The sequence below is a fragment of the Tachyglossus aculeatus genome, chromosome 8 (genome assembly GCF_015852505.1).
Source record: "Tachyglossus aculeatus isolate mTacAcu1 chromosome 8, mTacAcu1.pri, whole genome shotgun sequence".
Classification (NCBI taxonomy): domain Eukaryota; kingdom Metazoa; phylum Chordata; class Mammalia; order Monotremata; family Tachyglossidae; genus Tachyglossus; species Tachyglossus aculeatus.
The window spans coordinates 16,458,754-16,530,842 of record NC_052073.1 but is presented as its reverse complement, the minus strand read 5'-3'; the positions used below and the strand labels follow the sequence as shown (position 1 = coordinate 16,530,842).

Here is a 72,089-nt window from a genome sequence, read left to right as displayed (position 1 = left end):
TGCAGAGAGTGAAATGAATGTCTATTTTGCCAACATAATGAAGCTTTCTTTAAGCTTCTTTTTGGGCATCCTTCCTATATTTCAGTTGGGAGTAAATTAATCATGGCAAGACCAATAAAGTTGTTATGACTTCTTGTAATTCTACCAAGGAATAATCTGATGAATTGTCTATGAAGTATTGCACAATCTGCAACTATGGCGTTGTCTTTGTAACTTGTCTTTTTATTAAACATAATTATTCTCGCATCTCCACAGATCTTGTCTGTTTAGGCTGCTTAAATTAGTGCTTTATATACCCTTTCCCTTTGAAATGATTATTAGTCACACTAGAACCTACAAGTTGCCACTTGCACTTACATCCTCATAGTGAAATTTTCTGTTTCTTAGTATTCCGTTGTAGTTATTGAAGTCCAAGATCAAGATATTGTAGTATCTGCAAGTTTCTTCCTGATTGTTTGCACCAAGGAGGAATTAGTCCATTAGAATAAGTCAAGTTTATGGATCATCTTTTCAACTAAATTCCTTTTCTCAGTGCTTTTCCCTGTGTATATTAGTGGGCTTTGAACACTGTATGGAAAGGAGAAGGAGAAAACCCTTCCGCATTTTAAATGGTGCCATTTTATAATAATAATAATAATGGTATTTGTTAAGCACTTACTATGTACAAAGCACTGGGGGGGATACAGGGTGATCAGGTTGTCCCACATGGGGCTCACAGTCTTAATCCCCATTTTACAGATGAAGTAACTGAGGCACAGAGAAGTTGTCACTTGCCCAAAGTCACACAGCTGATAAGTGGTGGAGCTGGGATTAGAACCCATGACCTCTGATTCTCAAACCCGTGCTCTTTCCACTGGGCATTAAGAGCAAACATGGAAACCAGCAGTAATTCTGCCACCATCCAGCCTTGACCTTGGAACATCTTTGTACATTCCAAGTAGTTACCCTTCTGGGATTTTTATCTAAGGTACATAGATTGAACCCCTTCTCAGGTATGGCAGAGGTTCATTGTGGTTTTGTCAAGTGAGGAGTTCCCAGAGGGATGCAGTTGGGCCACTTTACTGTTTCAGATACCAGTAAAGAAGGACTGGGATAGTTCCCTGGAACTATTCTAATCTCCCAAAATGGTGTGGTACGACTTTTGAGTTCTGGGATAGTTCCAGGAAACCTCATCAGTTCTCCCTGCATCTCACACCACGGGAGTACCCCCCCCCCCCCTCCAGGGTACCTTGCCCTTAATCTTCTAGGACACTTATCCCTCTGAATAGGTCCCTCAAAGACACTTGGATCATTGGTGCCCTTATCAGGGGGCTCAGTAGTTCTAGCCACTTCAGTGGAAATGCTATGTACTACCGTGGTCCAACAATTTTCATTTAAATTTGTGTTGATACATCTATCTTTGCATTTGGATTTAAATTTATTTTGTAATCCTTAAAGCTTTTTGTGTCTTTTCTCTTTTTCTCTTCTACATTTTTATAAAATTTTCCAAAAGAATGAGAGAGAAAATGATTGAGCAGGAGAAAGAAAAAAGAAAAGATAAGGAAGATGGGAAGAGGGAGAGGAACAAAACAGAAGAGTAAAATGAAAAGAGAAAACCAAAATCCAGCTGACTGGAAGGAGAAAGTCATAGCCCACATTTGACTTGAGGCTTTGCTATCAATCAGTGGTATTTATTGAGTGCTCGCTCTGTGCAGAGTACTGAACAATACAACAGAGTTGCTAGATATAAATCCTGTCCACAAAGAGCTCGGTGTCTGCAGGACGTGACAGACCTTAAAATAGATTAAGGATAGGGTATGGGAGAAGCAGTGTGACCTAGTGGATAGAGCATGGCCCTAGGAGTCAGAAGGACCTGCGTTGTAATCCTGTTTCCACCACTTGTCTGTTGTGTAACCAAGGCCAAATCACTTCAGTTCTCTATGCCTCTATTCCCTCATCTGTAAAATGGAGATTAAGAAAATGGGGATTGAGTCCCATGTGGGATAGGTTGGGATTGTCCAATCCAGTCTGCTTGTATCCACCCCAGTGCTTAGTACAGTGCCTGGCACATAGTAAGCACTTAAATACCAAAATGTATTATTATCAGTATTATTAGGCTCGGGTAAGTATCATAGTGCTTAAGAGGTACACAGTCAAGTGCATGGCTAACAGTGAGGGGAGGGTGGTTAGGGGAATAAAGAGCTTAGTCTGGGGTGGCCTCTTGGAGAATTTTTTTTTTGGAGGGTTTTTAAGATGGGAAGAGTGAGAGTGGTGGACTATCTGATATGATGGGAAGGAATTTCCAAGCCAGAGAGAGGACAGGCAAGAATGGACTGGAGATGGGAGAGACAGGTTGCAGGGAGGTCAGAGAGGAGGCTGATGTTGGAATCAAGTCAAGAAATGAATGCTTGAATCAGTGTTGTATCAATTTAGAAGGAGACAAAAGGGCAGATTCTAGAAGTGTTGTGATGGGAGAACTGACAGGATTTCATGACAGATTGAATGAGAGCGATGAGTCAAGGATAATACAAGGGTTATGGATTTACATGATAGGGAGGATGGGGATAGTGTTTTTAGGGTTTTTTTAGGAAAGTCCGTGGGAAAATGAGGAATCCTTTTTTGGTCACGTTAAGTTTGAAGTCTCAGCAGGACATCCAAGTGGAGATGTCCTGAATGTAGGATAAAATGCAAAACTGCAGAGAAGGGGAGAGGTCAGGGCTGGAGAATTAGATTTGGGAATCATTAGCATAGAGATGATAGTTGAAATTAGGCACCATTTTCCTCCTCTTCCACTTACACTCCCACCTGCTCCCCAACAACTACTCTGGTGCTTACAGATATTACTTCCCTCTAGATTGTAAGCTAATTTTAGGCAGGGAATTTGCCTGTTTACTGTTGTATTGTACTCTCTCAAGCTCTTAGTACAGTGCTCTGCAAACAGTAAGCACTCAATAAATACGATTGAATGAATATTACCAGGATTTATCTTCTTTCATGTGGAGGGTGGGAGGAATCCAGTCAAAATAGTATTTGGAGAATGGCAGGATCCCACATGTTCCCAGTTACAAATTTTGGATCAAAAGATATGTCACTCCATTGTTCACATGGCACCTTTTCATACCACAAAACTAAGGAAATTATCCTTGCCTGGTGAAGTTGAATGCCAAAAGGCTCTTAAGAGAAACCACACAACTTTGATATTTTTAATTATTTAAATGGTTTGGATTTTGTTTACGTTCTCTTTTTAGCAGTTGTGGGAAGTGTTAAAAACATGTTTTAATTTGCAGCTGGATCAAAAGAACTCCTTCGTCCTTCTCATTAACCCACCTGCCAACTTTATTCTCATGTAATTCTCACCCATTGCCCTGATCCTAACTCATGTCATAAACAAATGTCCTCTCACCCAATCACTTCTCACATCTCCTCCATTCTCACCTTCTTGTCACTGTCTTTTTCATGGGACTTTTAATCATCTTTTTCACCAGAGAAAGTTACCTTCATTCTCAGCCTCTTAGATTTCCTGGGTGGTTGTTCTGGTGATGTCCCTTATTTTCGGTTTTCCTACCCTTTTCAGCAATTCCAATTATTTTAATATCTTCCCCAACTCCCTAAACTCTGCCACTACCAGTCCCTCCCTTTGATATCTATGAACTGGCTACCGGTTCTTTCTCAGTAATGATGGGGATGAGATAGGGCAATAGTAAGCTTCAATTTTCTCAGTCAATTTTCACTCTCAGTAGGAGAAAGTGGTTTCTTGTCTGTGGTCACTACCTCCGTTTTCCCCTCTTGTTTTCCAAATTCCATAAATCAAACACTTCTCCCTATATGACTCTTTTTCTTCCTGATCAAATAGCAAGGAGGCTCTTATATTCCAAGGTCTTCTCCCATGTTGGGGAAGAACCTTTGTCCAGTTTGCAAAATCTCTATCCATTCTTATGATTTCACATAATCACAATAGTAACACTGTAAATGGCACAATTTTAAACTCATTGTACCTGGTTCATTTTAAAACAATAGACTGGGTGTAATTCATTTTTACATTTTATAAAGAAAGCAATCAATGTTTTATTAAACCCTTACAGTGTTGAGAGCACTGTACTAAGAACTTGGAAGAGTTCAATAGGCTTTGAAGGAAGGAAAGGGAAGGGAAGGAGGAGGTGGGATGGTGTGAAAGCGGCATTGGGGCACGAGAAGGAAAGAGCACGGGCTTGGGAGTCAGAGGATGTGGGTTCTAATCCTGGCTCTGCCACTCGTCTGCTGTGTGACTTTGGGCAAGCCCCTCCATTTCTCTGTGCCTGTTACCTCATCTGTAAAGTGGGCATTAAAACTGTGAGCCCTGTGTGGGACAACCGGATTAGATTACCTTGTATCTACCTGAGCAGTTAGAACAGTACTTGGCACATAGTAAGCACTTAACAAATTCCATTATTATTATTATCATCATCATTATTATTGTTATTATTAGTCATGATGCCTGCCTTCAAGGAGCTTATAATGTAGCAATTAAAAATAAATTATAGGGAAAGCAACAGAGCATAAGGATATGCATGTAAGTGTTGTGGAGTGGAGATGGATAAAGACTCTAGTGCATAGGCTATGCAGAAAGGAGGACAAATAATGTGAGGAAATAGTCAGGGAAGACTTCTTAGAGAAAAGACGATTTTAATAGGGCTTTGAAGATGGGGAGAGGAATGGTCCATATGATGTGGAAAGAGAGTTGCAGACCAGAGGGAAGATGTGAGTAAGGGGTCAGTGGTGAGACGGGCGAAACTGAGGTACATTGACATTAGAAGTGAAGTGTGCATATTGAGTAGTGTTAAGAGATTAATGAGGAAAAGTAGGAGAAAGATAGCTTATCAAGTGCCTTAAAGTAGATAGTAAGGAGTTTCTGTTTGATGCAGAGGTGGATGGGCAACCTACCATTTACCATTAGTGAAATATGTTGTATCAAATGAAATTAAATATTACATGAGTTCCAGAGAAAAGTAATCCAGTGGAGGATTTCTAAGATCCCATCAATGGGAAACATAGGCAGCAAGACAAGAATTGTCAAGAGAGGGGGATATTTTCCCTTGACAGAACTTCTAATTCATCTAGCAGTTTCCCATCTGAACTACATTTAAACAGTCCATTCAGATAGGGATCTCTGCTGTTTCTCCAGAGAGGGAGATCCTACAGTGTCCCTCAGTAACCATTGGCAGGGTAAGAAAGCCCTCGCTGACAGGAAGTTCTTCAATATTCTCTTATTCTATTCTGCTTAGAAATGCCAAACACGTGGATATCATCCTTCATATATTTGAAGGCAGTTAATTTATTTTTAATCTTTTCTTCTTAGGTCTAAATAGCTTTATTGTAGGTTTGAGAAGGAAAAATTGAAATTTTGCCACTAAAGAAATCCAGATATTTTGAGATTTAAGTGACATCTAAATTTAGAGCTCCTGTTGTTTAGATAAAAAGGGAATATAATTTATTCTTCTGATTTTTTTTCTACATAATGATAATCTCTTGGGCAAAAAGGAGACAGCTGAATTTTTTTCGTTTAATGTGGCTGGTTCATTTTAATGCCATGGGATAGAATATTTATCATACAATAAAACTTTATTTCAATGCTGCTCTGACACTGGAGGTCCTGAATTATCCCAACAGGCCAGATTCATAGACTGATAAGCCCTTTATATGACGTATTCAGCTAAAAGTAAAAAATTGCAATATTTTGTTCTTGTCTCTTCCTCTTTGTCTTGGGGACTCCGACGAGGAATCAGTACACAAAGATTCTAGTTCAACTTCATTACAAACCACAATGTCTCATGTATAAAGCAATCACCAACCCTAGAACCTCCCAAGATTTTGGGAAAGGGAAGTGAGTGATTATCAAATAACATATCTTTAAAAGATGTGAATTTACCCTAACACAATGGGACTCCTTGGAATGCTTCTCATTCTCTGCATTGTGGCATTTCACCTCTCCAATTTGTGAGTGACACTGGGTTTCTGGTAGGTGAGATCATTTTACCCTCTTTTCTAATGAGGGTACCAAGGGTCACCTTGTGGGGGAGAAAGTTCTCCAGTGTCAGGTGGGAGGAAGCCACCCTGAGGGACCGGCTAAATGAGCCAGACCACCTCTGGCCTTAGTGCAGCCCAAAATTCCAAACAGGAGATGGCTTTAAGAGAGCTGAATTAATCTACTCTCCCCACGCTTGTGAAATTTGTTTTCTAACTAGATCAGGCAAAAGTAAAAAATAGTTCCTGATTCCTGTAGTAATTTTCATTGAATACTATTAAATTATTAAATTTTGGATTTTAAAATGCAGTCCTGAATGCTGTAGAAGCACTTAGGATTAATTTCATTTATTTTTCAATGCTTATCTCATTCACCATCTAAAGGAAAAGGATGCTCAAGTTTGCTTACTAACTTTTTATCTCCAACCTGGCATTACTCCTCCTGGATATTCTAATAAGTGCCTTTGCATTGACACTTTAAGTTGGCTAGCTGGCTTCTGAGAGTTTATTCATCATTCTTTTAGATTTACTCCATATTGGAATACTGTCTTGTCCCTCAAAGCTTGATGATGTTGTCTTGCCAGCGGTGATGCCATATACATCTAAGAAATTAGGATTCTTCACCCTGAAATCTTGGTCATTCATTCATACAATCATTTATTGAGCGCTTACTGTGTGCATAGCACTGTACTGAGCACTTGGGAGAGTACACTCCAACAATAAACAAATTCCCTGCCTTCAACAAGCTTACAGTCTGAGACGGGGGTAGGGGGGGCGACGGGAGATCCTTTTTGCTATTCTTTGGACAAGCTACTGTCTCCAGCAAAAGTTAGTATATCTCATTCAGGTGAATGAATTTCTAAACTTCAGCACCTTGATTAACTCCATCAACATTTTGTCCATGTTCCTTTTAGTTTCAATTGGATAGGCCATTTACCTTTGCTTGCCTCTTGAACTTACCCTGAAGCACTGTTTCTTCTTCAGTTGATATCCTGATATGTCTGGATATCACCTTGTGCAGGATAAGCCACTGCAGGAGTGGCTGTATTTTTTATTATTATTGCATTTAAGTGCTTGCAGTGTGTCAAGCCTTGTATTAAGTGCTGGAGTAGATTCAAGTTAATCAGGTTGGACACAGTTCCTGTCTCCCATGGGGCTCACGTCCTGTATTTCAGAGGAGAACAGAGATTCGTTGCCTTGCTCTTGCAGAACTGTTTCTAGAGACAATTAGTAGCTGGAAATACTTTGAAACACTGGATAAAAATAACTACATAAATACAAAATAGGTTGTGGCCTCATAGAAGTGAGACATTTAGGGAGCCAAAGAAAGTTTTCCTTATCTCTCACTCACTTCTCTCAAAGATTGTTCAGTGAAGTCTAGAGTCAAGACTGCATTGAAAGTCAGTGTCCCTAGTCTCTGCAGTCTCCTGTGTAATCCTGACTTGTTGTGGACTTTAGAAAGTTAGTGTTTCTGTGCTCTATGCAATTGAGAAATTAATCACTTAATATCCCAGTGTCCTCAGCTGTAGAACTAGGTTAATACCTGAAAGGAGTGTTTTGAGAAGAAATGAGATAATTGATATGAAAATGCTTTCGTAAAAATAAGTCTCTAAATAAATTCAAGTGTTTTTTTTATATTTGAACATTTTCTTTATCCTAAGAATTCTCTTAAAAGCTGTGTTTGGAAAAATGTGCACCATAATCACTTTGTCATCCAATTTTATTCAGATAACTTTCTCTTCACCTCTTCACCTAAAAGTAATTCTGTTGTAAGGTGCTGATGGCTGAGAAAATACAGTTCATCTTAAGGATTTTCAAGGTTGCTCCCTCATACTTAGTGAAAATGAAAACCATAACTTAGTCTCCACAAAAAATGGACAAAAGCCCCTCCACATTCAGAGAAAGACAATTCTCCTGCACCTAAGATCAATGAACAGAGATCTGTGTGATAAGACTGTGTTGGGCTACTAAAAAGACAGAATGGGTTTTCACTATCAGTACCCAGATGAACATAGGCAACTCAAACTCATTCATTCATTCAGTCATATTTATTGAGCACTTAACTGTGTACAGAGCACTGTACTAAGCACTTGGGAAGTACAGGTTGGCAACATGTAAAGACGGTCCCTACCCAACAACGGGCTCACGGTCTAGAAGGGGGAGACAGACAACAAAACAAAACATGTAGACAGGTGTCAAAGTCATCAGAACAAATAGAATGAAAGCATACCTGACTTTAAAATAAAAAATAAAACAAAACATTGGGAACCAGAGATATTATTAAGACCTGGCAATCCCAGCTCCTTTTCCATTTCTCTCAGCCTCAAGTAGAAACAGCTTTAAAGCCCTAAAATCAGCTTTCTCTCTCATATTTATCCACAACACCTTGCCAGCCTTCTTTGGTGCCTTTAAAGTTCACCATCTCACTGTGTGCCTCATTCTCATCTTTCCTGCTGCCTACGTCTTGCTCATGCCCTCCTCCCTGCCGCCCCACAATTCATATTTTGCCGACCGCATTCTCCTATCTTCAAAACTCTTTTGAAATCCTAGCTCTAATCTCCCCATTTTATATCCGACAAATGCCTCATCAGCCCTTCTGTGCTACTTAAGCATTAAGCAGAGGTGTCTTTTGTCATTCACAGGGGATTGGATAGAAAAATACCTGTAACTGAGGTGAACCCACAGATACCATCTGCCTTCTACACCATGCAGCTACACTTAGAGCACTGGAAAGTGTATTCCACTCCTAATAGCCATCCAGCTTTCAGGGGGAGAGGGGAGGTGAAAAGCCAGCCACTGGAGATGCAGGGATGCAATTATTGGCCACCAGAAAGAAAACCAATAAGGAGCAACAACAAAAAAAAATGTGCATACTAAAGGACTTCTGTACTCATCACCCACCATACCACTTTAGTATGTATTTTACAGACTCTCTTACTTCATCCTATCTGACATTTAAGTGTCTATCTCCCCTGCTAAATTGTAAGCTCCGTGAGAGCAAGGATCATTTGTTTGAATTCTATTCTATTGATTTCTATTGCACTTTTCCAAGCACTTTGTATGGTGTTCTGCCCAAGGTAGGGGCTCAATTAAAGCTATTGATAGGTTTGAAAATACACAGTACTATTCCATGGTAAATTACAGATGGCTAGTCTTTGCAGCCATTCTGAATTCCTGGCTGCAGTTCAGAGTTGTTTGTAATTTCTTAAACTTTTAACCTTTTTTATCTTCCACACAGACAGTTAATCACAGAGGACAAATTTTAAAAGCATTCACAGAATGCAACCTCTAGTCTCTTATTCAAACATATGCTAAATCAATGACAACTGTTAACATCATTTTCAGAATCCCTTCTGACCTTGCTCTCAAATTACCTCCAATATCACAGTTTTATTGAGTCAAGACCCATAAATAGTTTCATTTTACAGACCCACAAATGTTTATTGAAATCCTCAGCCTCTTTTGAATTTTGTTTTCACTTATATAGAGGACTGACATTTAACTCATTGGTTAAAATCAACTAAAACTATTTTAAACTTTGCTTTTTCACAGTTAAGTCTCTTAGTTGCTACCCCTGTCACTTCCCGACCTTTTTCCAAGCTTCTTTTATTCACTCTGATTTCTGGCCTTCACTAAAGCTGAAGGACATTGAAACTGAAAGACTATCACTGAACTCAACAATAGAAGGAGGCGAAGAAACATGTGTGCAAAATTTACATTCTCCCTCCAGTCCAAAGACCAGTGGTAATGTGAAACTCTCCCGTTTGTACTGCTGCACTGTCAATCACTTCTAGAGGAAGTTTTTCCACCAGGCTATAAAAGTCCAAAATGCACTTATATGCCATGTTGTTATAATACTGGTACATATACAAAGAACCAAGGGCAAATTCTGCAGGCTCTCCCATCCCCCCTAATCAATTGTCACCTAGAAAATAGCTGAAAGCCAGTCACAACTGGCAACTCAGGCAGTTTATGTGTGTGTTTGTGTGTTTGTGCTGGGGAGGGGTGGGTGGTGGGATGGGGGTAAGGAGGGGCAGGTAGGAGTGTTTAAACAGTGCTATGCACCCAGTGGCTGGCTGGTTAATATTAGCTATATTTTGGCTAACATATACTGATAGAACTTATTTGGTGTACTACTATTTATTATAGCAACCCCTGTTTAGTGAACGCCTATATCATACTGCTGTGATACTGTCATCTTAGTCGTTTGTGAAGTGGTGTTTAATAAAATATCTTATCCACAGGGTACTCTGTAGGTGGTACCTAACATGACAAGAACACAAAAAAAACAAGTTTAGCCATGACCATTTCTTTATCTTACCTTGATGGATCTATTTTGAACAGGGGTTCTTTTAGAGTAAATGAAAGATAACAGGAGGGCAGGGCAAATCCTTCAATTTGACAATCCTATTCTGCATTCCCTTAAACTATATTGTTTATCTCCTAGAACTCTTTAAGTCTTTGAGGAAACCATTTCCTACTGGATATATTTTAAATAGTATTCTATACATCCCTTCTCCTTGAGTCTGTTGTAGAAAGTTTTTTTAAGAGTTTTGTTGTAGAAATGTCCATAACTGATTTTACATCTGTATTTTTCATTCTGAGCAAGCCATTATTTGTCTTTTTGTAAATTTAAATGTAAGCACATAGAGCATGTCCCAGAAGGTCAAAAGAAAAGTTCCTTGTATTTATTAAGCATCATCCCCATTGTTAAATATCCCAAATATTGAGCTTTCTGGTTGAAGGTCATAGTAGACCTGCTTAAATAGATATCCCCAAAATAGAATTGTATGTATAGTTATAGTGCATATTCAAAGTTGCTGGAATATTTCCATTTGCTAAAGGCTGGCATTTGAAAAGGTGGTAGAAATGCTACATTTAATAAAATTGTTGCAAAGTTGCTGTTGAGGATAATTTAAAGAAATTTAGGTATTAAGCGGTGACTCCTTGTGTAAAAATGTTCTGTATGCACAACTCTCATTGTTTTCACCTAATGAGGGTGGTTTTTTGTTTAGCTGCCCAAGAGTAAGCCTATGAGGAATTTCTTATCAGCGTTGGAATCTTTTTATGGGGAGAAAGGTCCAGTGTTGACATGAAACTAAAATAAAATGGCTGTTTTTACTCTGCATTACTTTCCTTTGGTGTGGATTAATGGACTTCCTAAGGTTTACAACTACATTAAATTTTGCTGCACACAGCAATTTCTTCAAGTTTTACAAGAAATACAAAATGTTTTTCTTTTAATTATGGGTAAGAGTCTGATTTTCTATGACAGTAAAAAGAAAAGTCTAATATAATGTTTGCTATTAGATGAAAGTATTCTGGGAAAATGTTTCCCGTGTTCTATTTGAGTAATGCTCTCATTTCTGGAAAATTCCTCTTGAAGTTTTATTCTCATTTTGCATGCATGCTGCTCATTATCTTTTTGAGAATCTCTTGCCCTGCATACTAATGCATGTTGAGGCAATTAACGTAAGGATTTAAAACTTGCTGTAGTGGTGGGTGGTTGGATGGTAGAGACTGATATTTTTGTTCAATTATATGGTCAGTTTGTCAGAGCTGTCTCAGTTATTACCACTTATTACATTAAACAAATTGACTACATTTGTTTAGACTCTGGGGCATCATCAGACCAAATTAATATTTGCTCATAGTCCTCAAAAGAGTCAAGAAGGTACATTGAAAAGTGAGAATGCTTGGGAGTGAGGGAAGAGACTGTATTGACAAAAGAATTATTCCTCTAGACTGTAAACACATTGTGGGCAGGGAATGTGTATACTAACTTTGTTATATTGTACTCTCCCAGGTGCTTAGTGCAGTGCTCTGCACACAGCAAGTGCTCAAATACAGTTGAATGATTGATCAAGTAATCCTATGGATAAAGAGAGCATAGTGTTAGCAAAACCTAATGGAAAGAACAAGGGACTAGAAGAAAAGCAATCAGGGTTCTGATACCAGGTTCCACAATTTGCCTGCTGTGTGACCTAGGGCAAGTCACTTAACTTCTCTGACCGTTGTTTCCTCATCAGAAGCAGTGTGGCTCAGTAGAGAGAGCCTGGGCCTGGGAAAGAGCCTGGGCTGGGTTTGAATCCCGGCCCCACCACTTGTCAGCTTTGTGACCTTGGTCAAGCCACTTAACTTCTCTGTGCCTCAGTTACCTCATCTGGAAAATGGGGATTAAGACTGGGAGCCCCACGTGGGGCAACCTGATCATTTTGTATCCCCCCCAGTGCTTAGAACAGTTCTTCGCACATAGTAAGTGTTTAACAAACACCATCATTATTATCTTTAGGAATAAAATACCTTTCTCCCTCCCTCTTAGAACAGGTTCCTAGTAAGGAACAGGAATTGTATCCAATCTGATTATCCTGAGTGCTCAGCACAGTGCTTGGAATATGGTATATGCTTAATAAACACCATCATATAATCTTTACATGAACTGATAGGGTTGTATGAGAACTAAAGAGTATAAAAATTCAGGGTTCACAACTACATTTATCAAGATAACTAACTTGCATATTTAAAATAGAAAAATTAAAAAATTAAATATGACTTCACTCAGGTAAGTGAGATAAATAGTAATTGTGTTGTATTGTACTCTCCCAAGTGCTTATTACAGTGCTCAGCACATACTAAGTGTTCAATAAATACCATTGATTAAAAAATCACCTGTTAGAAAAAGGATAAATAGAATGAAAATAAATGCCAACATTTTTAAATAAGACAGAATCAGCTGAAAGACATTGAAAATTTCACTGTTCAGATGGCATCAGTTAGAAGTTATCAAGAAAATCTATGGTCTAAAAGAAGGGATATGCAAAAATAAAAAAGCAATGATAAAAAATCGTACATTTAAAAAACTCCCTTTGTGGGCAAAGCTCTAAGCAAGAGACCTGAAGCTGCTATCTAGTATTGCAGTTTTTCATTTCCAATGACTTTTTAGAATACAAGAGAACTCCAAAGTGTAATTTGAAAATTCAACACATGTAGGGCGGATACAGAATGGAGACAATTGAATCAATCAATCGTATCGAGCGCTTACTGTGTGCAGGGCACTTGTACAAAGTCTTTGGGAGAGTACAATACACTGGGAAGTGTAAATGAGGCCAGTAAAAATGTCCAGGCTATCTTTGGCATACACTGAAGCAGATAAGTAACTTCCTTTCACCAGTTGATTGGAGAAATGGGTGACCAAAATTAAATGGTTGCCATTTCCATTAAAAACAGGTAGCTTCTGATTTAAGAAGATTACAATTCTGAAGGATCCTGGTACAATCACAGCAGCTGAGGTAGTGAGCAGAATGCTCGGTTTAGGAGGAAAAAAAGGCCAAATGGATTTTTCAACAAATAAGCAAGGAACTTCAAATGGCCAAATCCCTAGATGCTACCTGTTACTCCTGATTCCTGATGGCCTTTTTATTCCTTCAAATTCTATTTTCTAAAATTTTGTGAGTGAATTTGGAGCCTAATATGGGATCACATATTAATCTTCTTTTGACGTAGTGATATTAATCACCACGGCTGCCTTCAGAAGGTAGGCAAGAGAGGCAGGGAATGTGTCTGTTTATTGTTGTTTTGTACTCTCCAAAGCGTTTAGTACAGTGCTGTGAGCCCATTGTTGGATAGGGACTGTCTCTATCTGTTGCCAATTGTACTTTCCAAGTGATTAGTACAGTGCTCTGCACAGGGTAAGCACTCAATAAATACAGTTGAATGAATGAATGAAGTGCTCAATAAATGATTGAATGAATGAATGAGAGGAACCTGCCTGAAGGAGTCCATCAGAGGGGCAGCAACAGTGGAAAATTTGAAAGTGCTAGCCCACCCCTGCCCGAGATTGAAGAGTGTCTGTTTTGGCAGAGACATGCTAGAAAACACAATCCTCTGGAACAAGGGGAAGATTAAGAATCCTCCTGGAACAATATTCTAGGCTCTGGGTTTCAGACAGTGTTCCATATTACATCACCATGCTACTCTCATTGCCCAGTGTAAAACCTGCTGACTCGTGTGGGTCTTTAGTCTCCTTTGTCCCTCTCCTCCCAGGGAGAGGACAACCTGCCCTATTAATTACATTGTAAACCTAGCAAGACACAGGCCCAATCACAGAAATTTTTGATGGGAAAGAATAGCAATGATCAAGCAGAAACAATGTCTTTAACAAAATAGCCTCGGAACTTAAAATGGGAGAGTTTGAGGTAAAAATGTCTCGATGCTGAAATTCTGTGACCCAGACCGTGGCCTCAAAGAACTGCCTGCCATCTAAGAAATCCAGTCTCAACAGTGAAATTGCCCAGTCAGCCATTTGACTTGTGAGGAGGATGTATTGTGTGGTAACCATGCCATTTCCTGGGAACAAAGCCAGCAGTAGATACTTTTTAGATTTCCAACATTGAAATCGGGATGAAGGATCAAAAGAAGAGAAAAAGAGGTTAAGAAAATAAACCAATTTGGGGATATTGCCTCCAAAAATTCATCATAGCTAAGAGAACGTCTATTCAGAGGGCATGGAAAAGAAAACAATGAAACAAAATCAAAAAGCCTCTTAGTCTTGAGTGATGTAGAAGGTGCTTTCATCTTCAGCATTGTTCACAAGTGTGCCGTTACAGATTCAAGCTGCGGCTTCAGGTTCAAGCAGTTCCCAAACATTTTCCTTCTGAAAATGCCATACACTCAATCCATGGGAGAATAAAATGTACGAAAGTTGAATGGGGCATTTCCTAATATAGGCATGGGAAAAAGAACAGTCCCCACATACTCACTCTTCAGATTTCCCCTGCCAGCTGTCAATTCCTTTCCCCAAAGGATCTAAGAATAAATTATTTTCAGCAAGAAGATTCATTCATTGTAATAGACGTCATAGCCCTAGAACCCTAAAAAAAAAGTAATAATAATAATAATGGTATTAGTTAAGTGCTTACTATGTGCAAGCACTGTTCTAAGCACTGGGGGGTATACAAATTAATCAGATTGTCCCACGTAGGGCTCACAGTCTTAATTCCTATTTTACATATGAAGGAACTGAGGCACAGAGAAGTGAAGTGACTTGGCCAAGGTCACACAGCTGACAAGTGGCAGAGCCGGAATTAGGACCCATGACCTCTGACTCCCAAACCCAGGCTCTTGCCACTGAATCGCGCTGCTTCTCTTCTGTACAAACTGATAAGCTGATGGAACGATGACGACTGATAGTAGAGAATGGGTTGGTCTGCAGTCTGATACTTTACAATTTGGCAGCCTTAGTGATAAATCTTAAAATCTGTCCCAATTCCTGGAAGACTACATAGGAAAGACTATACCAGAACTGCAAGTATAGGCTCAGAGGATTATTGTTCATTTGGAAGAAGGCCTTGACATTCTCAGAAGACACTTCACAAATGCAAAATAATGATTATTATGTCTCAATGTCCTGAGAAGCAGCAGGGCCTAGTGGAAAGAGTGTAGGCCTGGAAATCAGAGATCTGGATTTTAATCCTGGCTTTGCTAATTCTTATTGTGTGACTTTGGGCAAGTCACTTACTTTCTCTGTGGTTCATCTGTAAAATGGGGATTAAATCAGCTTGGAGAAGTAGCATGGTTTAGTGGATAGTGCACCGGCCTGGGAGTCAGAAGGTCATGGGTTCTAATCCTGGCTCTGCCACTTATCTACTGTGTGACCTTGGACAACCCACTTCACTTCTCTGGGCCTCAGATACCTCACCTGTGAAATCGGAGTTGAAACTTTGAGCTGTGAAACATGGACTGCATCCAACCCAATTTGCTAGTATCCACCCCAGTGTTTAGAACAGTGCCTTGCACTTAGTAGGTGCTTAACAAATACCATAAAGTATAGATGGATTAAGTTTCAGGAAACCCTGAGTATCATTTGGTGGAGAAGCTGACTGGTATTATCCTTATTTTAGGCTATAGTTGGTATTATCCTTATTTTAGGCTATAGTTCATACCAAAATGTACCAAGTTACAGTGTTATTTGAGAAAAAGCCTTGATTCTTTGGGGGAAAGAACTGAGGATGACTATTTTCGACTCCTAAACTAGTTTTATCTATGGTAGTTTTGTGCTATGCTTACTGTGAATTGACCATATAGAATCCCCAGGAACAAGGTTTAATACTACTCTCCTTAATCAATGGTATTTAGCACTTACTGTATGCAGAGTAATTCCCTCCTTAATTCAGGGAAACAGTGTTCTCAATAAGCATATTAGCGGACAAAAAACACTTATGCGTCTTTCCCTTTGCTTTTGCTCTCCCTTTTTTCCTTTTCATCAGCTCTGTGGGTTGGTTCCAGAAAAAAGAATACTGCTGTGGGAACTGGGAGACTTGGGTTCTAGTCCTGGTTTTTCCTGTAGCTGGCAAACATGGGTGAAGATTACACATGTGTCTTGCAGTGTGCTTCACACCTTTCTGCTTACCTGCTTGTTGCTCTCTGTGCCTCAGTAGGAACACAACTTGCAAGGGAAGAGAGGAAATGGAGCTGCACAAACCCATTACTCTGTACTCAATTTCTCTGCACACGTTGCTGGTCAGTTAGGCTCAGGACCAAGCCTCTTCTGTCATTCCTAGTGAAAACTTCATCATCATCCTCTTTTTTAATTTTTTTCTTCCACTTTCCAAAGAGTAAATCAAGTTAAATGAGGAAGAAAGTGTCTGAGTTCCGCCCACTGGAACTCAGAGGGGATTTTTTAATGGTTTTTAAGTGCCTACTCTGTGCTAAGCACTGTACTATGCGCTAGAGTAGATACAAGCTTATCATGTTGGACACTGTCCATGTCCCACATCTTAATCCCCATTTTACAGGTGAGGTAACTGAGGCACAGAAAAGTTAAGTGAACTTGCCCAGCAGACATGTGGTAGAGCTGGGAATCGAACTCAGGACCCCTAAGTCCCAGACCCATGCTCCTTCCACTGGGCCACACTGCTTAGAGTTGCATAACTGATTTGAAGGAGCCCTCAGAGAAATAATGTAGAGTGGCCATGCCACCCATTTTGTAGTGTTAGTAAAAATTCTGGAGTAAAAATGGAGAACACCATTCATCCTCACTCCCATCATCATTTAAATCCTATTTCAAAAACTCTAATTCATGTGAAAATTCTATTCTTTTGTTTTCTGCAATTCTTTCCTAGTTGACCAAAAATATGCACAAATCATCCACATGGGTATTCTTTCTTTTAGATCATACATGTCGTTGAGAACAGGGTGCTTTTCTTCACCCATGGAACTAGCATCTTGCCTAGCGCAGTTCATTACACAAAAAGTTCTGAAAATTTTTTTTCCAATTTTCCCTTTCTTGTCCAAGAGGGCACAATTATAGATCCTCCCAAATATGGAGGAAAGGAGGCCCTCCCTTTGCTTATGCTTGGTTCGAAAAGGGAATCATTTCTGGGAGCTAGCTAGTGACATCTGCCACCACTGTAGCTCCTCTGCACTGCTCAGGAAGCACAGCTTCCTGAAGGAATTAGTTCCTAAAGTAAACACACCTACTGTGGCTGCATTCCCATCCAAATCTCCAAGAACTGTGAGCCATCCCCTGCCAAATTTACAAAGACTCTACCATTGTAGCTTTTGTAGGTATCCCCTGCCTAAGCTTGTTCCATTGAGCAGCAAAAACCATACAGCATCCCGACCAAAGCAGTAGTAATTCCTGGGATAGGTATTCTTGTCACCTCCAATTGGCTGATGATGGAGATTGTGGGAAAAGACTTCCCAGGTTCTTCTGGGATTCCTATTCCTGGGAAAATAGCACGTATGTAGGGAATTACAATGCCAGCCAGATTCTTTCATCTGATGTTCTTTGGGAAAAGCAAGACCCAGTCATCCCAATGAAAATTCTGCCCCTGGCCCTGCCCTTGAAGAGAGTGGTGTGGGGAAACAGACTTTTTCCCCACATGAACTCATACAAGCATGCCAAAGTTTGTTTTATGAGCATCCAGTGTCCCCCATGGGAGAGATCAATTTAGTGATTAATGAAAATAAAACATCTAAGGGATTTTTAACCTTCATTTTCAATAGGGAGCCTTTTAAATACAGGAAAGGACTATGGAAGTGAAGGTAACCTGTTAAAAGGGGTTCTTGGGATGAAACATAAGCTGATAGCTGAGTTGAACTGCGATTTCCTTTTCCCAGACAAGTTTTTCTAGACCTTTCATCATTTCATTCTCATTTATTTCTGGGAGTGTGGCTAATACAGCCTTTTAAAGCAATTTAGTCTTCAAAATTCGATTGGGAAACACAGTTAACTTCAGCAGGGAGCAGAGACAAATAATGGGAACTGAGTAGGTGTTAATTACCTAAGCTAGTTAGCATCAAGTTAAATTTTTCCCTTATGCTAGGAGCTGAGCTTCCCTGTGCTTTGGAATGCTGGTAGGTATAAGGTGAAAGCTTATTTCCTATTCCATGGGTCTCTTCAGTCTTTCAAATGGAGAACTGTAAAGCCACATAGACATTTGGAATTTTATCTAAGAATAAAGTCTTTTCATTGTACCTTCTTCTTATTTGGTAGGATTTTTTTTATCATCCTCAATACAATCTACATTTTTTATCATGACAGTAAATATAATAATTATGTGATTTTTTTTCCCTTTGGTAGCAGTGATAAAGAGAAGTTTTAGATTTTCATATATTTGCAAATCTGTGCACTGTAGGAAAATTATCCTTGTTCTCCTCTTGGTTTTAAGATGACTCTCCATATAATAATAAATAAATAATGTTGGCATTTATTAAGCGCTTACTATGTGCAAAGCACTGTTCTAAGCTCTGTGGAGGTTACAAGGTGATCAGGTTGTCCCACAGAGGGCTCACAGTCTTAATTTCCATTTTACAGATGAGGTAACTGAAGCATAGAGAAGTTAAGCGACTTGCCCAAAGCATATGATATGTACATGTTGAAAGGTTATTAAAAATTTTCCTAGTGGTGCAGAAATGACTTACTAAACGTGGTTACCTAGAAGTCTTACCTCCCCTGGAAAGAGTGAAAGTCTTAGTGCATAAATCAGAATGTCAAATCGTGGATCTGGGCTTTCTTTGACCAATATTTTTCACTGTCAGAGTGGAATATATGGAGACTAACATTTCCTGATGTCTCACACTGAACTCTGATGCTCTCTAAGCATATCCATCCTCTCTATATATTTATTCAGGAGGCACAGCACAATCAAAGGAGATGATTAGTAACCTCCATCAAAGAAAACCTATTTTGAATATCCTGATTTTAGTCCATTTGTAATATTATTTGATAAGAATGCAAAAAATCATTTCTTTTATTGAATATGGATAATAAGAAATGTAGCAGAGATAATAATGTGGAAAGTTATGTAAGATTTAAAATAACTCTGAGATAACATAAAGAGGTAATTTACAGGTCAGATCTGCAAAAGGGAAACCTAAAGGCAACCTGAAAGCATTTCTCTGATTTCGTTTATGCTTTAATAGTGCTAGTGATATTTGATTAATAAAAGGAAATTTGTGGCTAATATTTTGGGAAGTAATGTGACCTAGGGAAAGGGCATGGGTCTGGGATTCAGGAAACCTGGGACCTGTCCCCCTCTCCTCCCCCCCGCATCTTACCTCCTTCCCTTCCCCACAGCACCTGTATATATGTATATATGTTTGTACAGATTTATTACTCTATTTATTTATTTATTTTACTTGTACATATCTATTCTATTTATTTTATTTTGTTAGTATGTTTGGTTTTGTTCTCTGTCTCCCCCTTCTAGACTGTGAGCCCACTGTTGGGTAGGGACTGTCTCTATATGTTGCCAACTTGTACTTCCCAAGCGCTTAGTACAGTGCTCTGCACACAGTAAGCGCTCAATAAATACGATTGATTGATTGATTGATCTAGTCCCAGTTCTGCCACTGGTCTGCTGTTTGCAACACTGGGCCACTCAGTTAACTTCTCTGAGCCTGTGAAGCAGTTTATTATGTGCCCAGGCACTAAACTAAACACCATGATAGATACAAAATAATCAGGTTGGACACAATCCATGCCCCTCATGGGGCTTACAGTATTAATCACCATTTTACAGAGGAAGTTACTTAGGCATAGAGAAATTAAGTGACTTGCCCAAGATCACACAGACATGTGGCAGAGCTGGGATTAGAACCCAGGTCCTCTGATTCCCAGGCCCGTGCTCTTTCCATTAGGCCATACTGCTCTCAGATTCTGAGCCCTGAGGGGGATTGGGACTGTCTGATCTGTTTATTCTTTATCTATCCCAGTGCTTTAGAACATAGGAGGTACTTCATAAAATCTTATTTTGATTATTATCGTTATTGTCATAAATCAGTTCAGAAGGATTTAAAAAAATCACTGAACTGTGATAGTAGTTTTGGCTGCTGTGCTCTCTTCTCACTCAACCAACAACCTGAGGAAATTCTAGGAACTTTTCTGAAGTAAATTAGAGCTGCAGGGTAGTTGTGGGGACAGGGCTGGGATATAGGAAATGTCTAAAATGTAACCTGCAGTGTATCCTTCATTACTCTATACAACGTGGTTTAGTGGATAGAGCATGGGAGTCACAAGGACTTGGGTTCTAATCCTGGCTTTGCCACATGTCTGCTGTGTGACCTTGGGCAAATCACTTCACTTCTCTGTGTATTTTATCTCATCTGTAAAATGAGGATAACAGCATGAACCCCATGTGGGACTGGGACTGTGTCCAACCTGATTAACTTGTATTTACCCCAGTGCTTAGAACAGTGTTTGACACTTGGTAAAAGCTTAACAAGTGCCATTATTATTACTATCATTATTATTATTATTATTACTATTATTACCATGTTTGAGTATGATGCCTCCTATTGTGAGGCTTACCAAAAAATGTGTGTTTACTTGAAAATGTCAGTGCAGAACTGATAGAATGATAGTCCCAACCAATCCATGAACACAAATGTTGGCCTTTGTGTGGTAATGTATTCCATGGTCAACCAATTATCAGGTCTATTAAGCCAATCATGGAGAATAGAAGGTTTGATGGTCCAGTGACTGACCCACTTGAGAAGGTTTGCTTGGGAGAAGGATTAAAGAATGGGGACTTCAATCTATTTCAGAGAAGCAGGGTGGCCTAGTGGAAGGAGCACAGTCTTGGGACTCAGAGAACCTGAGTTCTAATTCTGACTCTGCCACTTACCTGCTGTGTGATCTTGGGCAAGTCACATCTCTGTGACTTCTCTGTTATCTCATCTGTAAAATGGGGGTTCAATACCTGTTCTTCCTCATACTTAGCCATGAGTCCAATCTAATTAACTTGTATTTACCCCAGTGCTTAGTACAGTGTTTGGCACATAGTAAGTGCCTAACAAGTACCATAATTACTGCTTCAGAAGCAATAACTCATTCACGATCTGAATTTGTTAGTATTGCTTTCCTTTATTAGGTGAAAGGAAAAAGAAGATTATGAAATGCAATGCGCTATGGAAATTAAACTAAATACTAGAAAGTTACTAGTAGTTAATTTCTCATCCCCTCCCACCCTATACCCTTCCCTACTTCCTCATCCATGTTCTTAGTACTCTCTTGACACCATCTTACTAATATACATATCTTTTCTCAGTTGCTTCCCATACCTGTAGCTTATTTTTACTATAATTTAATGTTTGTCTCTTCTGCTAGACTCTAAGCTCCTTGAAGACAGGAATCACACTACCAACTCTATTGCATTGTAATCTGCAAGTGCTTACTTAGCACAGTGCTCTGAACACAGTAAGCAATTAGTCAGTGGTATTTGTGGAGCACTTACTATGTGCAGGGCACTGTACTAAGTGCTTGGGTGAGTAGAATACAGAAGAATTAGCGGACACATTCCCTGCCCATAGTGAATATCATTGACTGATTAGACATAGAAAGTTCTCACTATAGTATAAATGAGAACAAGATAGGCTGAAGAATTGTAGTCTACTTCAAAACTCAATGTTTATTTCTAGATTTAAAAATAATTGTTGTATTTAAGTGATTTCTATGTGTCAAGTGCTGGACTAGGCACGGGGGTAGGTAGAAGATAATCAGGCCCCACATGGGGCTCAGAGTCTAATGGGGAGTGAGAATTGGTACTGGAACCCCAATCTGCAGAAGAGAAAACTGAGGCACAGAGAAGTAAAGTGTCTTGCCCAAGTTCACATAGCAGACAGGTGGCAGAACTGGGATTAGGACCCAGGTCCTCTAAGTACTAGACCATACTGTTTCTCTTTATATAAATATTCTGGTAAGCTATACACATGTATATCTCCTTACCAGAAGCTACTGAAGCTGGGCAAGGAATGTATCTATCGACCTTGTTGTATTGTACTCTCCCAAGCACTTAGTACAATGCCCTAATCATAGTAAGTACTCAAAAAATACCATTGATTGATTAATGGTGAAATTTACTTATGAGTGCAATCATTGCTGAAAAGCCTGTGAACTCCACAGATCCATCCACACCCAAAGATTGTCTTAAAATCTTTCTGTACTATCTCACACACACTTATGTTTGTTCTTTCTCTCTCTCTCTCTCATACATTCACACGTACACACACATACACACACACACTCACACACACACACGATATTCACTAGTAGAGATTATTTTGTTTGAATGAACTATTTCAGACCACAAAGAGGAAAATCATGGTTATTACAACAAATGATTGATTAGAATTTAAGCAGCCAAGGCCCTCACATCTGCCTTTGTCTACTCTGGGTATGAACACAAAACTGTGCTTTAATTTCCATATGTGTGGGGGTAGCCCCGGCAGAAGGTAAAAAAAAAAAAAAAAAAGAAAGAGCTCCAAAAGGTTTGGTCTCCTGGTTTTGCCGAAAGTCCAGCAAATGATTTGCCTAATCCAATTTAGTCATGATTCAAGTTTGACATTAGGGTTAAAGAAAGCCTTATTGCATATTTTCAATATTAACAGATGACCAGATGTCTCAGGTTTATAGGTCTCTCCTGGCCTCCCCAGAGATTTTGTTGAGCTGTTCAGTCCTGGGGTTCTACTATTTTGCTTCAGTTGGACCACTGAATATTTCATCTCTTTAACGTTAATCCCCATTAGCTGTCATAGCTCCCAGAACTGAATGCAGTCACTTGGAGTGTTACTGAATCGAGAACAGTTGCTCGCACAGTTTTTACTTTATAATATATTCTTAAAATTCCACTCCTCCAAGAATCTTTACCCAAAGAAGCTTGTCACCACCGCTGCAGACACAATACATTTTATTTTTCGCTCATTTTTGGATCTCTGTATCTATACCTTTTTGCAACTCCCTGTAAAACCCCAAATCTCTATTAAGCATAAATTTCCAAGCTTTGCTATTGATTCAAAGTTATACGATGTTGGCGAGACTTTTCCATTAGTGTAAGAGCACTGCATGATCCAGCAAGTTGTCTTTATTTCAAAAGCCTGCATGCAGAATGGGCCTCCAAAAATGCCAGCATTCCTAGGTCATGAAGCAACAAGATTTCTGCTCAATAATATAGGGCAAATAACTAAACAAGTTACAATGTAATTTGTCTTCTTCTTTCACTACCTCTCACTAATTTAGGAATATTGGGTTTTGCAGATGGGCAGGCAAAATATTTCTTACCAAAAAATTAGAATTTTTAAAACTCACTTTGAATCACATCATAAAAGGACAATAGATTAGACAGGAAGATTAGTAAATACAGATCAACTTCTTATTTTAGCTATTCACAACACAGTCTGCTCACACTTGTTTTTAAATTCCTGAGACAAAGAATGTACATTTTGAAAAGCATGAAACCAACAAGGTATAAGCCTAAATTAAAAGATGGCAGGATTTGTATTTTAAGCATCAGCAAGGGGATTCCAGATCAAAGATCACCTTTGTCACTTGTAACCAGATGAGAAGCATATATCAGAAAAATTAGTTATAGCCTCAGTCCAATTCATAAGTGCTTGTTATCCACCTCATTAAAACCATTATGAACTTATCAGAAGTTTTGTCACAAATTGCCATAACTGAGTGAACCTGGAGATTAAATTCTCCTTCAATGGTATTTATTGATAGCTTACTGTTTGCAGAGAGCTGTACTAAGCTCATGGGAGAGTATAATACAACAGAATTAGCAAAAATGTTCCCTGCCCATAATGAGCTTAGTCTAGAGGGGCAGAACTCCTGACCATTGGCTATACCAGCAGTCACGTCTTTACCTCTCTTGTTTCCTACTCCAACTACCACCCAGCTATAATTCTTCACTCTTTCCAAGATAATCTTCTAGTCATACCCTGTTCCAAACTCTCCTGTCTCTGATGCTTTGTATACATCCTTCTCCCTAAAAGGAACTCCTTTGGGATATGGGTATTTGGTAATAAACCATGTCTGTCTAGCACAGTGTAATTTCCCATATGTAGGCCTTAGAATGAACCATAGAAAATGAGATTTGTCATCACTAATTGATTCAGCCAGAGGAGTAAAGTGGATATTGGAACTTGATTGCCCATATTCAGCCCTGAGGCTTACTCAGAAAATAAAAAAATCACTTAAGCAATAGTCATTGCTTAATAAACATAATGTAAGTATATTACACCTACATACAGTATATGATTCCTCAAATGAAGATGGGATCAGTAAGCTTGGAAATTTTAAGTAACATTCAAATACACTAAATACTTGCTACACAAAAATCTATATGCTTTAAATGAATTAAAAGCCCTTGGGAAAAATACAGAACTCTAGGATCTAACACTAACAGATTCTATCTATTATCAATCAATGAATGGTAATTATTGAGTGCTTACTATATAATACTACGATGTTGTACTTAGTGATTGGGAGAGTACAATACCCCAGAGTTAGCAGGTACATTCCCATAGCCCTATTGTAGGTAGTCCATGAATCTATCCAAACCCTTTGTGAATCTATTGGTATTATTTGTCTACACAATTTCCTGTGGCAATAAATTCCATATGCTTACCATCCACTGTGGAAAGTATTTCCTTTCATTTATCTAGGACCTATCACCTTCAAGCTTCAGTGGGTGCCCTTAGACCTGGGGTTGTGGGATTTGGTAAACAATAGTTTCATGTTTGTCCTGATCATCCACTCCATGGTTTTGTAGATTTCTATTATGTCCATTCTCAGACTTTTCAAGTTAATAAATTGGCATAAGCTATTCCATCCCTCTAATTATCTGAGCAACCCTTCTTTGAACATTTTGTAGTTATGCTATAATCCTTCCTACCTTGCATACAGTATTTAAATGGCAGACATCCCCTGATTATTTTTTAGTGGTTAAGATGGTGCCTTTTACTCTGCCTTTAATAATTTGCATGATGATGCTTCAACATTTTGTTGGCCTTCTGATGGTTGCTACGTATTTAACCAGTGATTTGAATTAACCATCATTAATCCCTTCAAAATATCTTTTCTGATACATGACAAAAAGCACAGAGCCCACCATCTGAAGTTGTAGTTAGGATTTTCTTCCACTAGCTCAAATTGAAGCTCATAATAGTAATAATGGTACTTGTTAAGCACTTACTAAGTGCCAAGCACTGTTCTAAGCACTGGGGTAAATACAAGTTAATCAGGTTGGACACAGTCCCTGTCCCCCATGAGACTCACAGTCTTACTCCCCATTTTACAGATGAGGTAACTGAAACCCACAGAAGTTAATCAGGTTGGACACAGTCCCTGTCCCCGATGAGGCTCATAATCATAATCCCCATTTTACAGATGAGGTAACTGAGGCCCAGAGACATTAAGTGACTTGTCCAAGGTCACACAACAGACAAGTGGCAGAGCAGGGATTAGAACCCAGGTCCTTCTGACTCCCAGTCCCAAGCTCTAGTCACCACACCGTTTTCTGCCTTCTCATCAAACCAATTCTTGTGCAGCTTATCTGATCAGCACAATATTCACCATGAAGTCCTTAATGATAATGATGACATCTGGGAACTTGGAAATTCCCCTACACATGCATTTTTTCCAGACCATTCATAAAGATTCTCTATAAAACTGGTCCTAGAACCAATCAATGAGTCCTTAGGCAACACCACAATGGACTGGCCAGTGATGTCAGAGTTGAAGGTGTGCTACTTGAATCTTTCTCATTCATTCAATCATATTTATTGAGTACTTACTGTGTGCACAGCACTGTACTAAGCGCTTTCTCCATCAGAGTTTGGCAGGGCTGAGTAGTAAATATTGTCCTGGTCAATCTAGTCTATGCCACCTTGCTTGAGGAGGCATCAAAGATTCTGAAAACTGGAGCCAGAGAATCATCAAGTATTGCTGTTTAGTGATGACCGTGATCTAGTTCGTTTCACAAGAAGTCATGAAAATGTTAATGAAGTCTTTCATTATGGGTTGGCAATAATCCTGGAGGAGACCAAGGTTGTTAACTAATTACCACCCAGGAAACCCTTTAACCAACCTAATATTTTCATCAGCAACAAAGATCCCAATAATTTCAACAAATTCAGCTCCCTGGACAGTGCAATATCCAATGTTGTAAACTTAGAAAAGTAAAAACAAAAACAAAAAAGGCCAGGAGGTCATTAATGGAGCTTCAAGCTTTACATCAAGTTGAATGTCAACAAAGCTGAAGTGGTGTTCAAACTTTCTTGTAAGGCTAAGACATTATAAAAGATACATCTAGCTTCTTGAGCTAGGGACATTATAAGGAAGTCTTAAAAAGCAGAAATAAGTCCTGTTTGGGGGAAAGGAATCAGAATCACACTCCATGTAGAAAAGAGTGTTGTGTCATATCCATCTTTCCAATCTCGTTTATATATGTGGATAGGGTCTCACTGGCCATGGGGTGATTTTATTTGAAGGATTAAACCTTCCAGAAACACACAGTGGGGAGGATAGACATGATCTCTGCTATACATTAAATACAAGAGAAATGGAGGCAACACATTGGCACCTCTAAACAGTATTGATTAATTTTACAAAAATACTGTGCCACTCAGTAGATCTAGTCTTTGGCAACTACTGAAAATATTTGGCTTCCCTGAAAAATGTATCATGATCCTTAAATAATTTCATGATGATATAGCTGACTGAAGCAGAATTGGAAGGGCCTTGGCATAGCCTTTTCCCATTACTAACAGAATTAATTGGGGCCAATTACTGAAACCAACCTTGTTCAGCTTACAGTATGCCGTCAGGATCAAGGATGTACAATTTTGACATTTGTTAAGCACTAACTTTAGGTCTAAAGAACTTACTAAATAACCAGGAAAATAGAGAGGCAGAACAAGAATACAGCAGATGGTACTATGAATTTGGATAAAACAGCTGAATAAATAATTAAGGTTGGGAGTGAAATGCGTAAATTCAGAGGTTTGCTGTTGGATTGGGATGGCTTGGATAGTCAAAATTAATTATGGAAAGTTTATGAGGGAGAAAGGATTTCAAGAGGACTCTGAAGATGGGTAGAGCTGCTGTGGACTAGTGGATTTGAAAGTGGAGGAAGGGGATGAGCAAAGGTTTGGAGTTAAGTGCCCTAAAAAATTGCCTGGAACTCAAAACTGGATCATGAAATGACCATCTCTGATAGGCTTTGATCTTGTAGTGCAAGATTCCCCATAATATGAAAGTGTGGGTCACACATTGGTCTTTTCCAGCCATATCTGCATGCAAAACTAGCTTCTCTCTGTTAGTATCATTGTTGAAAATGAACGATAACTAGAGATATAGATGACTGTATGTCTGGAGAATATGGTGGCCTTCATCTAGCTGCCTTGGCTCAAGGTGAATCATTGATTTGTGTAATCAGCATTTTATGACTCTTCTACTTTGCTCTCTGAAATAAATCCCTGTTACAGAAAATCTATTTAGTATATTATAGAATGTCTATTATTTAGTACCCAACTTGTTTTGTGTTTGTGCTATTATAATGGCTGCAGTCTCCATGTGGACTACATTTAATTGATGGATTGAAGACCACCCAGCAAAGTGTTCTCTGGGGCCCTTATTTATTATGATTGTTTACGTTTTCTTTTATTAGTTTGGGATTAGATAACTAACAGGGATCTAAGAGAGCTATAAAATTGTGCCTAGTAGCATGGATTCTTTTTCAGTTTAGTCATTTTAAAGTAGGGGTTGGAGTAAGGAATTTCAATAAAGAATAAAAAGTTAACTCAGAAACTGAGTTTTTTTCATACTTGAGAATTTTATTTGGGAGTCCACTGCAGTCCATTTAAAAGTACGCTTGTTGATTTCTTGTGTTAACTAGTAAATGAGCTAGCTTGTCCAGTGAGTCCCTTTGCCTTTTAATAAAAAGATGCTCATGAGCTTATTGTGCATTTAAGTAGTCAGTAACTATGTTAGAACTCTGGCCATTTAGCTTTGTCTGTTTTGTATTTTCTGATATTAACTTTTCCAATTTAGACAGTGACACCCCTAAATGTCAGGGCTGGGGTCTCCTGAATACATTTTTAAAGTTTCATTTTGGAAGGCATTACCTACACAAAGCAGAAGTAAGACATTAAAATATATAGGAGCAACCTAACCTCGTGAACCCTTTCTCTAGCCCTCTCCATCCATAATAAATATCTTCAGTCAAACAGAAACTCCCAAGAAGAAAGCCACAATTTTTTTTACCTTTTTTTTTCCCCCTCAGTGGTGACTGGTGGGTGGAAATGCTGTTTGGAGAATGATAATAGTCTGGGTCTGGACATGAGTACGGAGTGAAGTAAGGCACTGAGGGAAGAAAACATCAAAGAGGAATTTAAAATATGATGAAGGAGAAAATTTCATATGGGCATTCTTGTTGAAGAAAATAATGTAGTTCCAATCCTTTAGTCACTATAGTACCTACCAAACAGTCCTACACACCAGTCCCCCTCTTCCTAAGAGACAGTTCTCTAGAAGTGACACCAAGCAGCTAGAATTTAGACACGACTGGGTATTAGCCAAAACTTGGACGTCTGCCTCAATGCTGCCTTTCAGTTTGGGGAAAAAAAAACAAAACAAAACCAGGAAGGGTCTTATCACTCTGCCTTCTGTGGTGGGCTGTTGTATAGTAGCACTGCTAGTAATAATTACTGTGGTATTTATCACTTTACCAAGCTCCTAGGGAAGTACAACCAAAGTACAAGATACATTCTCCTGCTACTGGCTGGGGATACATGTGGTGCTTTGCTTAGAGAAGGGGAGCTACTTCGTGCAACAGGTCTATTCTGTTCTTCAAACACTGTTTTTAACAGTTTTACTTTTGATTCCAACAAAACACAAGAAAAATGAGTTATATGCTCATCTCTTTGACATGCTAAGGAAAAATCAGCCCATGTGTCATGGAGAATTAGGGTCTTTCGGTCTGTAGAAGATAAAGATTAAAGATAATGTCTGTGTCCCCCTCTAGACTATAAGCTAATTAGGGGCAGGGAACATTTCTACCAACTCTGTTGTATTTTACTCTCTCAAGCGCTTAGTACAGTGCTTTGCAGGCAGTAAGTGCTCAATAAATGCCATTAATTGATTGATAATGCCTATCTTATTGGTGACTGACTGAAGTGCAAAAATATAAGAAAAGAATAATATAAATATTGTAAACATTTTAATGACTGTCTCCCCCATAAGAGTAAAAGCTCCTCGAAGGCAGAAGATGTATCTTTTACTTTGGTTGTACTTCCCTAGGAGCTTGGTAAAGTGATAATTATGTATCTACCCAAGCATTTAACACAGTACTTGACACATGAGTAAATCCTTTAAAAAAAACCCAAAAAAACAGACCATTGCACTCTCAGTGCCATTACTAGAGTTAAAGAGAATAGATAATCTTCTGTCCTGGATGATTAGTAAGAGGATGAAACAGATGAACTTTTGAGGTCCAGAAGTCTATGATTCTTTGGACAGAACCCACACACCCTGACTTACTCTCTTCAGGATAGAAAGGACCGGCAGATTTAGAAGAACCCAAGGTGGCTTTTTGAAGTTGAGGATGACAAGAGGCAAACTTGAAAACCAAGACCTCTGTGCAACAGGGATCTATCTTTATTTATAAACATTTCCTTCCATCAGGGACCACCATTTCACTAACTGTTTAGTGATACTCCTGTTATTTGTAAGAATCAATGTAAAGTACATCTGAAAGTGCTATATTTGGTCTTAGGTCATTTAGTCATGAAGATGGCTGACTCAATTTAAGATATGTTTTTGCAAATTCACCTGTAGTATTGTAATCCTTTAAACTTTTAGGAGAAAAATCTATAAATAAAAACGCATTTTTTCAGGTAGTAGAACATGTAACAGAATGTTGTTTTAAAATGAGATAAAGGGTCAAATTGACTAACAAGTTGATAACACAAAATGTATTAGATATAGGTATATAGGTGTAGGATAAATATAGGTATTTTAAGCAAAGCATTAGGTGATGGGTAAGGAAAGTTTGGATGTTTAAGAACATGAAGTAATAGATTTGGTTTAGCATGTAACTTGGAGAATCTTAAAATACTAGGCAGCTTGACCTCAAACTGACCCGTAACTTGATGATAAACTGGCACATGAAGGTGTTGAAAGCTTGTTTAAATCTTATGAAGTTAACACACTCCCTGTTTGAGGGAGACCCAGTGAAACAAAATAGATTAGAAAGGCATGTTAAAGTTTCAGTTTCTGGGTGAACTTTGCCTTCTGCCCGCCCTGGGCACACGAACACCGCACGGAAACCCAATAAGGTTTGTGAATAAATTTTCCCAGGATGGGGATTTCTAGAAATGCAAAAGGCAACATAAACAATTTAAAGTTCTTCGGTTCTTCCCTGAGAAACATAAATACATTAACCTCAACCGTATTTAGCTGGATCTCCAAAGCAAAGCACTATTCATGGCTCAGTGGAAAGAGCTCCAAGAGGGCTTTTGAGTCAGAGGTCATGGGTTCAAATCCCAGATCTGCCAATTGCCAGCTGTGTGACTTTGGGCAAGTCACTTCACTTCTCTGTGCCTCAGTTCTCTCATCTGTAAAATGAAGATTAAGACTGTGAGCCCCAAGTGGGACAACCTGATCACCTTGTAACCTCCTCAGTACTTAGAACAATGCCTTGCACATAGTAAGCACTTAATAAATGCCATCATCATGCCCTGCTTTTAGCCTTTTGATAGAATAAGTGACAGGGAAACAGTGTAAAGCAGATGTAACAGATTATCCCTAATAATTAAAAAACAGACACCTTGCTTTCATTATGTCTTTCCATTGTATTGTCAGAGCTCTATTGAGTGATTTTGGGTAACTGTTACAACTGTGGCCATTATGATGCTGTGCTTTCTGTGCCTAAATTAGAAATTCCTCAAAGACATTTTCAGCATCAACAGTAAGTTCTTTTATTGATTTGCCAAAGAAACTGAAGAGGCAGGTGAAGTTGGGAAGTCCATTTGTAGCTATGAACAGGGGAGAAACCAAATGAGAAACCATTAGCAAGCAGGCAGAAAACCTAAGGGTATGTGGCTTCAAAAGAAAGCACGTGGTTAAAGTGTCACTGTTTAGGCACCCTAGTGCAGTATTCAGCACTCTCTCTAGTGTTCATTCTCTCGCCCTCTCTCTCTGAAAAGGATTTGCTAGTCCTGGAGCATTCAGTAAAAGCTCATTCTCATTGGCCAACCATGAACAAGAGTAGAAGAAACAGTGTCCCTAAGTTCGTTCCTTGGATTTTATTCCCTAATGTGTTGAACTGAGAGCTGGATCCTCCTTTCAGAGACTTATAATCATTCTCTGAATCAGGAGGTTGCACCGGAATAATATACTGTTCAGAGAATAATGTACTGTTCAGAGAATAATATACTGTTCAGAGAATTTTCATCCATAAACACTTAGCCACACATATACCTGAATTGGAGGTCCTTATTTCAACTAGCAGGCTGCTGAAGAAGCAGATAATCAGTAATAATCCTGTTGAGGATTCATATATCCCTTAACCTCCTAAAAGTTCAAAGTTCTCAAATGAAGCATTTTGGAATGCCAAAATTACAGAAAAATTTTTTTGCTCAAGAATCAGGGTATGGTCATTTGTGAATCATCTGAGTGAGATGGAAAGCTGCAGGATACTGAATTTTACAGGAAATCTAGCAAATTTCTTATGTGTAGGCACCCAAGAGTAAGATGTTGTTTTGCTATAAGATAAGCTCCCCACTCACACAAATAAACCTTAACTCTCTGCTTGTCAACATTCCTCTCAAATTATCTTTCAGCACACAGTTCCTCATGAAGACTGATTTAAGGTACTTTGTCTGTGAAACAGTTCCTGCTCAACTGATGCTCCATAAGCTTTCCCTAGCGACTCTTCCATATTCTGTTTTCTTAGAGTTAATATTCTTTTATTCATTCATTGCTCCCATTTGTGCACACAGCAATGTACCAGTCCTTTGGAATATTCAGAGAAGACAGGATACAAAGTATCAGTCCCCAAGGAGTCATGAAATAAGGGGAAAGAGGAACACCTAACAATGAATCCACAAAGATGGCCTTTTCTCAAACATTGGTATATCAGAGTGGCATCTTCTGTTTTCTTCATCTCCAGTTAGGGAAACAGAAAAACATTAACATTTGTTTATAAAATGGGATGTAGATGGGATATCATCTATATCCCATTTTATAAACAAATGTTAATGTTTGTTTATTGGAGATGTTTACTGGAGATGAGGAAAACAGAGGATGCCACCCTGATATACCAATGTTTGAGAAAAGGCCATCTTTGTGGATTCATTGTTAGGTGTTCCTCTTTCCCCTTATTTCATGACTCCTTGGAGACCGATACTTTGTATCCTGCCTTCTCTGAATATTCCAAAGGAAGACTCATTTGGGGAGCACGACTTGGGTAATCTGATGGTGGAGGGATTTGGAGAGAAGGCCAAGGCCTCAAACCCCCTAAGCAGCCTAGCTTTAATGCCATTTAGAGACCATGAACAAACTTGAGAGTCAATTTTGTTCCCTTTAATAATAGTAATGGTATTTAAGCACTTACTATGTGCCGAACACTGTACTAAGCCCTGGGGTGGATAAAAGCAAATCTTTAATAGAGCTGAACTTCCAATTTGGTGGTGAGCCCACTGTTGGGTAGGGACTGTCTCTATATGTTGCCAACTTGTACTTCCCAAGCGCTTAGTACAGTACTCTGCACACAGTAAGCGCTCAATAAATACGATTGATTGATTGGTATCTCCTCTGATGAGATCCTAGTATGTGTGACTTTGAAGCTTAAGGGGTCAGTCGTCTTAACTTCTCTGTGCCTCAGTTTCCTCATGGGCAAAATGAGGATCCAATCCTACTCCTACTTTTATTGTGAGCCCCATGGGGACAAGGGCAAGTATCCAACCTAGTTGGTTTGTAGCTATGCCAGTGCTTAATACAGTTCTTGGCCCATAGTAAACACTTCATAAAGACCATAAATATTATTATAATTTTTTGATGTGACTGACTAACCATTCCACCATGTGCACATAAAGATAGTAATTATTATTATTATGGTATTTGTTAAGCTCTTACTTGCTTTGCCAAAGTGTTTGTCACATGTAATGTCTGTCATTTTCAAATATGCCTTTCTTTAGCACAAACATATTGAAGAATCATTTCAAAAGGAGCACTACTTTTATCATTCCCAGATGTCAAGCAAATATGTTTGCTGCTTTGGTTTCTCAACTGCTATGCCACATTAGATGAGACTCTGCTTGATGATGTATAAAACATTTGTTCCACACTCCTTACTTGTAAATGCCCCATTGCAGCTTGCCATATAGCAATTCCTGGGTATCTTGCTATCATTCATTTAACTCACCTGTCTGTTATTTAGTATATGACTCATTGTGGCTGTCCAATGTTAATCTTCCAAAGCACACTGATCTTCCTGATTGTTTATTAATTTTTTGTCTAACCATGTGTTGCTGTACAGTGTGGTATTAATGCTGGTGTTTATTAAGCATTTATGTGCCAAATGCTGAGATAGATGCATGATAATCAGGTTGGAAACTCCCTTTCCACTATCTCACAATCTGAGAGGGAAAGCAAGTATCTTATCCCTTTTATATAGATGAGGAAATACAGATGAGGAATTACAGATGAACTACAGAGAGGTTAAGTGACTTATCCAAGGTCACAGCAGACAACTGATAGAAATGGATAAGCCTATACTCTTTCCACTAGGCACATTGCCTCACTTATAGGATTTGATTGCAAAAATTCTAGTCTTATTTTGGTGAGATCAGAGAGAGTGAAATTATTCTCCAGACATAGTATTTTTATCTTTATTTCAGCCATCACTGCTCCTTATTGCTATGTGATCAGCCACAGAGTATCAGGAGCCAGAGAGAAGCAGTTTTGCTTAGTGGGTAGAGCACGAACCTGGGAGTCAGAAGAACCTGGGTTCTAATCACGGATCCACCAGTTGTCTGCTGTGTGACCTTGAGCAAGTCACTTCACTTCTCTGTGCCTCAGTTACTTCATCTGTAAAATGGGGAATGACTGTGAGCCCCATGTTAAAAATGGACTATGTCCACCTGATTATTTTGTATCTACCCCAGTGCTTAGTAAAGTGCCTGGCACTAAGTAAACACTTAACAAAAACCATTTTAAAAACAGCTCATAAGCAGGACTCACCAGGCCTGCTATTATTATGTGTGCTTGAGGTTTTGAAGGTGCAGAGAATCTGATCTCAAAATGTTGGTTAGTGAAGGCCCAGTTGGAAGTTTTGTTTTTAAGATCTCAGGGCCTTTTTGTTAATTAACCATGGGGCACAGAGATTTCCAGACTGAAAAACCATAATAACTAAATCCTTCTCACAAATGTTCTCTGTCTAATTTTGCTCCTTTTTACCCAGCAATATCATACAAAGTGTGGAAATCAGGCCTTCTAACAAAGTTAACAAGGATTCTGTGTGTGGAGCAGGTGGTGCCACCTGTGAGGGTCTCTAATTCCAGACCCACAGCTGCTGCCCAGCTGCAGACACTCAAAACCCAATTTTTTCAGATAATTTTCCCACTGTCTGGTCTTTCAGTTCCCCTTGAGTCAAATTCCTCAGCTTTCTACTCCTAATGTAACTGATTCCATTGGGAACCCGTGTTATACTACTGTTCATTTCCAGAAACGTTTACTTTTCAGCGTTTCCTGATTTGTCTCTCATATGGCGATCACAAGCTGCAGTGATTTCTGGTCCCCCCTCCCAGGCACCTTCAAATTGTCTTTTCTTCCTCTTTTGTAACACTCACCAAGGGTAAAAATCCAACTGCCCTTGCCCTTGTGTGAGTAAAAAAATTTTCAGCAGAGGTGAGACATTATTTACCCCTTCAGGAGATTTATTTACTAAACCTTTCTATTTTCAGGATTTTTTTTAAAATTCTTTGTGTGTCCTCGGCTTTCCATAGCCCCGTGATAAATCTGGGTATGGGTGTATAATAATAATGATGGCATTTGTTAAGTGCTTACTATGTGCAAAGCACTGTTCTATGTGCTGGGGAGGATACAAGGTGATCAGGTTGCCCCACGTCGGGCAGGTGACCAGGTTGTCCCACGTGGGGCTCACAGTCTTCATCCCCATTTTACAGATGAGGTAACTGAGGCACAGAGAAGTTAAGTGACTTGCCCAGAGTCACATAGCTGACAATTGGTGGAGCCAGGATTTGAACCCATGACCTCTAACTCCCAAGCCTGTGCTCTTTCCATTGAGCCATGCTGCTTCTCTATGTATCTATCTCTATGTCTGTGCTCTCTATGTATGCTTCTCTTCATGCATAATGCCTTTGCCTATTGTTTGCATTGGCTGTAAATCTGAATTTTAGATAGGTAGAAACAAAGTTGTAATTAAATGTTTGAAACTACTACTACACCAACTTTTTACAGAGCTTGTGTTGATGATTTTGGGTTTCTGCAAAAGCTGAGGCAATTCAATATGCATTCTTTAACAGTTCTATTGCTTCACTTTATTTGGGTGATATCTTTCACTGTCACCCTAATTTCATCAGCCATTAAATATCTGCATAATTTTAAATGAAGTTAACAGAAAATCCATATTGCATAGTCCACTCGTGTGGCAAAGAGAGTATTTATAAAGAATACTTACAGGAATTACTTCCTATAAATACCCATTCAAATACTCCCTTTCTGGTTGAATTCTCTTAGAACTATTTTCTAACAGAGACAAATCTTGGGAATCTTTCTGCAACATGTTCAAATATTTTCTCATAAAAGTATCCACACCTGGCAAACAGATGACCTGAGACCAACCCAACAAAATCAAGCCTGTTTATTCTGCTTACAGTTATGACTACCAATTATAAGGCAGTATATGTTTGTATGATATTTTCGTGCTTGATCAAAAATGATTTGCTTCCAGTATCTTCTGAGACTTGCAAAATATTTCATAAGCATTAATCTACTATTCCTCAGGTGAAAATAGGCTTGAGGTATAAATGCAATTAAAAATACATGCATACAAAATAGATGTCCTTCATTTTCAGTGATGAAGCTATTGACAGTGAGATACTAACCATGTACATGGATGTGGCTGAAAAGATCTATATGCAACTGACAATTCATTCCACATCAAGAGAAGTAAATATAATTCCTTGCTGTGCTGTTGCTTTTGGGACATGGAGGACTTTTGCTTTTTTGTGATATCTCTTGGCATCTTAATATTCCTGTAGGCTTGGGAATCCTGCTTTTGTCCATTTTCCTCCTTTGCCTTGTGCAGCAAAGCTGTTTGTACTGATTTTTATTTCAATATTGGTGTACTAACTACCTCACAGTGTTAATCTCATTCTGCCATTTGATGTTGAAAATGGCTCATGGTGATACAGGTGAAACTGATAATTCAGAGGTGGTATTTTAGGGTGTCCCTGTAGAGAGAGCTTGGGTGTAGGAATCAGGAGACATGGGTTCTAATCCCAACTCTGCCACTTCCTTGACGTGTGACTTTAGGCAAGTCCTTTTCCTTTACCTTCTTTGTCTCATTTTCCTTATCTGTAAAATGGTGATGAAATATTCATTCACTCATTCAATTGGATTTATTGAGCACTTACTGTGTGCAGAGCACTGTACTAAGCGCTTGGGAAGTACAAGTCGGCAACATATAGAGACGGTCCCTACCCACCTGTTCTCCCTCCCTTTTAAACTGATCCCCAAGTGGAACTATGTCTGACCTGATTATTTTGCATCTATCTCAGTGCTTAGTAAAGTGCTGGCACATATGAAGTGCTTATCAAATACCACAATTATTATTATTGTTAGACGTTTCAACATTCTAGTTGCTTTTAAAGCTACAGTTGTATCTAAATCTTGACTCTATGTAAATGCTACACTTTCTACAATACATCAGTTTCCCAAAGGCCATGCTGGCTTACTTGATTTGGGTTTCTAAAATTTTGGGTTTGATTTGGGACACTAAAAATATTCAGAATTGTTTTAAGAAGTCATATTCATGGATATTCCTGGCCTGTTTGTAGCTCTGGAATTTCTAGTAAAAAGGGAAACAAATGTACAAATCACAGTAGCTAGCCCTCTTTTTTTTCTGATCTCAATCCCCTTTGGATCAAGCACTCCAGGGGATTCCCATTATGGATGCCCAACACTATTCCTACTTGAAATTGCTACACATGTTGCCATGGATGGAAAAGCAAACTCCAAATTGATGTTTGTCAATTCAGCCAGGCTCACAAAAGGTTTACTCCACTCTACAATATATTTGTTGTCAGAAGTGTTTATTGGTTAACTCAGCTTCGTGATCAAACCCTGACCATGAGCAGGCTAACTCATTCTCACTGTAAATTGTGCTCCTGACCATGGCTCAGGTTGAGATTTCTTTTCCCTGCTAAAAAAACAGGCCTATGGTAAAGGCAAAATTCTGCTGAAATGAATCTGACTAAAGATAAGTTAGGTAATTGTTCTATAGGTACTAAAGGACCTGGTCCATTTTACTATTAATTTTAACTAGTTGAAAGAGACTTCTCCACTGAGATTTTACCTAAAGCTTTCAAATTAACTGGATTTGGAACAAAAAGTTGTGAATTGTTGGGGGGAAAAGGATTTCACAGGAAGGCACTTTTTATCTGATTCTGGATGTCTTTGAACAATTTCCTCTATTATAATGGTGCTCCTCAATATCTTCCCCAAAATGAATGATCAGCTGGATAAAACTCTGTACATAAAGAACATAAGGGGAAATTTGGATTTTTTTTTTTTGTGGTATAATTCACAGATCTGATTTTCTGAGTTTTATAATTACAGATTTATTTCAAAGATAAATAGTCAAGTAGCCTCTTTGTTCATATGCACAAATGATTTTTAATTAATTTTTATTTTGGATTCAAAACAAAAATAGTTTCTTAAATATACAATGACTTTACCTTGAAAAAATCCACCAAAAGCAATTGAATAATGAAGTTTCCACAATAAATACTTTGCCTCTTTAAAATGTACAAAATCCTGCCAGAAAACCCAAAACTTCTCAGTTTAACCATGATAATGATATTTACTTTTATAACTATAATAACTTATGAAATAATATACAATTTGGATAACAAAACTCCCTTTGTTTAATCATATTGAATTTATCACTCCTTGAGTAGGCCAGTATAAGCTCAATTTCAGTTGTATTTATTCAGAAGGAGGCAGGTAGTTATTTTTGGGGGGGTCTCAATGACAAAATATGTTCTATTGCATAATTTATACTTTAAAATACTCACAGTGAAAGAATCCTGCATGAAGATCTCAGCGGAAATAGATTTGTTAATTCTATGATTTACAATCCTTATTTTTTAATTAAATAAATTTACATCATATACAAAGTGGGTTTTTTTGGCTTATTTGATAGTTTCTCTCAAAAGATCCATGTTTATGCATGAAATCAAGATTTCAACCACATCCTTAGGTCAATATGCTTCTCACAGCCGGTTTCTTAAGAACATCAGTGCTATGTATTCTGTGTAATCTTCCAATGGAAAAGCTTATTATTTATAAAGTAGAGTATTTCTTTTAACCTCCAAAATAATCAATTTCTTCCTTAAATACATTCTTTCTGTGGAAAACCAATAGCATAATCCTAGTTTTCTTCTACTGTGAATTTCTAAATTGCAACTTTTCAGGCAGATAAACAGATAGCTAAATTGGGCAAATTATTGAATTGTTCAGTCAGTATACTGTTAGCTCACTACATTTTAAGATACAAATATCAGCCATATATTTTCTGCACAGATACTTGACATTTATTACAATAAATGGATATTTGTTTACATTTACAAATAATCAGTTGGCTAGCTATTGATTCCCAATGTGAATTCATGTACAATTCAAATTGTTTTCTTAGCTTTCACACTTCTTCCAGCACAACTTCTTCTGTGAAACCACAGCTGAGGTTGTTATATCCTGGAAAGTACATCTGGCTATAGTTTACCAATTTGAAGACTACTGGTGTTTGAATTTACTTTTCTCTGGATTTTGATGTATTAGCTAGACAATGAAATTTTGGCAGGCTTTCTGGTTGAAGCATATGCCTCTTCTTAGGATCAGATATTGTCCAAATGGTCAGAGCAGTTGGTGATTAGGAACTGCTGATTCTTCACACCACTTCCCAAATCCTCCAGGTGTCATGAATGGAAGCAAAACATAAATGCCAATGAGTAATCCATGGACAGACTGCTCTAAACATTCTACATATCTCTTATGGAATATATAGTCTAGTTTCCATTGTCTTGACTTCAGTAAATAAACCTTGAAGAAACAAGAGACAAAAGAATAATAATTTTAAAATGAGTTTTAAACAATGTGAATTGTTTATTTTCCTCTGAACTTTTTTCTTCCATTCTCCAAATTCGGGAGGAAATGTAGTATGTCAGGAATATTACAGTCAAGCAGACATTTTAAACATTTTGCAATTCTGTTCTTCAGCTGTTTGATTCTGATTTTTGCGCATCCAAAGTTAGATCTTGCTGTCTATCTCCAGCTACTCAGGGTTGAGCCTCTTTGATTCTTGGAGAGGTGGCAGTTTCCGAAGTGTCGAGGGTTTTAATATTGTAAATACCTCCCTTGATGGTGTGTGGGGAAACTGTCAGAACTAGACACAATTAATGTGCTTACCATGGGCAAAGCACTCTACTAAATGCTTGAGAGAGTACAACAGAATAAGTAGACATGATCCCTGCCTCAAATAATTCTCTGAAATGCTACAAGAAATAAACCCTTGAAGTACTAAATTTGAAAGGAGACAGAAATCTGGGAAGGCTTTCTCCAAAGGAGGAGTATTCACCCATTGTTTTATTTCACCCACTTAGTTCTGCTGATTCACTGATTCTTTCTACCTTGTCATAGGGCACTCATGACTTTCAGAAATATATTTCTTAATTGTCTTGATTATCTGACACATCTTCCTGATTTTTCCATTTCATGGACCATATATGCTTTTTTCCCCAGGAAGGAATGAGTATAGGTTTGGGCATGTTAGAAAAAAAAACAAAGCATAAACTTCTATAAGTAGGACAACTCCTTCACTCTCCATAGTCCCCTTTCTTCTTTCCTCCCCCTCAAATCCTTCCCTTAAACATATAAAGTAAGAAACCTGGTACTAGAAACCATAAGCCAGTAAATTCAGTTATTCACTGGTTTATCTAAGGCTCCAGGTGCAACTGTTGTAAGACTAGCCAAGCTTCTACTGAGGGTTCCTTAACTTAAGAAATCCATCAGTTATTTCTAGGAACTACCTAATGAATTAAAAATGAAAAAAATGATTGAAAGATAAAGTTAGGGCCATCTCACCAATTAAGCTGTTAGAACTACTGCAACAGTGTCTGTTGGCTTTTCATGTCTTGATGTTCCTCTCCCATCCTTGTATTTCTGTAAAGAGAGGATTGGTTTAATTAAAAACCTGTGTTTCAGTATGACATTTTTCTCTTGTGGCCAAGGATCAATTGTGGTGAATTTTAGGTATCTAAATGGATACTTTCTTCCTTTCTGATAAATTGATTAGGTGAACTCCAAAAGGAAATTATCTAGTTTTCCATTTCTACTATTTGAACAAATAGGATAAGATTTTTGAGTCAAAACTGTACCTCTATCTTTGTGTCTTGATGGAGTGAATAGACAGTTATATTCAGAAAAGGGCACCCATTCAGCATATTGAACCCAACAATGATGGCTACGGTATTTATTTAGCTTTTATTGTGCTAACTGCTGGGTTATGTAGGAGATTGTCAAATTGGACATAGACTCTGCCCTACTCAGGGCTCACCGTCTATTTTATCCCCACTTTACAGATGAGGAAATTGATGCCTAGAGAGATTGTGACTGGCCCAAGATCTCATAGCAAAGCCAGTGTCATAGTTGGGACTAGAATATGAATCTCCTCGCTCCCAGTCCTGTGCTCTTTTGACTATACCAAATTTGATTAAATATGAAAAAGATGAAGTGGAAAAGTAGAAAAAGGAAAAAGGGAACAGAAGATTTTGTCAAAAGGATGAGGAGGACCAGAAACAGAAGGGAGAATGGGGGGGAGAAGGAGGAGTAGGAGGAAGAAGGAGAAGGAAGAGGAAAAAGGTAGTTACAAAGTGGGTGATAATCAAACACAGAAGAGGAGCCAGAAGTGGGCTACAGCTTCAATCTTCCATAAGCTTCATCCCTTGTCTGGAAATCCCACTGATCTAGCTGTGATGAGGGCAGGGACCGCTCGGAGGAAGCATGAAGCATAAAAGGCATGCGTGAGGGACAAAAAGCAACATTCCCCCGTTCCTCTTCACTGGACCCTCTATAGTATCTGAGGCATAGCAGGAAATCAGTGTTGCCGAGAATTAAGCTCCATCTCCCTCTGAATTATCTGTTAGCGAATTCTGCCAACCTCTAGATCACCCTTGCCTGTTCAATAAACAGATATGGTGCAGTAGTACCAACTCTGTTGTATTGTACTCTCCCAAGCACTTAGTACAGTGCTCTGACATAGTAGGTGCTCAATAAATACCACTGAGGAGGAGGAGTAGAACCCAAGAACCATGCCTATTGTGGGTTTCCTCATTTCATCCTAAAATGAGGCCAGGAAAGATGATCTCCAATGTCTCCAAGAGAGAAGATGGGGCCACAGACAGGATGTGGAGTTCATGCCCTGGGCTGATGACTTCTCAAATGCCTGGAACAAAGGAAGCCATCATTTGCCCACCACCTGGGTCATGGTAAAGTGGCAGCACTGTAATAATCTAAATCTTTTTCCACCCTTCCCTCCTCCCACTCAAGGACAGGGTATGTAGATATAGATACCAGCACATATGAGGAACCCATGACAGTCTTGGAAATAGACCCTGCCTATGATCTGGCAGATCACAAAGTAGGTGGCTAAAAGTGGCTACAGTTGGGTACATTACCTGGTGCCCACTACTGTGGAATATCTCACTTAACTAGAAAACATCACATAACAGAGATGCTGGCAGGCCCATTTAGTAGAAGATGAAGGCAAGTCTCCAGTTAGCCAGGGGTGCTGTGTGGCTTTGCCATGCCTCAATAGTCTGGGGTCCAGCTACTCCACCATGAATTTGAGTGCTGATGCCAGGGCCAAGAATCAAACTTTTGAGTTCACAGTGCTTAGGAGTGGGTAATACTTTAGAATAATGATTTCTAAGGCAAGCATCATCCTCCTACATCTGATCCAGAATTCCAAAGGAAGGCCATTCTGGCAGTTTTCTAGTCACCTGAACCAGGATTTGTAACCACAGGATTTCATCCACCCTCCACTCCCAACTGCCTCAAGTTGACAACTGTGGCCATTCAGGACTGCCTGTTGCCAGGTCCAGGTTCATGGGTTCCATGTTCCATGGCCAACAGGGGGATTTCTGGGTCTAGACCACTTCTACCTTATAATAAGAATGACAATAATAATAATAATAGCATTTGCTATGTATTTATGATAAATACTGCTGGGAGAGATGCAAATTAATCAAGTCAGACTTCGACCCTGACCCTCCCAGATGGGGTTTACAGTCTAAATTGGAGGGCAAACAGTATTTAATCCCCATTTTACATGTGAAGAAACTGGGGCACAGAGAAGCTAAGTGACTAATCCAAGGTCACACAGCAGTCACGTGGCAGAACCAAAATTAGAACCCAGGTCCTCTCACTCACAGACCTGTGCTCTTTCCAATAAGACGTGCTGTTAAGACCCTAAAACAGTAAATTCATAATCCAAGCACCTGATAATTTAGAAATGAATATAACTTGGAGAAAATCTTACCCTCTGATGTCCTGGATTCTCGTGCAAAAATGCATGCAGGGTTCATCATTTTTCTCCTCACAAGCACACCGAAACAATGGCCCTTCATAAGTCTGTGAACTGTGAAGCTGGCCCGTAGATCTTTTGCCTCTGAAATCTCCCCTGAAGTTGGAGAGCCCATATGGTACAGTCCGTCTGTAAATCATTAAAACAAAGATAACAATGTGTGTATAGATACAGCTGTGGGTGTGTAGACACAAATATAGCCATCAAGCAAAAAGCAGAAAATATTGCCAGCCCTAAGACAAGGTGGGTGGGGCAGAACCAAAGGGAAGTGAATATTAGAATCACTGAATTGCTCAGTAACTCGGTAGGTACTAAATGGCAACCAAATGGCATGGAATGAAAACACTGTGGGGGAAGATGGATGGATGGATTTTTGGAAGATGGAGAGGGTTAAATGGGTGTATGTATGAATGCTTGTGTATGTGTACACACACAGAGTTTCATAAACTGAGAGGACATGGCAAATGGTGTCATTTTCCTGCGCCTTATATCAGAAAGTGGTATGTACTTCAACATGTAGAAAAAGACTGTCAGGGTGTGAATGCAGATTGCATCGAGGCCTTTTTTACAAATATCTTTTCGACAGAAGTAGAAGTATCCCACCCCCTCCAAAAAAAAAGATGTATTATTTCCCCCCTCCGCTCCCCACCCCCTTTACTCTTCTTCTTCACAACTTGCTATAGATTCTTCTCTTCCTCCTTTCTTTCTAAAACCTCTGCCTGGGGCTTTCACCTATTCTCCCTATGGAACTAGTGAAAAGTAATTAAGAGTAACTGGATAGGGCTGTTTTGCAGTTAGGGACACAAAAGAGGAGTTGAAGCAAAAAGCACCTTAAAAACAAATTGCAGTTGACAAGTCCACTGAACCCAGATGTGTTCTTTGCCCTTGAAGATCTGTGTAAGGGCAGATTCATACAGGTAAAATTCCTTCAAAATCTGAGACCTATAAGGCATTCTGATATTTGCTTTTTCGCTTTATGTTTTGGTTTTTTATATGGAAATGTGTTCTGTTTTCTTGCTGTTAGTTGCAGTTTGTGTTAATTAGGGATGAAACGTGCAATTATAGTAGATAAATATGTATATTTACCTCAAGGTCAACTATACTCACAGAGTAACAAATTATATAATCTTTGCTCCAAATTGCTCAGCTAATAGGTGTCATGGATTTAGTAGAGGCTGGGGAATGGATTAGAGAGTTCGAAGAAATCTAGGTAACCTCCTCCCATATCACTTTACCCATTCCTTTTGTAGTATGTGTTGTGGGGAAGGGGTGGCAGAGAAGAAAGAGAATGTGTATAATTCAGAGAAACAATATAGTAATTTATTTAGCATTTATGTGCCAAGTGTGCTGAATAGAATAATCAGATCCGCCACAGGTCCTGCCCCTCGAGGCTGACTATTTTTGAGGTAGGGTGAGGAGGTGTTTTATTCCCACATTCAACAGTTGGTGAAACTGAGACCCATAGAAGTCAAATAACTTGCCCTTAGTCACACTCCAGGTCAGTAGCAGAGCTAGGAATAGAAGCCATCAATCCTGATTCCCAATTCAATGCTCTTTCTACTAGGTCATGCTGCCTACTGGAAATGAAGTGGACAAACTTGAAAGTTATTAATGCTTCAGCCACAGACTTTCAAGCATAAGGAAAAAGAACCATCCCAAACTTTCCAGTCAGAAAACTTTAGAACCACTTGGCTAATGGAAGCTGTACTGTTACAACCTAAATTTGTAATAGATTAATAATAAATTCAAGATATCTGAACAGCTAAAAGCCATTCTCCAGAAAAATTTTGTATTCTCTTGCCCTAGACCTAAACTTTAATTACCTGTTGAGCAATTCTATAAACCAAGACCTTTTTATCTGTCCCCTAGATACGCATCCCAAAATTTTATCATACTGAGGCACAGGGAAGGGGACACTGTTCACCTATCTTTGGCCGTAAAAAGAAGGTAGATAGCAAACCTGTCTGTCCTTCTAGTGCAGATCCATTACTGAAGCTATACTTTATAAAGACAAACAAAACAAGGATTTTAAAAATGAAGGCATTGTGATGGGGTAAGATCTCGCTAAAGTTGTATTTTTTCCATAATGAACTCACATTAAATCTCTACATTTTGACATTGAAACTAAGCTGGTTTTCTATATTCAGATCACCTAACGGAAGCAGTATTCTATCAGCAACAGTGCAGATAAGTTTTGAATGTTTGGTATAGTTTAAAGGGAGAAGAGAGTAGCAATGTAAAGAGAGAACTGGTGGAAACCCTTGAAGCCAATAAAACAAAAAAACTGCACAGCTTTGGAACATACAGTTTCTACCAGCCATCTGATATCCTCCTACATAAAGTGACACAAAGTACTTAGGCTGGTCATAGTGACCAATTGGTGGAAACAGGACTTTGGACTCAAGACTTTTCTTTCTAATGCAGTTCCAAATTCAGTTCCAAGTTCAGGGGAAGCAGCATGGCCTAGTAGATAACGCATGGACATGGGAATCAGAAGGACTTGGGTTTTAATCCTGGCTCTGCCACTTGTCTGTTGTGTGACCTTGGGCAAGTCACTTCACTTCTCTAGGCCTCAATTCCCTCATCTGTAAAATGGGGATTGAGACTGTGAGCCCGATGGTGGGACATGGGTGACGTCCAACCTGATTAGTATGTATCTACCCTGGCGCTTAGTACAGACATATTGTAAGTGCTTAACAAATATGACAAAAATAAACAAGCAAACAAAAAAACCTTAAAACTCTTGCCAAGGAAATTTCCTACCAGAACTACTGCTATAAAGAACTACGTATCCCCTATGAGAAATTGCCTGGTAATAGCTTTAAATTTGCATTAGATGACATGTAAATGGTGAGAGTTGGATAGGAAGGAAAGCAGTATCAATGACATGTTTAAATGACAATGAGTAGAATGGTGAGAAATCTAAGTGTCAATCCACCCAGGGTTTCTGAGCAATATTATTATCATTATTATTATACTATTATTATTACAATCATATTTGTTCATCAGTTATTTTGTGTCAAACACTGTTCTAAGCACTGGGGTAGATGCAAGTTAATGAAGTTGGTGTCCCTTTAGGGGCTCACAGTCTAAGTAGTATGAGAACAGGTACTGAACTCTCATTTTACAGATGAGGAAACTGAGGCTCATAAAGTTGAAATGACTGGCCTAAGGTCAAACAGCAGGCAAGTGGCAGGGCTGGGATTAGAACCCATGTCCTCTAACTCCCATATCCTTGCTCTTTCCATTAGGTCACACTGCTCCTCTAAACCTGGATTGTGACTCAGAATTCCATGAGAGGAATAAATGGGGAAAAAACAGTAGGCCTGAATATTATAAGGCAAAATATATAAGCCTATAATTATTAATTACCTTTTCAGTGTACAGTTAACATCTGTATATTGCCTGTCCAATCAATCAGTGGTATTCAAGTGCTTACTATGTACAGAACACTGTACTAAGTGCTTGAAAGACTACAGTACAACAGAGTTGGTAGGCACATTCCTTGCCCACAGTGAGCTCTGCCCAGACTGGCACAAATTCAATTTGATGTTGGTGATAATGGTGTCAGATCTTAGCTATTGAAAATTTTAATGACTCATGATTTTCTTTACCCAGAGATCTCTTCAGTGTATTTTAAATTTGCAAAATCATGTGATGAAGCCTTTTCTAACCATTCAAGGAGGCTTATTTTGGGAGGTCAATTCTGAAGCTAAGAAAGCTACACCCCTCAACCCCCCTGCCCCTGGTCCCAACTGTGAAATTGGGTAGCAATCCCAGAATTTTACCAAAAAATGTAGATAGTTCCTCCAAAAGCAAGACTGAAAGATAGTATGCTGGCTGATTACCAGCACTCCAGGATATGTCAGGTGCCCCTTTGCCCCACTGCCACTCCCTAAAATCAAGGTTTTCATTTTCTTTCTCCCAGATACCAAATCCAGGCTAGTCATGTTGTATAATAATTAAACACGAGCCTGCTATTGCCTTCTTTCTTTCCAGATGCAAATGCAGGAAAAGCCCAAGAGCTAGATGGATGGCAGCCAAAACAAATATGTGTGTTTTTTTCAATCAGGACTTATGCCAGTCTAACCAACATTAGAGGCCAATCTTCAGGGTTGAAATTTGGAAACTTGGCATAAAAGGGAGTAAGCCTCAACTCTCTTCAAGAGCTAATAACATGGATAGAAGGAAGCCTTATCCAGATTCTCCACTGGTAGAACATAAGAATTGGAGAGGAGCTGACAGATAATGGCTGATCTGCGAAAGTCATGCTTGATGTCTGTCCTTTTCAGCCTTCTAAAAATTCCCACTAACACCCAATTTTTGTAATTAATTAGATAAGCATCAGTTTGCCCCAAATGATTCACTGGTAACTGTCAGAGATAGAGTAAATCGAAAGAAATGCCTTGCTCTGATGAATACATTAGTATTTATCTATTTTTTTAGAACTGAGATTTTCTAGGACATTAGATTCCCCCAGTTTTTTGTCTCTTGGAAGTTATGTATGGAGTCAAGAAGTTATATGGACTGAATTCTGAAGAGGTTCAGGAAGGTGGTGTTGAAAACATAGTCAAGAGGTCTATGACAGGTTCCTAGAGGGGATATTGAGGAAGAAGTTAGGACTGTCATATAGTACATCCATACCCATTAGGATGGATATCATGTTCAATAATCATACTGCTCCTTCAAGCATTCTGTTGCCCTTCTCCAAGACAGAGTACTGTATCTATGGACCACTGGTCTGATCCATAATAACACTGTTTAGAATTTTATGGTCTTGGGTATTTATTATGATCCCCCTCGATTCATGTGGCACTTTAGAAGACTAAAGACCCCTCATAGAACAAATATCACTGGGTCTCCTGTCCATGAAGAAACCACAGTTTTGAAGCCTTGGTCAGGAAAGCTAACTAAACTGGACAGGCATCAAGAGGCACATGCAGAGCATGGGCTTTACATCGGCCATAATTTCTAAGAGTAACCTAAACTGGCTCAATAATAGCCAAGTCTTAATGGTATTTGTTAAGCTCTTACTATGTGCCAGGCACTGTACTAAATGCTTGGGGGAATACAAAGCAAATCTGGCTGGACACAGTCCCTGTCCAACATTGGGCTCACAGTGACAATCCCCATTTTATAGATGAAGTAACTGAAGCACAGAGAAGTAACGCAAGTTGCCCAAGGTCACACAGCAGACAAGTGGTAGAACTGGGATTAGAACCTATTACTTTCTGACTCCCAGGCCTGTGGTTTATCCACTAGGCCATGCTGCTTCTCTAGAACTTGGGAACTTGGGTATTGGAGGGGGAAAAAGAATAAAGTCTCCACCATTAGGAGCCACAATATTATGTGTTTAGTTTTTAAAGTGTACAGGAGACTTCACCTTATCACAGGTTTTAAAATGACTTTTATGCTTTTGAAGACCTAACCTTTTTTTTAAAAAAAATGAAATAGCTCACATGGAGCTCACCTGGCCTGGGTCTTTTTGGGTCACGGTAGCACAATGCTAGAACTGGAAGGGCCTTTAAGTAAATATTAGGTCTACCCTCCTCTACCTCCTAGTTAGGTGAAAGACTGAAACCTCCATGCAGCTTTTTCTCTTCTAAGGGTTCTTAGAGATAGAAATTCCACAACTTCCATAAGAAGCTCCTCACCATTGGTTTTAAGGCACTCAATCACCTTGCCCACTCCTCTCTCACCTTGCTACTCTCATGGCTCAGTGGAAAGAGCCTGGGCTTTGGAGTCAGAGTTCATGGGTTTGAATCCCGGCTCTACCAATTGTCAGCTGTGTGACTTTGGGCAAGTCACTTCACTTCTCTGTGCCTCAGTTCCCTCATCTGTAAAATGGGGAATAGGATTGTGAGCGCCCCGTGGGACAAGCTGATCATCTTGTAACCTCCCCAGTGCTTAGAACAGTGCTCTGCACATAGTAAGCACTTAATAAATGCCATTATTATTATTATTATTATTACTACAACCCAGCCCGCACACTTCATTCCTGTAATACTAACCTTCTCACTGTACCTCGAGCTTGTCTATCTTGCCACCGACCTCTCACCCACATCCTACCTATGGCCTGGAATGCTCTCCCTCCTCATACCAGACAGATAATTGCTCTCCCCCACTTCAAAACCTTATTGAAGGCACATCTCCTCCAATTCCCTGACTAAGCCCTTCTCTCCTCTTCTCCCATCCCTTCTGCACCGCTCTTACTTGCTCCTTCATTCATCTTCTCTCCCATCCCCACACCACTGTGTGTGTGTGTGTGTGTGTGTGTGTATACATACAGTGTGTGTGTGTGTGTGTATATATATATACACACAGTATATATCTGTAATTATTTATTTATTTATCTAGTTATATTAAGGTCTCTCTCTAGACTGTGAGCTCATTGTGGGCAGGAATGTGTCTGTTCCTATATTGTACTCTCCCAAGCACTTAGTACAGTGCTTTGAATTGAATGAATTAATGAAAGCTTGTTCCAGTATTTTCTACCTTGACATATTAATATCAACATCAATAGCACCGAGTGCCTACTATGAACACAGCACGTACTTAAACACTTGGAAGAGTTCAAAAGCATTAGAAGACAGCATGATCCCTTCCCTCAAGGAGTGTGACATTCCAAGAAATTCTTCCTTAAGTCTAACCCAAATCTCTTATATTTCAATTTGTCTGTTGGATGGATGTGGAGGCTTAGCTGGTCAGCACATGCCTCACAAAAATCCTTCATATCCTTGAAGGCAGTAACTCAAGCACACTGCAAACTTTTCTTCTCCAGTTCTTTCAGTTCTTCCTCACAGGATCTGTTTTCCATCATTCTGATTATTTTTGTCCCTCTCTTTAACTCACCTCCTATTTTCCCACATTATTCTTAAAAGACAGTGACGACCATGCTATAATGCATAGCAGAATACTTCAAGAATACACACTGATCCTGGACAGCAGACTATCATAGTACTCCACCAGCTCCTATACTTATGCAATAACCATTATAACAATATCTAGAGATGTTTTGACAAATGCCCATGCCAGCACAATGCAATATAGTGGTAGAAAACGAATATTTTCCTTTAGCTTTACCTCTAGACTACCCTGGTAGAACACAACTGTGCAAAACAGCATGGCCTAGTGGAAAAAGCACGGGCTTTGGAGTCAGAGGATCAAGATTCTATTCCCAGTTCTGCCAATTGCTCTGCCAATTTCTTGCTGTGACCTTGGGCAAGTCACTTAACTTCTCTGTGCCTCAGTTTCCTCAACTGTAAAATAAGAATTCAGTGCCTGTTCTCTCTCCTACCTAAGACTGTGAGCCCCCATGAGAGACATGGACTTTGCCCACCCTAATTAACTTGTACCAATCCTAGCACTTAAAACAATGTTTGACACATAGTAAGTGCTTAACAAGTACCAAACAACAAACAACTGCTATTTTCTTGAGTTTTTAGATAAAGTGAACTAGATGATACTCCAAAATGTACCACTGTCATCTCAAAGAAAAAAAGATTTGAGCTTATTGGATGCTGAAGAAGAGTTTGAAATCCCAAGAACACATAAGTTCCTTGAGGTTGGGTATTTAGTCTACCAACTCTATTGTACTGTACTGTCCCAAGTGCTTAGCATAATGCTCTAAACACAGTAAGCACTCAATAAATGCCATTCATTGATTGATTGATAAGTATTTCCATAACATTAGCAATGGTGTTAAATCAAAAGTGCAAAAAAAAAAACCTAAAGAGAAATATTTTACAAGTTCATTGCTGCAAAAAAACACCAAAATTTTAGGCCAAAACTGTCTCATAATCAATCTTTTATGGAAATCCTCCACCTGGCCCCAGTGGTTTTTATTTCTGAAGAATAATAAAATAGGGTTAAGGAGGGAAGTCCCACTTCTCCCAGACTCTTGCTAATTTTCATTCAAAGCATAAGCTTTTAAAGAATAAGATTTAATGAATCTTTAACTTTCCATTTACCTGTTGCCCTAAGGTTTCTATGAAAAGAGATTGGTTTCAGCTTTATTTTTTATGGATGAAATATGCAATCCCCTTTCTATAGATTTCCCTATTCTTACTGGCAGTCTGAGCTGCAAGATTGAGTGGCTTAGTCAGGTAAGATGGTCTTTTGTGACAGTGAATCTAGTTTATGAGAAGAGCCTGAATTAGAGGGCACCAGGCTCAGATATTGCTAACATCTTTCACCATCACAAAATTCACTGAAGAAAACAACTTCAAACTTGACCTTTTTCACCAATCTATAATGTCAATCAAGCCACAGTTGCCCTTAAAGGCAATAAAGTCTATACTGAATATCCCCCAGATAGCCAAATTATTTTGCTAGGAACTATTCCTATCAATAATATATGTCTAAATATTTTATACCTTTAATCTAGGTACCTCCCAGGATACTTGACTAACAAATTTCCTAAAACACTATTTAATCTTATTATATATTGTTGGAAAATACATAAAACACATGCACACTGGGTGGCAAAATTTGGGCAACATGACATGGATTATCAATGACATACGAGTACTCCTAAAAATGCTTCTATCTTGATAAATTTTTTAACATTCTGTAGTTATCTTGAAAATAAATTTAAAACTGCCTGAAATATTTAAGTTCCTAGGAGAATGAATTAAAAAGTCTATTTTCCCTCCATCTGCTACAACTCAAACGCAGTCAAATACGTTAAGCTAATCTCACCCGAACCCCCAGTAACCTTTAAGAATTCCAGGTTGAAATCTAAGCATGAGAAGTTCACTATCTCTGGTATAACCTCATTATAACTTCATGTAGAGCTGTAGACAGATGTAGCTCAAAATAGTTTCCAGCACCAGGAACAGAAAACTAAAAAAAAAAAACCAACAATGTATATGGAATGGTACATCTTACTGTACAGAAAAAACACACATCTCTGTGGCATTGTTCAGGACTAAAAGGCAGTGGAATTCCTTACTGAAAAAAAATAATAAAAATCTTTCATCCATCAAGATTGGTGAAAAGTGCTTCCTATTCTGCTAATGTAAACATATCAATGATAATAAAGTCACATTCTTTATCCCATTTTAATACAAAATTCTTATTTTTCTCTCATCTCTTTGGATATGAATCCTCAGGCACATACTTGGTAAATTGACTAAACAAATGTTATAACTATTCATATTTAAGGAGCAATGTTTTCCCACTATTCCCAGAAAGTAAAACAAAACAAAAAAACCCAAACAATGAATTAAAGAGGAAAACTTCTCTCTTACTTTCTTCTTTGTAGAAATATAAGATTCCAGCTTCACTTTATTATTCTAGACCCAAATCTGACAGCATTCTAGCCATCAGCTCCAGAACAAAGGGAGTCAAATGACCTGGTTTTGAATCCCTGTTCTTCCTCTTGTCTGCTGTGTGACTGAGCAAATCACTTAACTTCTCTGTGGCTCATCTGTAAAACTGGGATTTAATTTAGGATTCTCCATCCTACTTAGGAATGACTGTGTCCAACCTGCTTATCTTGTATCTACCCCAGCACTTGATAAAGGGCTTGGCACCTAGCAAGCTGTTAACAAATAGTAATAGTAGCAGCATTACATCATTCTTCACTGAACAGTTAAGAAAAAAGTAGGCAAGGAATTGAGGACTGAGGACAGCCTCAGTGACTTAGTCTCTTTCTGTCCCCAGCTTTCTGGCAGGCTCTAGACATCAATCTGTTTCTGACTCAATAATTAATGGTCTTGGGGGAAAGGGGATGGGGAGGAAGACAGTTCTCATCTCTGTTTCCTTCCATAGTTGTTATTTATTGAACATCAACCCCCGACTCTATCCCATGCAAGACATAAAAAAGTAATGATCCCTGCCTCAAGGCTTAGGAGTCATAAAGAGCCCTAAAACTCTTTGGATAATATCAAAAAACACTCACCTAAGGACATAAGATTTATGATGTGCAAAACCACGGCAGAGACAAAATAAAATAAAGTTTTTAATGCCTGCTATGCTGGCTCATTCTTGCCATGTGAGTTTTTCTGCACTATACTTTGATTTTGGGTTGGGCGTGTATGCTAGTTCTACTGAAACAACATGGGAGTTTTCTGCTCTTACAGAAATACTGAAGTACATTCAAAATGTCTCAAGAATCTCTGAGCAGAATTACTTCCCATAATTATTTCAACTCATTTATTTAGTTTAAGATCAACTTACCTAGCACGTGGGTGAATGTGAGGCTGTGAACATCATCTGATTCAATCAGAGTTGAATTTGGTTCCCCTGGGAGAGAGGATGTATTGCTCTTACTTGTCTGGCATTTTGTGATAGTGTGTATCAGCCGCATGAGAGGAAAAGAAAACTGCCTGTTGCAGTTAAGAACAATGGATCAAGTGAGCTGGAAGTGTTGTTTGTTTTCCAGTTGCTTTGTTTTAAAATTTCTATGAAACAGTCTGAACAAGGAGGCTTGTTCCAATCCTCCATTTGATCCCAGAATTAAGGCAAAGTTTTTAGAGGCAACTTTCTTTCATGTAGTAGCAATCCAAATTCCCTTTTCAGGATCACAGTTAACTCTCTACAACACAAGTTCTAAATAGAAATACGGCACTGAGCCAATATGATCTTCCTAGGCAGTCACACTGGGTGGCAATTCCTAGTAAATTGGAATGATGAGTCAATCATGATTTTTATTAAGTGCTTACTGTGTGCAGGGAATTGTACCATGCCATTGGGAGAGTATGATAAAGTAGACCTCTAAACTGTAACTTCCTTGTGGGCAGAGAATGTATCTACCAACTCTGTTGTATTTTAATTTAACAAGTGCTTAGTACAGTGATCTGCACACAACAAGTGCTCAGTAAATACCATGATGGATAAACTGGATCCCTGCTGTTAAGCAGCTTACATCTAGCCGATCGTTTGGTGTATTCATTTCGTGCAAAAATACTAATGATCAATCTCCCTTTCGCTTTAGACTGTGAGCTCATTATGGGCAGGAAATGTGTCTGCTAATGAAGCACCATGGCATAGTGGATAGAGCACGGGCCTTGGAGTCAGAAGGTCTTGGGTTCTAATCCAGGCTCTTCCACTGTCTGCTGTGTGAGTTTGGGTAAGTCAGTTCACTTCTCTGTAAACTGTGCCTCAGTTACCTCATCTGTAAAATGGGGATCGAGACTGTGAGCCCCACGTGGGACAGGGACTGCGTCCAACCCAATTTGCTTGTATCCACTCCAGTGCTTAGCCTGACATATAGTAAGTGCTTAAATACCATAATAATAATCATTATTATTCATCATTAATTCTGTTGTACTCTCCCACGTGCTTAGAACAGTGCTGTGCACACAGTGTCAATAAATACCATTGATTGATTGATTTCACTGCGGGAGGGGAAATAAACCTGCGGTAGCAATAGTCAATAAATAGCAAAGGGATTTTTATCATATTTTCTTCCTTTTTTACAAGCTGCTATGTAGTTCACCTGTTGTAGTACCCACCAAAGCAATCTGGCTTCTCCATATCCCCTTCCTTCCCCTCCACCCCAAGCACATCTTTGTGTTACTGCCACAGGGAACCATTCAAACCACAGTGTGCCTTTGACTAAAACCTTCCAGTGTCTCCCCAGGTGTGCAGCCATATCCTTGTATCTCCAAGGCTGGCAACAGTGAGTAAGACTTTATCTGATAAAGAACTTGATAATAACTTATTGTAGTAACAAGTGCTTACTATGTGCCAAGCACCATGCTAAGCACAGAGTCTTGTCTTTTGCTGCCGAGTCATATCTGACCCATAGCGATGCCATGGACATATCTCTCCCAGAACACCCCAATTCCATCTGCAATCATTCTGGTAGTGTATCCATAGAGTTTTTTTGGTGCAAGTATGGAAGTGGTTTACCATTGCCTCCTTTCGGGTAAAAAACTTGAGTATCCACCCTTGACTCTCCCCATGCCTCTGCTGCCCAGCACAGGTGGGTTTTGACTTGTAGCAGATTGCTTTCCATTCACTAGCCACTGCCCAAGCTAGGAATGGAATGGGTAGGCTTCTGCTGGACTCGCCCTCTCATAGTCAAGACTGGTAGAGTACTAGAAACTTTCCAGGTATGACTCTGAGAGGGGTAAGCACAGAGTAGATACCTGATAATCAGGTTGGACACAGTCCCTGTCCCACATGAGGCTCATAAGTAAGAGGGAGAATAAGTATAGAATCCTCATTTTATGCCTGTAAGGAGAAATTAAGTGACTTTCCCAAGGTCACACAGGTGATAAGTGGCAGAGCCAGGATTAGAACCCTGGTCCTCTCACTCCCAGACTCATGTTATTTCCAGGAAGCGTTTCTGAGGGGAAGGGACAAAGTTTCTTATGTCAACTACCTTCTCCCTTGCAATGCAAATATTATGTGGTTAGCTACCAACTATACCAGGCTGCAGGGGTACTCCTGTGTTCTGTGTCTAATTATCTAACATTGTGCTTTATCAGCTTTAAAGGGATTTATCTAAACACAGGGAAAGCAGAAAAGAAAAATGTATTTTTAAAATATACTCTCCTGGGAATGAGCCTATATTTAAAAAGTGCTTTATGTTTTGTTGAATATTGACTCTTCTGCTTTAAAAAGGAATATATCTGATGTCATTCTGTCACAAGTCAGAATACCTGGATGACTGCGACGATGCAGATTCTATTTTCCCAATTCTATATCTTTAAAAGGCTGAATTTCATGCTGATAATAATAATAATTATAGTATTTGTTAAGTGCTTACTATGTGCCAGGCACAAAAATGCTGGGGTAGATACAAGTAAATCAGGTTGGACACAGTCCCTGTCCCACATGGGGCTCATAGTCTTAATCCCCATTTTAAAGATGAAGGAACTGAGGCACAGTGAAGTGACTTGCCCAAGGTTACACAGCAGAAACGTGATAGCCAAAAGAGGTTATGTTCCTTCCTCCCAAGTGATGAGCTTTTTTCCTTTAAGAAAAAATTGGGCTCATTAAAAAGGGCCTACGTTAGAAAGCTGATGATCTGAACCTGTGACAGCTGGATGACAAGTTATCCACATCAAACGTTTAGGATAATTCACTAAACTGAGTGTGAGTCTGTCCAAGATACTCAAATCCAATTATTTTCATTCACCTAAACTTTTGATTCTCTGCCCCAGCACTGGTCCCAAGTGGATGATCATCTTCACACTGAACTAAACAATAAAATTGTATTCATTTAAAATGTCAGATCAAAATTAATAGGCTGAAACCCAAAAAAATATGTGCAGGCCACCATGAAACCACTCAGAGGTGCTGTTTGGATAGCCTCATCTTGAAACTAAGAGTTTTATTCTAATAATTGTGGTATTTAAGTGCTTACGATGTGCCAAGCGCTGTACTAAGCACTGGGGTAGATACCAGATAATTAAGAACCATGTGGGGCTCACAGCCTAAGTAGGAGGGAGAACAGATATTAAGAATCCCCATTTTGCAAATGAGGGAACTGAGGTACAGAGAGGATAAGTGACTTACCCAAGGTCACACAGCAGAAATGCGGCAGAGCCAGGATTACAACCTAGGTCCTCTGAGTCCCAGACCTGTGCTCTTTCCACTAGTACCTGCTGTTCATGTTACATTAATTCTAGGCTTACCTCTCTGCTTTAACTCACTCCCAATTAATTTATCTATTGTATTGGGTTGCATGGAGAATGACCCTAGTAATTCAGTGCAAAGTTGAAAGAAATGAACATACACAGGCCTTAATTGTTTTCAGTGGAAATACCAGGGAATGCAGTGCACATACCTCTGATAATGGGGACATGAAAAACTTACTAAATATCTACAGACACAAGACAGGGAACAAACACCTGGGGCTATAAAAAGATAAGAGGTGGAAGAGACTGTTTTCAAGAACTTTCTTGCCCTTTTGCCACCACCAAACATTCCTTAGGCCCCTTCTATCAATCGTATTTATTGAGCGCTTACTGTGTGCAGAGCACTGTACTAAGCGCTTGGGAAGTACAAGTTGGCAACATATAGAGACAGTCCCTACCCAACAGTGGGCTCACAGTCTAGAAACCATTTCCATGATCATTCTTACCTTCACCCATCTCATGGCCAGGCTGGAGCCTGAAGTAGACATTCTGGACTTTTTCTGTAGAAAAATCTCACATTTCACATATACCGATGCACCTGCCCCCAGTTTCTACAACAGGAAAGTGGCTTTGCAGTTTTCCAACTTTTTGCACCTTCCTCTCAGCAGGCTTAAATCACTTTCAGAGAGCTCTTCTTATCTTTAGGGTGGGGTGAAATGAGTGACGTGCTTTTTCTTCTTTTTTTTTTTATGTTTTGAACTGCTCGAAGCTGGCACTCTTCCTGACTGTTTTTATTGGAATCCTGACCATTTCCCTATGAGGATGAGGTGGAGGAGCACAGGGCTGAAATGGTTTTGAATACTTTTAAAAGGACTGTAGTCTGGGAGGGGCTTAGGGCAGAGGACGGATGCGGATGAACAACAGTTGGAGTAAAACCAAGATACAGAGGCAGTAATAAAGAGAATGAAGTAATGTAGATCAGGTGGGGATAGTAGAAACAATATAAGGGAAAGTAAAAAGGGAGAGGAAAGCAGGAAAGTGATAATGTGGCAGAAGGGAAAAACTGGAAGAAAGAAGAGCATAAGGAGATGGAAAGAGAAGGTAAACAGGGATTGGATGAGAATGGGGCCAGCTAAAGTAATTCTTCCAGAACACTAGGGGTTTAACTTTAATGGTTTTAAAGTTATTCACCTGGATTCCCCCCTATTTTGAAGGGCGTGCAAGTCCAAGTGTCTGTGGGCAAAGAAAGTGTCATAACATTACAGTAATAGTTATTGGTGAGTGTTTTCAATCCTTTTACTCTATGCAATCCTGCAAAGCTGAATTTATATCCCCTTCAAAGGTGGGGAGAGAAGTATACACCAAGAACTGACTGAACTGAACAAATACTAACTTTGATGACAACTCTACTCTCCCATATATTAGATTTTGAGGGAAGGAGAAAGGCTTAATGTTCTTCCAAACATACTGCCAAAGGAATAACCAACTACCCAGAAAATTGGCTTTAAAAAGTTCTATTTAATTTCAAGATGTTCAACTCTAGCTAGTGATACTTTTTCCAAATTGATTCCCTCTGCTCCCTTCTTTTTCAATATAAAAAGGTAGATAAGATTTTAAAGAAAGTTATAAATTGCATTAGATTAGAGAAATTAAAATCCTGGTGGGTTGATTTTCAAGATTGACAAAGACAATTTGTAGTAATGTGACAGGATTTCAAAGTGATCACTGTTTTGTGTGTATGATCTTATCAACATTATTAAAATAATTACTTCCTTTAGAGATAGTTTTCCAAACTGCGACCCTGGGGTCATTGGTAGCATAACAAAGATTTCAGGTGGCTCTCTCTGCCACTTCCTCAAGCATTCCCTAGCTTCAAGTCTTCTATTCTTTCCCTAACACCTGGAACAAGATTATGGATCAGTTATATTAGGAGCAGTAGAAGGAAGAAATGAAAACAATAAGTGAAACTTTCAGGATGGTAGTTACATTTTTAACTGTATTTAATCAGTTATCTTTCTAGAGTATTTACTGTGTTCAGAGCACTGTACTATTTGGGAGATTATGATACAATAGAGTTGGTACACATGGACCCTGCCCCCCAAATAATGTACAATCGAGTAGGGGAGACCGATATTAAAATAAATTACAAATAGGAGGAAAAACTTGAAAAATGTCCTAAAGTATATATGGCAGGGCCTTTAACATATGCAAATTACATAGTATGGCCCTCTAATTACTTCATGTGTCTATGACTAACAGGAAGATCCTAATAGACATCATCATTACTATCATCACAATCGCCATTACTGATCTCCCGGAAGAATTACTCCAAGAGAACAGGACTGAGGGTATTTTTTGTGCTAGAAAAATAGCACACGATTCTCAGAGCAATTGTAAGTTATAGTATTTTAATGAAAAACTATATTTCATTTTTAAAAAAAAAAACCTACTTATGGTCCTAACGGCCTCTCTACCCATTCGTTTCTACAATTTCTCCTTTTCATATCTCTTTTCTACTCTTATCTCTGTACCAATGGAAGGTGTTCAAGAGAAGCAGGGGCAGGCTTCAAGTCAATAACGGTCATTTGGGTTCCCAAGCAACGGTAACACTGAGTTACAGCTGCTAATCCCCCACCCCAGGCCATGCCACCTGTTCGTGGGAAAGACTTACTGGTGTCAATGAGGTGGATGCAGTGGTGGCATGAGGGCTCCATACAATTTGGAAGGCTGTGGCTAAGGGACTTAGAGTTGTGAGGAGCCTGGAGCTCTGCTCCTCTAGCCATAGTGCCCTATTGCTCTTTCTGTTTCCTTTTTTTTTAAAAAATATTTCTTTCTCCTTGTCTTTTAGTAGGAATAGTATTTATTAAGCACTTCCTGTGTGTAGAGCACTGTATTAAGTGATGGGAGAGAATACGCAGGTGGGAATTGGATACAGTTCCTATCGTTTAGGGGGCTCGCAACATAATCTTATGTTGTTTCTGTGTTTTTGTTATTTCAATCTTTCCCTATATGCCTGCTGCCAATTTTTTATGATATTTATTGTTTATTATGTACCAGGCACCGTACCAGGCAGTGGGGCAGATACTAGATAATCAGATTGGACATAGTCCATGTCGATGTTCATGTCGCAAATGGGACTCACAGTCTTAATCCCTATTTTGCAAATGAGGTAACGGTGATACAGATAAGCAATTTGCCCAAGGTCACACAGCGGACGAGTGGCAGGGTTGGTATTAGAACCCAGGGCTTCTAGTTCTCAGCCCCATGCTCTTTCCACTAGTTATGCTGCTTTTCTGTTCAATTCTGGGATTGCTTCTCTATTCACTTACTGGAATTTGACACCCTTTGGGGAAGAAGTACCATATCTAATTCTCTTCTGTGTATATGTGCTTAATAGAGTGCTTTGCATACAGTATAAATGCTTAGTAGAGTCTATCAGTTTCAACCTCACAGTACCTTCTTCAAAGGAGTCCACTCAAATAGTCTCCTTTTAAAGTAGGCATGTGCTTATTGACATATTCAACTATTTAGTTCAGTATCTGCAACCAAAAACCATTTCCAAGCTAAACCCATGGAGCTTTTCAGAGGGGTTTCATTGGCCATGGAGAATCTCAGGTACAGTTCCAAGTACTCTGCTGCCCTTCCCCAGCCTCTCTTGCTACCAATAGAACTGGGATAAACAGGAGAGAGAGACAAGGGATGGGTGAGAGACCCAGATCAACAACTTGGGCTTCAGAGGAGCCGCTCCTAACTGGAAATGTGGGCAGAGATCATGTCTATCAACCCTACTGTACTCACCCAATCGCCTAATGCAGTGCTCTGCCCACAGTAAGAACTCAAAAAGTACTATTGATTGATTGAAAATGGTGCTGCAGCCTGGAAGTTCCACTGCCATCCTCTAAATGGGTATCAGTGTCCCCAGGGAATCCACAGGCTGGTGAACCACCCGAACAACCATGGCTCAGACACTAGGGGTTGTCCGTTTCATCCGGGTGTAATGATGTTTCATAAAATCCAAGACCCTGCTTATGACCCATTTCTGCACTGTTATGCACCCTGAGGGAGCTCAGTAAATTCCTTTTGACTGACTTGCTTCTACCAAATTACAGTCACATAACCCACTCACCTGCTTCCTCACTCACACTCCTTTCCCCTGTAAATCTATCTTACTTCCTCACAGAGACCTCCGCTCTCTTGACCCCATCCATCTTTCTCAGCACCTCACACCCCACCTTGCCTCCCTTTCCTCTCTACCCAATCTTGGTGACCAGATTACTGCTCTCAACTCTACCCTCTCTACTCGGCTCGACTCGCTCACTCCCCTTTCCCTTCGCTGCTCTTGTACCACTATCCCACAGCCCTGGATCACTGCCACTGTCTGCCTCCTTTGCTCTTATGCTCGAGCTGCTGAACGCTGCTGGCAAAAGTCTAAACACCATGTCAACCTCGTTCACTTCAAGTTTATCATTTCCTGCCTTAACTCTGCCCTCTCCTCTGCCAGACAAAACTATTTCTCCTACCCTATTGACACCCATGCCCATCAGCTCTTCCATAAACTCCCTGCTCAGGCCCCCGGTTCCTCCCCCTCCTCCTTCCCTCACCCCCAACAATCTGGCCTCCTACTTCATTAATAAAATTAAATCCATCAGGTCTGAGCTCCCCAAAGTCACTCCCCCGACTTCTCCAACCCACCGGCTCTCAACACTCTCCGCTACTCTCCCATCCTTCCCAGCAGTATCCTCAGAGGAGATCTCCTCCCTCCTCTCAAGTTCTACTCCGGCCACCTGTGCTTCTGATCCTATTCCCTCTCATCTTATGAAATCTCTCGCTTCTTCCCTTCTCCCCTCCTTAACTTCCATCTTCAACTGCTCACTCTCCACTGGTTCCTTCCCCTCTGCCTTCAAACATGCCCACGTCTCTCCCATACTAAAAAAAAAAAACCCTCTCTTGACCCCACCTCATCTTCTACTTATCGCACTATGTCCCTCCTACCATTCCTTTCCAAACTCCTTGAACAAGTCGTCTATATGCACTGCCTCGAATTCCTTAAAGCCAACTCTCTCCTCGACCCCCTCCAATCTGGCTTCCGTCCCCTACATTCCACGGAAACTGCCCTCTCAAAGGTCACCAATGACCTCCTGCTTGTCAAATCCAACGGCTCATACTCTATCCTAATCCTCCTCGACCTCTCAGCTGCCTTTGACACTGTGGACCACCCCCTTCTTCTCAACACGCTATCCAACCTTGGCTTCACAGACTCTGTCCTCTCCTGGTTCTCCTCTTGTCTCTCCAGCCGTTCATTCTCAGTCTCTTTTGCAGGCTCCTCCTCCCCCTCCCATCTCCTTACTGTAGGGGTTCCTCAAGGGTCAGTTCTTGGTCCCCTTGTGTTCTCTATCTACACTCACTCCCTTGGTGAACTCATTCGCTCCCACGGCTTCAACTATCATCTCTATGCTGATGACACCCAAATCTACATCTCTGCCCCTGCTCTCTCTCCCTCCCTCCGGGCTCGCATCTCCTCCTGCCTTCAGGACGTCTCCATCTGGATGTCTGCCCGCCATCTAAAACTCAACATGTCCAAGACTGAACTCCTTATCTTCCCTCCCAAACCCTGCCCTCTCCCTGACTTTCCCATCACTGTTGACGCCACTTCCATCCTTCCCGTCTCACAAGCCTGCAACCTTGGTGTCATCCTTGACTCCGCTCTCTCGTTCACCCCTCACATCCAATCCGTCATCAAAACCTGCCGGTCTCACCTCCGCAACATTGCCAAGATCCACCCTTTCCTCTCCATCCAAACCACTACCCATTCTTCAATCGCTCATCCTATCCCGACTGGATTACTGCATCAGCCTCCTCTCTGATCTCCCATCCTCCTGTCTCTCCCCACTTCAATCCATACTTCACGCCGCTGCCCGGATTGTCTTTGTGCAGAAACGCTCTGGACATGTTACTCCCGTCCTCAAAAATCTCCAGTGGTTACCAATCAACCTACGCATCAGGCAAAAACTCCTCACCCTCGGCTTCAAGGCTGTCCATCACCTCACCCCCTCCTACTTTACCTCCCTTCTCTCCTTCTACAGCCCAGCCCACACCCTCTGCTCCTCTGCCGCTAATCTCCTCACTGTGTCTCGTTCTTGCCTGTTCCACCATCGACCCCCGGCCCATGTCATCCCCCTGGCCTGGAATGCCCTCCCTCCACACATCCGCCAAGCTAGCTCTCTTCCTCCCTTCAAAACCCTACTGAGAGCTCACCTTCTCCAGGAGGCCTTCCCAGACTGAGCCCACTCCTTCCTCTTCCCCTCCTCCCCCTCCCCATCCCCCCGCCTTACCTCCTTCCCCTCCCCACAGTACCTGTAGATATGTATATATGTTTGTACGCATTTATTACTCTTTATTTTATTTGTACATATTTATTCTATTTATTTTATTTTGTTAATATGGTTTTTTTTTGTTGTCCGTCTCCCCCTTCTAGACTGTGAGCCTGCTGTTGGGTAGGGACTGTTCCTGTATGTTGCCAACTTGTACTTCCCAAGCACTTAGTACAGTGCTCTGCGCACAGTTAGCGCTCAATAAATACGATTGAATGAATGAATGAATGAAAGAGGTAAATAACCTTAGCCTACCCTCTACCAAGGCAAAAAAAAGTTGAGTTTAAATGAAAAAGTAAAAGATTGAACTGAGAATATGAACAAAATGTTTGAGGAAAGTGAATTTCATCACTAAGCAGAAATGCTTCATTTTATCTTATTACAGTTTTCTCCACCTACACAGAAGGGAGACAGAGACAGATACTGAGTGTTCTTGCACAGATCATCCAACTCAGCTAACCCTGTCCAAGCTCTGGAGATCAGAGTCTTAAGTTCTTGCTCTGCCAACCTGGATCAATCAATTTAACTTTTCTTTGCCTCAGTGTGCCACCTTTAAAATAAACTTAATAATGTTTGCCACTTCCTTGACCCATAGAAACTTGTCAAATGTGAAACTAAATTCATGGAGCTTTTATGTCAAAAGATCCTTTAAAAGTAGCTGCATGGAGAAACCCACTGGATTGCCAATTCTAAAAACTGCATTATATTTTTCTCAATTTCTTCTCAATTGAATTTCACAATACCAATTATTCTATGAAAATTTGGAAGTCAGCAGAGGAGCTTGAGGGAGATGAATGCTCTTTGGCTTCATAAGCCTTGAGTTTCCAAATCCCCCATGTTTCACTCATGGCCATGGTTAATAGGATGATGCAAGCAAAACTTCGTCCTTTAATTCATAAATTTTCAGTGAGGTATATAAACTCCTGAGGGCACGTCAACCCCATAGCTGTACAGCCATTAAGGCCAAAAAACAAAAAAACGAAATACAGAAGATGACCTGAGCACCAGGCAGGCCTTAAGAAAGTGACCTTGCTAAGTATTCCCAGGCTTTGATTCATCTAAGAACAGTTTTCTTTTAACAACTTGTTTTGATTGCTGCTGTGTCTACTCCACTCTGGAGTAGCTCGTGTGTGTGTGTGTGTGTGTGTGTGTGTGTGTGTGTGTGTGTGTGTGTGTGTGTGCATGCACATATATGAACATGAGCAGGTGTAAAAGGATGGTATATGAAAGGTTGGTATACATAAGTACTAAGTGCTTAGAACAGTGCTCTGCACTAATAAGTGCCCAATAAATGCCATTGCTTGATAATTGCAGGCGATGCGCAGAGACTGAAGGGACACAGTTTCTAGGAAAAGTTGAAACTTTCTTCTCCAGTGGTTAGAACGCGGGACTGAGAGTCAGGAAACCTGGGACCAGGTTGGCTCCTGTCATTGATTTACTGTGGGACTTTGGCAGGTGACAACCGCTCTGAGCCATAAATTCCATTTCATAAAACTGGGATAAAAGACATGCTTCTCTTTACCTCAAAGGAATACCGTGAGAACCAGTAAGAAAACTTTCAAGGGAAGGCATCCGTCAAATTCAAGTTCTTAATAAACAGGGTGCCTGAAAACCACCGTGGGATTGCAGCCTAATTGAGCCATTTCCACTCAGATTTCCAATCAGCTTGCATCTTTCCCCTTGGCTAGAATTATGTCCCCCAGTCCAACCCCACACAAGGATGGCAGGTCGCCTTTCAAAGAATTTAAAACCGCTCTGAGCTTCCTTGGGTCAAGAGCAGTGCAGGGGACGCCTACCCACCCTCTGGGGCTGGAGCGAAATTTCGGGACTTCCTCTTTCTCAGAAAAGAAGCTTAGAGAGGGCGATCAGGTATCTAATCCCTCCTGCTCGACCGCATTTCGGGGGGGCAGGGGGTGTAAATCTCACCCTCCTACTGGGCCAGAAACACCCAGATTAAGTTTCCCTTCTTCCACTGCCGCTATTCCGGACTTCCAAAATAACGGGGGCGGGGAGGGAGCAAGATGCCCCGAATAATAATAATGATGATATCTGTTAAGCGCTTACTGTGTGCCAAGCACTGTTCTAAGCGCTGGGGTAGATACAAGGTGATCAGGTTGTCCCACGTGGGGCTCACGGTCTTACTCCCCATTTTACAGACGAGGGAACTGAGACTCAGAGAATAATAACAATAATGGCATTTATTAAGCGCTTACTATGTGCAAAGCACTGTTTTATCATCATCATCAGTCGTATTTATTGAGCGCTTACTGTGTGCAGAGCACTGTACTAAGCGCTTGGGAAGTACAATTTGGCAACATACAGAGACAGTCCCTACCCAATAGTGGGCTCACAGTTTATGTGCTGGGGAGATTGCAAGGTGACCAGGTTGTCCCACGGGGGGCTCACAGTCTTAATCCCCATTTTACAGAGGAGCTAACTGAGGCCCAGAGAAGTTAAGGGACTTGCCCAAAGTCACACAGCCGAGGTTTGAACCCATGACCTCTGACTCCCAAGCCCCTGCTCTTTCCACTGAGCCACGCTGAAGTGACTGGCCCAAAGTCCCACGGCTGACAAGCGGTGGGGTCGGGATTAGAACCCACGACCTCCGGCTCCCAAGCCCAGGCTCTTTCCAATCAATCAATCATATTGAGTGCTTACTGTGTGCAGAGCACTGTACTAAGCGCTTGGGAAGTACAAGTTGGCAACATATAGAGACAGTCCCTACCCAACAGTGGGCTCACAGTCTAAAAGGGGGAGACAGAGAACAAAACCAAGCATATTAACAAAATAAAATAAATAGAATAGATATGTACAAGTAAAATAGAGTAATAAATACGTACAAACATATATACATATATACAGGTGCTGCGGGGAAGGGAAGGAGGTAAGATGAGGGGGATGGAGAGGGGGACGAGGGGGAGAGAAAGGAAGGGGCTCAGTCTGGGAAGGCCTCCTGGAGGAGGTGAGCTCTCAGTAGGGCCTTGAAGGGAGGAAGAGAGCTAGCTTGGCGGATGGGCAGAGGGAGGGCATTCCAGGCCCGGGGGTCGATGGCGGGACAGGCGAGAACGAGCCTGTCCACTGTTCCACTGAGCCACGCCGCGAATGCAGTTTGGGTGGCAGGCTGGCATTAGCTGCTCGCCTCCCCCCTGAGACAGACACACACATACATGCAGACACACATCATCATCAATCGTATTTATTGAGCGCTTACTGTGTGCAGAGCACTGTACTAAGCGCTTGGGAAGTCCAAGTTGGCAACATAGAGAGACAGTCCCTACCCAACAGTGGGCTCACAGTCTAAAAGGGGGAACATGCAGACACACATACATGCAGACACCCCCCCACCCCACCCCCGCGGTTTGGGGCGCAGACTCACTCTGGGGTGTTGATCCAGATGATGTCCAGATGGCAGTAGTAGACGCACTCCTTGTCCTTGTAGGTATAGCAAGTGCAGCGCCTGGCTCTGGGGCGCGGGGCCTGCGGGCCTGGCCGGGCTGCGCTCCCCAGGGATGCTCCTGCTGCTCCTGCTGCTACTGCTCCTCCTCCTCTTCCTCCTCCTCCTCCTCCTCCAGCCTCCGCCGCCTCGCCCTCCTCGCCGTCCCCGGGGCCCGGCCCGGACGGCGAGAGCCCTGCAGGCGGGGATACAAAGGGAGACCTTTGGATTTCAGGACCCTCCCCCCTACTTTGCCCCTTTAATAATAACGGTATTTGCTAGGCGCTTACTGTGTGCCAAGCGCTGTTCCAAGCGCTGGGGGGGGCATACAGGGTGATCAGGTTGCCCCACGTGGGGCTCACCGTCTTCATCCTCATTTGACAGAGGAGGGAACTGAGAAGTCAAGCGACTTCTGCCGAGAGCTCACCTCCTCCAGGAGGCCTTCCCAGACTGAGCCCCTTCCTTCCTCTCCCCCTCGTCCCCCTCTCCATCCCCCCATCTTACCTCCTTCCCTTCCCCACAGCACCTGTATATATGTATATATGTTTGTACATATTTTTACTCTATTATATTTGTACGTATCTATTCTATTTATTTTATTTTGTTAGTATGTTTGGTTTTGTTCTCTGTCTCCCCCCTTTAGACTGCGAGCCCACTGTTGGGTAGGGACTGTCTCTATATGCTGCCAATTTGTACTTCCCAAGCGCTTAGTACAGTGCTCTACACATAGTAAGCGCTCAATAAATACGATTGATGATGATGATGATGATGACTTGCTCCAAGTCCCACAGCTGACAAGTGGAGGAGCCGGGATGAGAACCCACGAGCCCTGACTCCCAAACCCGGGCTCTTGCTACTGAGCCACGCTGCTTTCCTCTCTAACAAAACTACCAGAAAACTTTACCAAGCCTGCCAAGGGCCCTGGGCCGGGTTCAGCTGCAGGGGTGGGGAAGGTCTCTGCCACCCAGCCCCCTCTCTCTCCCCAACCTCCTCTCCCCTCACCCCAATTCCAAAAAAAAATCCTTAGCGTGAACCAGGTACAGCAGCTGTCTCAGCAGCCCAACTGGTCTGCGCCGCTCTGCCCCGCTCTACGCGGCTCTGCCCCCCTCGACGCTGTTCTGTTCCGCTCTACGCTGCTCTGCCCCGCTCTACGCTGCTCTGCCCCGCTCTACGCGGCTCTGCCCCCCTCGACGCTGTTCTGCTCCGCTCTCCGCTGTTCTGCCCCGCTGTACGCTACTCTGCCCCGCTCTCCGCTGTTCTGCCCCGCTCTACGCTGTTCTGCTCCGCTCTACGCTGCTCTGCCCCGCTCTACGCTGTTCTGCTCCTCTCTTCGCTGCTCTTCCCCCCTCTACTCCGCTCTGCCCCGCTCTACGCTGCTCTGCTTCGCTCTACGCTGCACTGCCCCACTCTACTCTGCTCTGCCGTGTTCTAAGCTGCTCTGCCCCGCTCTACGCTGTTCTGCCCCACTCTACAATGCTCTGCCCCGCTCTACGCGGCTCTGCCCCCCTCGACGCTACTCTGCACCGCTCTACAATGCTCTGCCCCGCTCTACGCGGCTCTGCCCCCCTCGACGCTACTCTGCACCGCTCTACGCTGTTCTGTTCCGCTCTACGCTGCTCTGCCCCGCTCTATGCTGTTCTGCCCCGATCTACGCTGCTCTGCACCGCTCTACGCTGCACCGCCCCGCTCTACTCTGCTCTGCCCCGCTCTAAGCTGCTCTGCCCCGCTCTACGCTGTTCTGCCCCACTCTACAATGCTCTGCCCCGCTCTACGCGGCTCTGCCCCCCTCGACGCTATTCTGCTCCGCTCTACGCTGTTCTGCCCCGCTGTACGCTACTCTGCCCCGCTCTACGCTGCTCTGCCCCGCTCTACGCTGCTCTGCCCCGCTCTGTGCTGCTCTGCCCCGCTCTACGCTACTCTGCCCCCCTCTACGCGGCTCTGCTCCGCTCCTCGCTGCTCTGCCCCGCCCTACTCTGCTCTGCCCCGCTGTACGCTGTTCTGCTCCACTCTACAATGCTCTGCCCCACTCTACGATGCTCTGCCCCCCTCTACGCGGTTCTGTCCCGCTCTACGCTGTTCTGCTCCGCTCTACGCTGTTCTGCACCTCTCTGCGCTGCTCTGCCCCGCTCTACGCTGTTCTGCGCCGCTCTACGCTGCACTGCCCCGCTCTGCTCTGCCGTTCTCTAAGCTGCTCTGCCCCGCTCTACTCTGCTCTGCCGTTCTCTAAGCTGCTCTGCCCCGCTCTACGCTGCTCTGCCCCCCTCTACGCGGCTCTGCCGTGCTCTAAGCCACTCTGCCCCGCTCTACGCTGCTCTGCCCCCTTCTACGCGTCTCTGCCCCGCTCTACGCGGCTCTGCCCCGCTTTACGCTACTCTGCCCCGCTCTACGCTGATCTGCCCCGCTCTACGCTGTTCTGCTCCTCTCTACGCTGTTCTACCCCGCTCTACGCTGTTCTGCTCCTCTCTACGCTACTCTGCCCCGCTCTACGCCGCTCTGCTCCTCTCTACGCTACTCTGCCCCGCTCTGCGCTGTTCTGCCCCCTCTCCGCTACTCTGCCCCGCTCTCCGCTGCTCTGCCCCGCTCTCCGCTGCTCTGCCCCGCTCTCCGCTGCTCTGCCCCCGCTCTACGCTGTTCTGCCCCGCTCTCCGCTGCTCTGCCCCCGCTCAACGCTGTTCTGCCCCGCTCTGCGCTGCTCTGCCCCGCTCTGCGCTCGTTGCCCCCCTTGGCTCTCTGCAGTCGCTGCTGCGCGCTGCTCTGCTGTGCGCTGCGCTTCTCCGCTCCCCCCCCCCCCGACCCCCTCCAGCAGGGCCTCCAGGTCCCCCTTTGTCCAGGGCGGAGCAAGGGGGAAGCCTCCAAGCCAGTTACCTGCGGACGATGTCACCGTAAGTCCGAAGACGAGCCAGAAGCCCAGCTCCATCAACGCCAAAGCGGGGGCTGGGGGCCGGCGGCCGCGGGCCGGCCGCCGCCCGTCGCCCGGTGGGTCGCTGGGAGCCGGCGGAGCCGGCGGCTGGAGCTGCGCGCGGCCGCGCTGCGGGGCCCGAAGTGGGCAGAGCCTGGCGGGCGGGCGCGCAGAGCGGCGGCCTTCGGGGCCGCCTCCGCCGACAGCCGGCCCGGGGGGGAGCTGGCCTGCTGGTCATGGGGAGCCCTTGGGCTCCATGCGGCCTTCCTCTCCTTGGCCTTCCTCTCCTGCTGTGGCCCCGGCCGCCCGCCTTCCAGGGTGGGCAGACTTGGGCTCCCCTGGGCCGCCGCCCTCCCCGACTCCGGTTGCCCCGCGGAGCAGAGCGGAGCCGAGCCGCAGCCTCCCGGCAGCCGCCCGCTTTCCCAAGGTCCGGCCCGGAGGGCGGCTAGTTCTGCACCCGGGAAGGGGGGCGGGGGGCAGAGGCAGCTGCCGGAAGGCCACACACACCCACAAGCGCACACACACACACACACACACACACACACACAAGCGCACACACCCCCCCCCAAGCGCTTAGTCCAGTGCTCTGCACACAGTAAGCCCCCAATAAATACGATTGATTGATTGCCCTCCCTCTGCCCATCATCATCATCAATCGTATTTATTGAGCGCTTACTACGTGCAGAGCACTGGACTAAGCGCTTGGGAAGTACATAGATTGGCAACACATAGAGACAGTCCCTGCCCAACAGTGGGCTCACAGTCTAAAAGTCTGTCTTGCCCATCCGCCAAGCTAGCTCTCTTCCTCCCTTCAAGGCCCTGCTGAGGGCTCACCTCCTCCAGGAGGCCTTCCCAGACTGAGCCCCTTCCTTCCTCTCCCCCTCGTCCCCCTCTTCATCCCCCTCATCTTACCTCCTTCTCTTCCCCACAGCACCTGTATTTCTGGATATATGTTTGTACATATTTATTTTACTTGTACATATCTATTCTATTTATTTTATTTTGTTAGTATGTTTGGTTTTGTTCTCCGTCTACCCCTTTTAGACTGTGAGCCCACTGTTGGGTAGGGACTGTCTCTATATGTTGCCAACTTGTACTTCCCAAGCGCTTAGTACAGTGCTCTGCACACAGTAAGCTCAATAAATACAATTGATTGATTGATTGATTACTCTATTTATTTTACTTATACATATCTATTCTATTTATTTTATTTTGTTAGTATGTTTGGTTTTGTTCTCCGTCTCCCCCTTTTAGACTGTGAGCCCACTGTTGGGTAGGGACTCTCTCTATATGTTGCCAACTTGTACTTCCAAAGCACTTAGTACAGTGCTCTGCACACAGTAAGCGCTCAATAAATGCAATTGATTGATTGATTGATTACTCTATTTTACTTGTACATATCTATTCTATTTATTTTATTTTGTTAGTATGTTTGGTTTTGTTCTCCGTCTCCCCCTTTTAGACTGTGAGCCCACTGTTGGGTAGGGACTGTCTCTATATGTTGCCAACTTGTACTCCCCAAGCGCTTAGTACAGGGCTCTGCACACAGGAAGCGCTCAATAAATAACGATTGATTGATTGACTGATCTTGGAGTACGTCTGAAAAGCTTCACCTTGAAAATGACAGTGGAGATTATGCAACCCCTTTCGGTGGCGCTCAGAACACTTCACATGCACCTTTGGGGGGTGGTCTCTGGACATAAACTGCAAGAAAGCAGAGTCTGTTTATCATCATCATCATCAGTAATAACAGTATTAATTGATCCCCTTCTTAATTGCATTAACTAAGCACTTACTACTTGCTAAATGCTGTGGTTTGATGAGGCACAGCCCTTGTCCTGTTTGTCATCATTTTCATCAATAACAACATGCATCGAACCCCTACTTAGTAGCATTTCTTAAGCACATACTATTAAGCACTGTGTTCTAAACGTTGTGGCTGTCAGATCAGACAAAGAGCCAGGATCATGCGAGTGAGGTTGAACAATCTGTTTTAGCTTCATTTTAAAGATGAGGAAACGGAATTTCAGAGAGGTCAAGTGATTGCCTAGGATTACGTGGGAGGCCAGTGGCAGGGTGGGACTCAATCCTGAGTCTCTTGACTCTCAATCCTGTGCTTTTCCCACTAGATCGTGTTGCCAAAACACTGAAGGGGGCACTCAGGGTAATTCAGAAGAAGACTATGAATTCAGCATCCCTATCCTCAAGGAATTTACAATCTAAGAGAGATATGTAAGCAACCTGAATCAATCGATCAATCAGCACACTTTGCTCCTTTAATGCTGACCTACTCTCTGCGTGTCAGTCTCAACTATCTCCCTGCCGATCCCTTGCCCATATCTTCTCTCTGCCCTGGAACTCCCTCCTCCTTCATAAATGAGAGTCCACCACTCTCTCACTTCAAAGCCCTACTAAAATCATATCTTTTTCAAAGGTCCTACCCTAACTAATCCTTTATATCCCCTATTGGCTCTCTTTTCTGCATTGCCTATGCACCTTGGCCTGTACCCCTTTAAACACTTGAAATTTGCCCCACCCCCAGCCCCACTTATATGCATATCCTTATACTCGGCCATTTCCCCATCTGTAATTTATTTTAATATATGTCTCCTCTTCTAGAATGTAGAGGCCTTCCCAGACTAAGTACTTTATTTTCTCTATCTGCCCTCTCCTCTACATCAGCTATGACCTTAGCTGTGT

At 41.2% G+C, this 72,089-nt stretch overlaps 1 protein-coding gene and 1 non-coding gene across 3 annotated transcripts; both read right to left on the bottom strand.

Moving 5' to 3' along the window:
* Positions 1 to 38,167: 38,167 nt before the first annotated feature.
* Positions 38,168 to 69,407, bottom strand: EDN3 (endothelin 3). Of its 2 annotated transcripts, none has more exons than XM_038750429.1 (5): positions 69,356 to 69,407; positions 66,434 to 66,686; positions 43,107 to 43,280; positions 40,652 to 40,729; positions 38,168 to 39,610 (listed from the first exon to the last, which is right to left on the bottom strand). In XM_038750429.1, exons 1-4 carry the CDS (start codon positions 69,405 to 69,407, stop codon positions 40,669 to 40,671), a joined length of 540 nt encoding a protein of 179 aa, XP_038606357.1. In that variant the 3' UTR covers positions 38,168 to 39,610; positions 40,652 to 40,668. The 2 variants fall into 2 exon arrangements, with proteins under 2 accessions (XP_038606357.1, XP_038606358.1); XM_038750430.1 differs by having other exon boundaries at positions 38,168 to 39,477.
* LOC119931960 lies at positions 55,094 to 55,231 on the bottom strand. The gene has a single exon (XR_005452254.1). It is a non-coding gene; the product is annotated as a small nucleolar RNA SNORA7 (small nucleolar RNA).
* Positions 69,408 to 72,089: the final 2,682 nt, after the last annotated feature.

Excerpts from the sequence above, each read along its gene's own strand:
- EDN3 (XM_038750429.1), bottom strand. The coding sequence starts at position 69,407 with ATGGAGCTGGGCTTCTGGCTCGTCTTCGGACTTACGGTGACATCGTCC. Across the intron at positions 66,687-69,355 it reads TACGGTGACATCGTCCGCAG|GGCTCTCGCCGTCCGGGCCG; the intron begins GTAACTGGCTTG and ends CCCCGCCTGCAG. Across the intron at positions 40,730-43,106 it reads AGAATCCAGGACATCAGAGG|AAATACAAGGATGGGAGAGG; the intron begins GTAAGATTTTCT and ends CTCTCTTTACAG.